The sequence below is a fragment of the Benincasa hispida genome, chromosome 12 (genome assembly GCF_009727055.1).
Source record: "Benincasa hispida cultivar B227 chromosome 12, ASM972705v1, whole genome shotgun sequence".
Taxonomy (NCBI): domain Eukaryota; kingdom Viridiplantae; phylum Streptophyta; class Magnoliopsida; order Cucurbitales; family Cucurbitaceae; genus Benincasa; species Benincasa hispida.
Window position 1 is genome coordinate 22932904 of NC_052360.1, and position 72089 is coordinate 23004992.

The 72089-nt window shown below is 31.9% G+C and overlaps 3 protein-coding genes across 5 annotated transcripts; 2 read left to right on the plus strand and 1 right to left on the minus strand.

Annotated features, from left to right (window-relative positions):
• Positions 1-31819: 31819 nt before the first annotated feature.
• Positions 31820-39439, plus strand: LOC120067105. Of its 2 annotated transcripts, XM_039018520.1 has the most exons (17): positions 31820-32360; positions 32456-32675; positions 33664-33785; positions 33896-33984; positions 34071-34106; positions 34365-34458; positions 34856-34898; positions 35016-35116; positions 35372-35436; positions 35532-36028; positions 36165-36252; positions 36342-36482; positions 36857-37425; positions 37835-37970; positions 38058-38126; positions 38235-38495; positions 38821-39439. In XM_039018520.1, the coding sequence occupies exons 2-17, from the start codon at positions 32458-32460 to the stop codon at positions 38932-38934; spliced, it is 2643 nt and encodes an 880-aa protein (XP_038874448.1). In that variant the 5' UTR covers positions 31820-32360; positions 32456-32457; the 3' UTR covers positions 38935-39439. The 2 variants fall into 2 exon arrangements, with proteins under 2 accessions (XP_038874448.1, XP_038874447.1); XM_039018519.1 differs by having other exon boundaries at positions 31820-32675.
• A 2105-nt stretch (positions 39440-41544) lies between these two features.
• Positions 41545-43462, minus strand: LOC120067108 (RNA-binding protein pno1-like). The gene is made up of 2 exons (XM_039018523.1): positions 43214-43462; positions 41545-42382 (listed from the first exon to the last, which is right to left on the minus strand). The coding sequence occupies exon 2, from the start codon at positions 42356-42358 to the stop codon at positions 41684-41686; it is 675 nt and encodes a 224-aa protein (XP_038874451.1). The 5' UTR covers positions 42359-42382; positions 43214-43462; the 3' UTR covers positions 41545-41683.
• Positions 43463-45973: 2511 nt separating this feature from the next.
• Positions 45974-58165, plus strand: LOC120067106 (F-box protein At5g52880). 2 transcript variants are annotated; one of them, XM_039018521.1, is made up of 6 exons: positions 45974-46342; positions 47195-47349; positions 47483-47570; positions 56258-56427; positions 56851-56990; positions 57842-58165. In XM_039018521.1, exons 1-6 carry the CDS (start codon positions 46158-46160, stop codon positions 57971-57973), a joined length of 870 nt encoding a protein of 289 aa, XP_038874449.1. In that variant the 5' UTR covers positions 45974-46157; the 3' UTR covers positions 57974-58165. The 2 variants fall into 2 exon arrangements, with proteins under 2 accessions (XP_038874449.1, XP_038874450.1); XM_039018522.1 differs by having other exon boundaries at positions 46208-46342; positions 47174-47349.
• Positions 58166-72089: the final 13924 nt, after the last annotated feature.

Consider the following 72089-nt stretch of genomic DNA (forward strand, 5'->3'; position numbering starts at 1 on the left):
ACTAAACAAGTTTCGAGGACAAGTAAATCACATTTACCTTTGTTCGCCTTGGCCCTAGCCTTGGCGGCCTTCCTTTCCTTCAAATAGCAAGTATGATTCCTCTTCCAATGTCCGTCTTGGTTGTAGTGGAAATATTTTCCCTTATTAACCAGCGTCGAATGCCTCCTTTGGGTGATAGGAGGCAGGTTAGCAGGCGTTTTCCCTTTCTCTTTACCATCCTTCTTCTTCTTCCCCTTTCCAGAGTTAGAAGTAAAAGGTGCAAACTTCGTCCCTAAGATTGAACCTCTATGGAACGTCTTATAAGACGAGGCAATATTTGCCTCACCTCTTTTTCCTTCCTTACTTTTCAGTAAATATTGGTATGTCTGCAACTCGTTGATGAGAGTTGTAAAGATATATTCCACTTTGTTAAGAATCGCATTGCTAACAAAGTGGAGGAAGCTCTCTGGCAAAGAATGCAGGATTATGCTAATCTGACTACCCTCATTGATTCTAGACCCATTCATCTCCACCACATTGAAATGGACCATTATGTTAAGCATGTGTTCACGAACAGAGGTGCCTTCCTCCATTTTGGAGTTGAAGATGTATTTAAGAGCCTCGTGCTTGAGCTGTCCAGACAATTGTTCGAACATCTCCCGCAGGGACTTCATGATCTTACGCACTGAGACCATGGACTTGTGCTTCTTGGCCAAAATGTCACTCAGACTGGCCAAGATATAGGCTCGGGCCTTCTCGTTTGCCCATGTTCGTCGCTCGTACGCCTCCTGAACATTTCAAGAGGCATTTGGAGCTAGAATAGAAGGACAGACCTCCATAAGGGAAAACATCATATCCTCGATGATGAGTATCGTCGGATCGTATGTTTCCAACTCGAATAGTTATTACCAGCCAGTTTTTCGGCGCTTAACAAAGCTATTGTGGCTATAGCCATTTTTAAAATCGTTGTTAAAAAACGAACAAACTTTTATCAGACTTTGCTAAACCACATTTTAACCAATTAGTTTTAGCAAAACAGTTTTCAAGTATCCTAAGTGATTAGAGTTCTATTTTGCAATGATGCCCCAACGAGGCAGGACAAACGTCACCAGTGAGGTGATCAGATGCCCCTTCACTGGAATAAGACATTCTTAACCATTAGGCAGAACCAACTCTTGGAACTGAACCTAACAACCACCATTTATTTGGTATAGAACTGTTAACCCTTAACAATTTCGCGTAAGTGTGACCTTTCGTTTTCGACCCCAAAGTCCCACCCTAATGGGCCCACCATAGGGAAAAAGAAAATTAGGACAAGAGACTAAGTAACCTTATCCTCTTACAGTTAATCAAGTAAAGAAACGCGCAAAACTGCCATCCTATAAGGGGACACTCCTAGGGTGCCTTAAGGCGATGTGCAGAAACTTTATTCAACCTAACGAGAGAGACCGTGGGATATATTGTCGTACTTCCCGCTCCCACTTACTATGAACATTCTCTCCATCCACCTTGATATTGACCTACCCAAATACCATCCTTTAGGGGGACACTCCCAGGGTTCCACGAGGTCAAGAGTAGATCTCATGGTGTGGACTATAAGGGAGAAACGTGAAAGGTGTAAATGAAGCATCAAAATGCCCCCAAATACCCCCCCCCCCCCCACTGAATGTTCTACCTAAATAAAAACAAGTTTCAAATTAGTCACATTAAACTCTTTAACAGATTGCCCTTAACTTGCATGCATGCATCAAATCTATCTAATTCATCTTTCCAGGTAGGTTCCCAGTAGGGTTGTTACGTTTCTGCCACCCTAAATACCCCAGCCTAGACAGAACCCGCCTTAGACAAAAGGTCCCTTATAGATAGATTTGCTACACTTTAACCTTTCATTAGTCAATTTAATCCTATTGAACTGATTAAAAGATTAAAGCCTAAGGTTATTAATCATATTAGAACCGTGATCTTAGGTCTAACTCATCCAAGTTTTAAACATTTTAAAACCATGAATTAAACCTAAGTGAGCATGCATGTCTTTCTTATTGATTTTAGATCTAATTTCTTTTTATGACCTTTATAAAAGAAACAACCAAAAACATACATTGCTACACAACTAGATGTTTATAACGATTATAAATTTAATCTATGTGTCATGCTTCATGCAATGTTCGGTCATTACTATGCATAACTTTTATATACAAGTAACAACCAAGCACACATGCTTTCCATACACCCTAATACTATAACATTTATAATATAAAGATTATGCATGTCAATGCTTTATGCATGCATAAATATATGCTTGTCAATGCTTTATGCATGCATAAATATAACTCTTATATTATATGATGCATGAGTATGCTCTTACATAATTTAAATCATGCTTCTTTAAATTCTAATACTTATAATAAAGAGATGATGCATGACCAATGCATAACCTAAGGTGAGATTTCTTCTATATGGCATACCATGTGACATATAAATAAAAAATACATCCCATGTATATTAACACAGATTAATGGACCGGGATGAACCACATCAAAAACCGAAAATAAAAACTCTATCTATTACATTTTTCTATCGAGTAAACTGGTTCACAGACGAACCGGGTCTTGAATCACCGGACGAAGCTCCCATCGGTTAGTAAATGCTCACAAGGTAAACGATCGCTTAGCAGACTAGACGATAACGTGCAGATGCTAAACGATCGCTTAGATGACAACGAAGCTGCGAAGCCCGATCGTCTAGTCGATCGCTTAACACACGAAAGGTAAACGATTTACCACGCGATTTACTCCGCGATCGTATAGTCAATAACCAAGCGATGAAGCTTGTTGAGCTATACAATCGTCTAGTGCGCACGTGTTAAACAGCTCCCGAGTATCCAATACTCAACGATCGTCTACCCCATCGTATATATGACCCGACCAACACTTGGTCGTCTTCATCATCAAAAAACAGCAACCCTTGCTATGAAGCTTCTTCACGAACGACTCAAAGACTCAAACTAACTTGAATACAAAGTCGATAGAAGTTAATAATGCCCAAAAACGCAGAGGCTTTTACAATTAACTTGAAATTAAAAGAATTTAACAAACCGAGGTTTCATCTCAGAAACTCCATTAATCCACACATCCACAAACGAATTAACGCTTAAATAGAGAGTAGACATGTTTTTACCCACCCTTTGCATCAATGAATTTGGAATATCAGAAACTCGACTCTAATACCAATTGAAAGAACTCTTATACAATAGTACCTCTAAGCGGAAGCGGATCTTTCCAAAGACATTGTGACAGACTTACCACATTTACATTCAAACATACAGATATGCATCAAATTATAAATTACCGGCATGTTTAGAACAATAATGAACAAGAGAACGAATATATACAAGTTGAAGAACTTTTCTCCTCGGTAATTCTTGCTCTCTCTAAGGGAACAGGTGCTCTCGCTAGAACGTCAAGCTATCGTTCACCAACACCCGATCGTCTACCACGAATGGTCTCCACACAAACAGAAGGAAGATAGGGACGACACCACCACTTGAAACCCTTAGTATTCTCGATGTGAGAATCCAAAGAGTGGGCTCTGTTCGGATTTGGTAGAGGGGAGGAGGAAAAGAGGATCGTATACAACGATCAAGCAAGTGGGAGAAGGCTTAGTCTATCATATAGACAAAATGGCTGATCGTTTAGAAGAGTGTACACAATCGTGTAGTAAAAAGGCAACGATCGTCTATACGATCGTTTAGTAAAACGTAGGTGATCGTTTAGAAGCGCGCGCGTGTAAGCGATTGTATAGTAAACTTGACCTATCGTATAGCTCTGATTTTACTAAGCGATGGGCAGTTTACGCTTCACTTGAGCGAAATCTGTGTTCTTTGCAAAATGAAAACGATTTTCATTTTATTCTTCAGTTACGAAAATTGATTAGAACTTTCCACTAACGCACGGTTACGGAGAAAACAGTGTCCAATTATCCTATAATTGTCAAAATAAAATAATAAATATAATCATATTATATTCATTAACCTATAGTTTAATATCACATATCAACCATAGTGTTTTCTTCTCCACTAGACAAAAATCATATTTATATCCAATTTCCTCCATTTAATGTATCTCATACATAAAGTCAATCATATCATATACAATCGAACTCCCTCTTGTCAATTTGAACATTTCAAACTGACCCAAAAACTGATTCTCAACTTGAATCCATTGAGCTACCAAAGGGACCTTATGGACTTATGGCTCGAAGCTCCAACGGTACGTGAATAGCTGACTAAACTCTTTAGCCACGAGATCTACCATCCGTTAACTGTCAGGCATTACACTAAAGGCCGACAGCTAAACTCTCCTTACCACAGATATATTTCTGTGTCCATTGGATATAACCAATCAATAGTATGATAACCCTTCACATATGCTCGTAAGTACAGCTAGGCCAATTTACCGTTTTGCCCCTGTAGTTACATCTTACTCCTTAAGTACCACTGATCCCTCTAATGAACAATACAACATAGTCCTACTATGTGTGGACACCTCTCAAGCCATGAGAAGGTGTGTGATGCCACATTGTTTAAGTCCCGGGATCTGTCTCTTATACACATCTAGATGTGTATAAGAGACAGCCCTTAAGGGAGCAATCTATCTACTTACCCCTGCTTCAGGAAAGAAGTGAATTCCATCTTGTGTAGCTGAGTTCCCAGCTCCTAAATCAGATGAATTCCCAAAGTGGTAGGTTTCAGTCAGCGACCTAACACTCGTACCCATGCAAATCAAAGGACCACCCTCAAAGGCAGGAGTTCCCAACTCACTTAGGATTGAGGTCATGTTACCTATGGACCTATGGTTATCCTAGTGAAATGAAGTCTCTGTCATGAATGACGTTATATAACGAGACATTAACACTTCATGGTTAGGTCTTATAAAAAAAATTTATATAGAACGCCCCCGCTCACACATCCCCACATGAATTATCAGGATCAGACCATCTGTAGCAAGTTATAATACTTGTAACTATTCCACGGCCGCATCCGTAGTGTTACCAGGATAAGGTTTCCCTCCTATATCCATATACTACAGACCATTTTGGTTATCTCTTAAGACATGATCCACTCTTATGTCACCACATACATGCTTAAGTTACATAATGACAACCAGGGATTTTAGTTTATTGGTTTGTGGTAAAGCAAATAAAATATCCAATGTTCAAAGACAAGTAGTGAAAAAAATATCGTATATTATACATCACAAGTGTTCGTACAAAACTGTGTTTACAAACTACAGGACACGAGACTTTAGGGCATCATCCCCAACAAATAGAATATGTTTAACTTTACAAACTGCGAGTTTTAGGACATACAACCCAACAACCTTCTCTTGGTCTCCCTTCGTCTTCTTCCAGTTTTTGGTGCCAGAGAAGAGAGTACAAACTTAATTCCAGAGGTCGAACCTCTGTGGAACTTCTTTAAGGACGAGAACACATTTGCCTCACCCTTCTGTTCCTTGACTTTCATCAAGGATTAGTATGTCTGTAGCTCGTTGAGCAAGGTGGTCAGATTATAGTCAATCCTGTTCATAACAACAATGCTATGCAACTATAGGAAATTTTCAGATAAAGTTTCCAAGATGAAGCTAACTCGACTAGCTTCATCAATGACATACTCATTCATCTTCGCCACATTAAAGTGGATCATCATGTTCAGAACATATTCTCGAACAGAGGCCCTTCTGGCATGCAGGCATTAAAGAAGTACTTAAACGCATCATGTCTAATCTCACGGACTCCATGATCTCATAAGCAGTGAGCATGGGCTCATGCTCCTTGGCCAAGACCTCAGATAGGCTTGCCAAGATATACGTTGTGGCCTTTTCGTTTACCCAGACCCATCGCTCATATGCCTCTTGAACATTTTGGGTGGCATTGACAGGTGGGACTTGAAAACACTCCTCAACCAGGACAAATGGTATGCCATCTATGTTTAGAATTGTATTGATAGTGTTTTTTCACGTAGCATAGTTATCGTCGTTAAGTTTATCGGTGGCAAGCATGTTTAAAGTAGCAGATGTCATATTGAATATTGCTGAAACATACAATTTATCTATATTAGTTACACAAGCATTACCCATTTTAAACAACCAATCAATTTAGCAAAATAATTAATGTACCCTATGTGACATCTATTTTGCAATATATCTTTAGTGGGACAGGATAAAAGCCACTGTAGGGTGAACCGTTACTCCTTCACTGAATTGAGACTATCTCAATCAATAATTACACTAGAAAAACTCTTATTCCTATAATTGTTAGTCATCATTGTTTGGTCCAAAAAATTGTTAACTAGCTTAACAATTTTCTTATAAATGTAACCCCTCATTTTAGATTCTAGAGTTCTGCCCCAATGAGTCAACTATAGGGAAAGACTGATTGGGGTAAAAACTAAAGCAGTCATATCCATTTCTGAAGTTTGAGTAAAAAAAATCATATAAATGTCATCCGTAGGGGGACACAGGCAAAGGTGCCTCGAGGTCAAGCATGAAAGTTACTCCAAACTAATGACAGAGATAGTGGGATGTGTTGACACACATCCCCCTCCCACTTACTATAAACACTCTCCCCATTCACCTTGATATTGACCTATACAAATACCACCCGTAGGGGGCACAAGCAAAGGTGCCTCGAGGCCGAGTATAGGTCTCACGATGTAAACTTTTAGGGAGAAATGTGACAGAAAAAATGAAGTATCATATACCTCATTTTCCTCCCACTAAGTATATTACCTAGGGTTAGTTAACTTAGAAAAATACGGCTAATTATTTTACTAAGTGATTGTTTACTTTGCCCAATGTAACATTTACTTTGGATAGTTAACAATATTGATTATCGTTCATTAAACACTTTAATAAACTTTAATCAATCATTGGATGCTTGTAACAAATCTATCTAATTCACTTCCATATCAATTCCTAGGTAGAGGTGTTCCGTTTTCGTCAACTTAAATACCCCAGCCTAGACAGAACGATGTTAGCCAAAGGTCCCTTATAGATACATTTGTTACAAATTTAATGTTTTAATATTAACCAATTTAATCCAATTAAACTTATTAAAAGATTAAACCTATTTCTAATCGTATTAGAAATAATGTGATCATAGGTCTAAAGTGAATCATATTTTAAACTATTTATAAAAGGATTTTTAATCTATGTGAGCATGCAATTCTTTATTATAGATTTTAATTTCTAATTTCATTAAACTTATAACTATTATGAAGTAAAATGAAACAAATTAAAACCTAAGATTGAATCTAAATGACATACTTTAGAAAAAGTATAACATTTATAAATTATTTAAAGTAGTGTCATCCTTCATGCAATCTCATTTTCATTACTTAATAAACATAATATTTATATACTAAAGTAATGAAATTATTAACAACATTCATCCATACATATTAACTATATATTATAATCATGATAATATAAATGATGCATGGTAATGTTATTAATGCATGCATTCATATATTATAATTCTTATATTATATGATGTATGAGCATGTTATAATTAAATCATGCAACTATGTTATAACATTTATAATAATCATGAAGCATGAATAATGCATGACCTATAGTGGGATTTTCTCTATATGATATACATTATGACATATATAATAAAAATAAATCATACATCCAATGCATAATTTAAATAGCAATAAGTTGGGTCAGGATTGGGCTCCTAATAATTAATTAAATTAATATAATAATTGTACTAATTTAATTAATTAAAAAACTAATTATTACAAATAATAATTAAAAACAGATGAAAGAAAGATTAAAAAAAAAAAAAAAAACTACTGGACCGCTTGGAGAATCGAACCGCCGGTCTAAGATCGCTTGGACCACTATACCGCTCGTTGCTTGCAGCCGATCTAATTAATGCCTGTACGTTTGGAGTGCTGCAATGCTATGGAAACTGCTTTCCTTTGCTGCAGCGCTAGGGTATAGTGTCATAGCGCTGTTGTACAAAACAGCTTTTGTACAACGCCTTTTTGCATCGTTCTTCTCCATTTTTGGCCCCGAAACCTCCAGATCTTTGCCGGAACAATTCACGAATGATCCGGACAAAGAAATTACAGAATCGATAGCGAATATGCCCAAAAACACTAGACCCTTAAATACCGAATTTTTAAAAAATAAGCAGCTTGACCAATCCCGAAACATCCTAAATTGCAAAAAAAAAAAAAAAAAACATTCATCATCCATGAATTCAACAAAGAATAGAAAACCTACCATAACTTTGAATTTAACTCTGAAAAATTGAAAATTGGGATTCAAAACCTATGCTTTGATAGCAATTGAAGGTTTGTGAAAACCGTGTGAAAGCGTACTCGGATCCCAATTTTCATATTTCACATAAACGTAAATTTCCAAAGGACGGAAACCATATGCATTTAGATTTACAGCATGCTTAAAATAGAAAGGAGAGGAAATTAGGTTTAGATAATTACCCTTGAAGTCAGGTTCTTCTTGAATCACAAACACTTCGAAACCTTTGGATCACGAACTCCTAAAAAATAGCACCTCCAATAACCAATTAGGTTGGATACTACCACAAGAATTCCTCGATATTCTCTATACGGATGAGAATTAGAGGGAGTTTGTGGGTTTCTCTTAATTTTTTGGAAGAGGGAAGAGTAAATTTTGAGAAAGTAGATTTACCCAGAGATTTTGGAATAACTCAAAGATCTCATCTAAAACGTTATGCGAAAAAGAAGAAGAAGAAGCCCTCTAAAAAACCAACTCCCAAAAAACGTTAAACCAATTTCATGGTTAATCTGAGATAATAGGGTGGAGGGAGTTTAACTCCCTCCTTTTCGAATTTTATTTTAAAAAATTAAAATAATTTAATATAAATATATATAATAACTACCTTATTATATATATACCATATATTAAACCAACCATATATTATATTTAATATAACATATAACCTATAGTTTATATTACATCAAATATAACATAACCTATAGTTTAAAAATCTCTCATTTAAATCTATAGAATTTAATATAAATCAAATTCATATTTAAAAAATAATCTATAGATTTTATATAAATCCAATTCACATAAATAATATTGAATCATATTCAAATATTTATTTCCTTTTAAATTAAACTTTATATTATAATGAATTAAATACATTATTTTAATTATATCACATATAATTAATTTATATTATTATATCATATATATATATATATAATTTTCCCAATTAATTTGGACTATTCAAATTAATCCAAAATTAATTCGATTCTCAATAATCCAGTTGAGCTACGAGGGGACCTTAGGACTTATAGATTGAAACTCCAATGGTACTTGGATAATTTTAAACTCTTTAATTAAATTACCCAACTTCCATTAATCGTCGGTCACTCCACTAGAGACTAACAGTTGCGTACTTCGCATTGTAGATATTTTTCTATATCCATTGGATATAACTAATCAACGGTGCGATGACCCTTCACAAATTGCTCATAAGTACAGCAGGTCCAAAATTACCGTTTTGCTGCCTAAAGTTACATCTAACTCCTTAAGTACCACTGATCCCTTAAATGAACAATAAGTCATAATCCAACTATGACCAAACCCCTCTCAGGCCAAGAAAGGATGTGACACCACATTTCTCAAGCCTCGGAATCAGCCCTTAAGGGAGAAATTTTTCTACTTACTCTAACTGAATGGGTGAATTCCTTTTGTGTAGGTGTGTTACTAGCTCCTCAATCAGACGAATCTCCAAAATAGTAGGCATATTGAGTCGGCAAATTGGCCACTATCACTCATGCAAATCAAAGGATTGTCTTCATAGGCAAGAGTTCACAACTCACTCAAGATTCAGGTCAAGTCACCTATGGTCATCCTAGTGAAATATAAGTCTCTTCTATCAACGGTGTTATATGGTGAGACTATTCATTTTGTGATCCAATCTTATACAAACTCTTTGTATAGAACACCCTCGCTCACATGTCTCTAAATGAATTATCAAAATCCGATCATTTGTAGCACTTTACAACAATTGTAACAACTACAAAGCGGGTCGTATTCGTAACGTCACAAGGATAAGTTATCCAGCCTTACAAACTGTTTAGGTTATCTCTTAAACATGATCCATTTGTATGTCTCCACATACATGTTTAAGTTACAAGAGATAACCTTAGATCTTAGTTTATTGGTTTTGTGGGTTAATGCTACTAAATGTCAAATAAAATGTCTCAGATTTTATTAGATAAATAAATTGTTTATACATTACAATTACAAACTACATGATCCGCGAGATCTAGAGCATCAATCCCAACACTTATTAAAATGCATTTCAAGGCCAGATTTTGAGCACGAATAGTTATCTTATGATGGTTTGCCTTGGAGCGATCTTGCCAAAAAACAGTGTTTTGTTGCCTAGCAACCATGGCTGTGGTGTCTTGATTATTAACCCCTTCGTTTAGAGTGATGTCTACCTGCTTCTCGTCGAACCATCACATAACATTCTTTCAAATCAGGGATTGGATTTTTACGTAGAATTTCTCCACAGATCTGTTCAAAACTATCATCTAAACCGGCAACAAAGGTATTTTTTACGTATAATCCAACTCACGACAAAATTTCAATTAAATCTCCATAATATTCAGAGAGAGGCTTCCCCCTTTGTCTTGCAGCAAAAGCCTTTTTATTCAAAGTAGATAGTTGTAATTCATCATTACCATCATAGAAGGCCTTTGATAAGGCATTTCAAAATTTCTTTTGCAGTGCACAAGCATAAATAACACTTCATAATACCTGGTTTCATAGATATTAAGAATCATCGTTTCACCTTTTGATTCTCAGCATACCATTTATCATATCCCTTATCTGACTCGCTAGGTTAGGTACTTTTACCCATGATATACGAGGGTTTTTCAAGGATTGGAATGTATTTCTATTATATGGATGTATCAATAAAATATTGTTATCAATAGTGAAATTCGAGTAGTTGTCCAAAAACTTTGATGTTCACTTTTGGTAATAAACTCTCATAGTTTTTCTTTTACTTCTACTTCAAAAGTCTTATATTATTAGAGATAGTTGTACTCATTGGTATATCATGATCACTTGTCATTATCTAGATGATGTGAAACTTCGTGACAACGCATGCAGATGGAAAATATCTTGTATCCTATTTCCTTTTACAATTTATTTGTTTTTAAAATTAATAACAATCAATTCATTGGCATAAATGTAGTTACCCTTCTCATAATGAGGCAACTTTCCAAATGAGCTTTTTGAACCTTTTTCGAGATTTTTACCTAAAACATTTTCTTTAGGCCATATTTTTAAAAAATGTCTTTAAGTTTAAATTTTTTTTTTTCAAGCCTTTTAGTATTATTTTTTGACAACTTTACTTTTTTTTATTATTTTTGTTTCCTATTTTTATATATGTTTTCCTATTTACGAAGTTTTCTTAATGATGAAGAGAAAAACTACATTTACTATGGAGAGAGAAAATGCATTTAATATAAATTTTTAACATTTTCAAATGGAGAGAGAAAATTTGAGATGTTTTCCCTTATTTATTTTAATTGGATAGAGAAAATACATTTAATAAAAATTTTAACATTTTCTGTTTTCGTTGGTTTCACTTTTTTTTTCCGGATTCATGTTATTTAAAATATACATCAGAACATTTTATTAGATATTTAAAAATATTCTAACAAATATTTGAAATATATCATAGTAATTGATTCAATTCTTAACATAAATCATCATTTCGTTTTTCATGTTGATTTTTTATATTATGTGAAATATTTCATTGTTTGTTCACTTGTGCATGTAATATATTTCATTGTTTATTTGGAAACATTCTAAAAAAATATATGAAATATACTGGTAAATATATTTGATATCTACTCAAATATTCATGGTTTTTTTTTAAATATACCTTATAACTCAAAATATGTTTTGATATGTATGTCAATATATTTTATTGTTTATTTGATGTATATATCCCAAGTATTACAATATATATACACTTCTAATTAGGTATTGATATTCCGTTGCTTTGATATATATGTCTCTATACCTTGGAACATTATTTTAGATGTTTGCAAATACTCAAACCAATATATAAAATATACTAGTAAAATGGTAAAACATTTTTAAATATTCCAACGTATTTTTATATATACTGGTAAAATGATTTATATATATATTCCAAAGTTTAGATTCATGATTATTTTTAAATATACGTTAGAACATTTGCCTTAGAAGTTTGCAAATATTAAACAATATATGAAATATACCAGTAAGATTGGTAACGAATATATATAAATCATAGTATATTAAAAAAAATCACCCTGTATATCACAGTATATAACGAAAATCACCATATATACCGGAAATAAAAAAATCACCATACAACAGTGTATATATATATAACCCACATATGACAATATATATCATAGTATATAAAAAAAAAAACCACTTTATATATCACCATCGACCGTCATCATCTAGAACACTACGTAGACGATTCATCCTGCATTGGATCTGCTCGCTCCACGTCAAAAAAATAATCCCATGCTGGATCTGCTTACCTACACCAGAAAAATCACCTCAAGTCGGATCTCTTAGCCCGATGCCGTAAAAAACGCCCCCCACCATATATGCTCGCCACACTCCGAAATATGCGCCAGATCTACTCGCCCAGCGTCAAAAGATTCCCTCCACGCACCGAATCTGAGGAAGAAGGCAACGAAAGTTGGTTAGTGGCCCAAACAGAGGAGGTAGCCGCTGGATCTTGGCAAGCGCATCGTCGACGGTAGCAAAGGTGGACGTAGGGAGGGAGGCGGCGATGGAAAAATGAGAGAGAGAGTTTTGAGAGAGAAATTGAAGAAGATGAAGTGTGAGTTGGAAATGAAAAGATGAGAGAGGAAAATGAAATTATTAAAAAAAATCATTAGTAGAGTGTGGGTGGGATATAAAAAGTTTTTCCCCTTTTGCATTTTTTATTTTTATTTAATACTTGGAAGGTTAAATAGTAAAAGGTCATTTATTTTCTTAAAAATATAAAGCTCACTGTGACATTTATGGAAAAAAATGAAAAGTTTAAAGACATAAGTATAATAATATTGGGTTATAATTAAGGTTATAGGGGTAGAAACCCCTTCTAAATAGTTTGAACAATGGGCCCATGGGCCTAAGCACAAGCCTTTATCCAGATAGATCAGCCATTCTTTTAGACTTTTTCTGTTTTTGCTTTTTCAGTTTTGAATTTGAAGAAAGTGATAGAAATAATAATGTTTAAGATGGTAATTAGTATCTCATTTACTAAATTATGTTTGAATTAGTATTATCGTTAAGTCAAATTAAAAAGAGTTTTGCAATCTGTCCATATAAATACTTACATAAAATTGTCTCTTTTTTTTAATAATATATGGAGTGAGAGAATTAAACTTTTAACCTAGAGATGAGATAAAGAAATATGCTATTTTGGCTAAAATAATCTATTTTTGAAAAAAAAAATTCACTAATTCATAAAATAATTATACACAATATATTTTTTACTTTTTAAAATTTTTATAATGTAACTTTCATTAAATTCTTTATACAAGAACCACTCAACTTTTAAGAAAATAATAATAATAATAATAATTACTTTATTTTGTGTCTGATATATATATATATATATATCTGAATCTTCTAACTCAATTTTTAACCTACTCACTAGCGTTTTAGGAAAGAAAAATTCATAGAACTTTTAGATACCAATTAAAAGTGTCTCATAAGACATAAAAACCAAATTTATTTCCGATAATCATTTAATTTCTACAACTTTCAAAAAGTTATTAAAGACAAAAAAAAAATTAAAAGTTCCTAAATTTAGTAAACAGAAAATTAAAAATTCAAATGCCTATTAAATACATTTTAGAGAACTTAGGACCAAACAAATAAAATTTAAAAGTTTATAAACTTACAATTTCCAGTACACAAAGTTGAAAAATCAAAATGCTGTGGAATTATTATCCCCCACTAGGGAGTTGCAACCAATATAGTTGAATAACTTTTTGTGAACACATTTTTGAAAGATGAAAGAATCTCCAAATTGATTCCTTGATCTTCCTTAAAGTGGAGGCTGATTTAATTTTAACCCACAATCAATTCCATCCAATCAAATATATTATTGTATTATTATTGTTCAAATCATATATTAATTTATTTATAGTGTGTTCATGACTTTATGGTAGCTTTTGAGGATGGTGTTGTTAAGTAAAATGCTTTTTTAATAAGTAATTTTAGAAAAATAAATACTAATTAAGTGTTCTATATATTAAAAATAATTTTAAGGTTAAATGACATCATATACTTGTGGAACCTTAATTTTGTTCCTATATTCTCATCCAAGTTTAAACTTCATCCAGAATTAACAATAAAACAATGCCTACAAATCAACAAAATTAAAGGATTAAAAACTTGATAAAATAAGTATAGCTCAATTGACATAATATTTGTCGTACTAATTTTGAAGTCAAAAGTTTGATTCTCTCACTCTATATATTATAAAAAAAAATTATCGAATTTAAACATTTAAAATATTAATTACAATTAATTTGGAAAATATGTGTTAAAATTAAAGTTGTTGACCAATGACAAAAAGTTACATATTAACCTGTTTTTAATGAGTTAAAAGTCCTTTTAAAATATTTGATAATTATTTCAAACATACTTTTAGTCAAAAGAAAAAAAAAATAAAAAAATAAAGTGATACCAATATGAATCCTAAAAAAAAGTTCACATTTGTTCCTTAAATGTTAATTATTTTAGCACTTGATAATCCTTTTTGTAGTAAATTATTTAATAGACACCTAATTAATGTAAGTACATTGTTTTTCACTTACTTAATAACTCATATGGTAATTTAGATCTTGAATTTAAAAAACGAATTTGTATTTTTATTAATGAAAAATTACTTATATTAATTATCATATGGTTTCTACATAATTTTTAAAGACCATTTTTTGATTGAAAATTATAAAACACTATTTTTAGCATAAAAAAACATTTTATTTAAAAATAAATAAATAAATAAAACCATGGTATGCAATTGAGTTATCAAGAAATGTTAAAAGATTATGTTTTACAGCTTTTTTTTTTTAATTTCATAAACTAATTTTAAAAAATGGCCTTACTTAAAAAGCTTGAACATTAATATTGGTATTTTGTATACACTTTCTTTCCTTTTCTTTTCTTTTATTTTTCTTTAAAGAAGCACTAATTATATACATATAATTAATAATTAATACACATCATGACCAAGAAAAGTAGGCAAATATTCAATAAATTACAATTAATTAAGGTCATTTTTTATTAATGATGTTGAACAACCTCATTTGGCATATACTAGTTACTTCCATTATTAGAAATTAAAATGAGAAAGTGGGAGAGGAAATTGGTACTTTGCATTAAACAAACCCATCATTACCTTAAACTTATTCATTCCTTTGTTGATTTATTTAATCATCTTATTACTTAGTACGAAAATAAATTTAGATTTGTCCTTTTTCTAAAAATTGATTCATTCAATCTCACCCAAATTTCTATGATGGTTTGAGATTGATAATGTGAAGTTTCTCGTAGATTATTTTAAATAATATTTAATTTTTTATCGATGTTTAATTTTATGAATTATTTTTTCTTTGGTAAATTGAACGCACAATATAAAACGTGTTAATAAGAGATATTTTATGTTAATTACATTTATTCTTGTCTTGATACGACTATTTTGTACTAAGACATTATTATTGTTAATTTTATTTTTTAAATGGTACTCGAAGCTTATTTAGTATTTTTAGTTTTAAATTCTTTCAATATTTAGCCTATTTGTTAATGGTTTCTTCATATATTTTTTTTTTCCACTTTTTAAAACCATTGTTGAAATCCATGTCAAATTTTAAAATTAAAAATGGGACTTTGTTTTTTCTCCTCAAAAGGAGTTGCAATATAAATGAGTCATCATAAATGAAGTTCGGAGAGTTATTATTGCAACTCCATTTTATATTTGTAAGCATGGACACATAATTAATTCAATCTCCTCATTAAAGGTTTTTTTGTGGGGGGAAAATCAGATTCGTACGATCTTAGTTCATAATGAAGAATATCATATCATCTAAAAAGAAAAGTTTATTGACTATAAATTTAAATCTAAAAGGTAATCTCTATAAAATTTGTTGAGAGAAATGATACATATAACTTAATATACTTACAAACTGAAATAGTATATTCAGTGTATAATATTCTAACTAAAACGTAATCTAGGTGATATAACAAGTCTTAAATATGAAAATAATAAATAAAAAAAAATTGAAAAAACCTCAAAACCTTTGGAGACTCAAAACGTAGTCGAGACACGCTTCTAATAAATGTTGTCTTGAAGACAATTATTCGCTCTACACGGACTGCAAACAGACTACAGTGATCACCTCAAAAGAATACAATGACTAACTCTCCGATACAACTGTAATCTCAAACTACTTGAATCTAGCAAAACTCTTAGATACTTGCTCTTAATTCAACTCAAAAAATAATAATAATAATAAATAAACCTCTTCAATTTGAAATGAGTTGCTACAAGAGAAGAACAAAGTTGTTCTTTACATGTTAGCACCTTAGTAACTCTCTAAAATATAAAATAAAATCAAATAAATATAAAAATTGAAACATTTGTCAAATTCAACTCAATGGAGTTGTTACTTGACAAAAATCAAACATAACTCATTCAAACTGAATAAACTACAAATTAACTTTCATACATGTTAAATTTATACATGAAACATCATCTTAATTTGAAGTTTCAATCTAATTTGAAAGTTTATAAACAATTAATTTAATCTACCTAATTAAATCCATTTTTATGTTTCAAATATATATTCACTAAATTTTTATTTTCTTTCCCTATAAATAACACACAGATTTTTAATTAATCATGCCCCGAAAACAACGTCATAACTTTATATAATTTGTCATAGACATTGTCTTTACTTATATGCAAGATCAATCCTCAATTATAGGAGATGGAATAGGTTAACATCCTCAATTAAGTAAACAAAAAAAATAAGGATTAAAATACTTTTGGTCATCGATCCTTCCTCAACAGTTTAGGATCTAAATTTTCTTTCATAAGAATTTAAGTTATCGTTTAGTAACTATTTGGTTTTTTATTTTTATTTTTTAAAAATTAAGCTTATAGACACTATTTCCACCTGCAAATTACATCATTTGTTATCTACTTTTTACCCATAGTTTAAAAAATCAAGCCATAATTTAAAAAAAAAAGTTTTTTAAAACTTCCTTTTAATTTTGTAGTTAAGAATTCAACCGATGTACTTAAGAAATATCAAAATGTTGTAAGAATGGGAGAAAATAAACTTAATTTTCAAAAATCAAAAATAAAAAACGAAATGGTTATAAAATAGAACCTTAATTGGTGTAATTTCAAATATATAACAATTTAATTTTTCTACCTAAACTTTGTAACAATTGGTTGATCAATACCATGAAATACTCTATCAAAAATTAGGTTTTAGATTTTATAATATAACGACTTAGTCATAGTATATAAATATGTTCAGTCCTCTAATTTATCAATCTACATTTATAAAAACTTAATCATATTAAATCTTAATAAAATATTTTTTAAAATATAAAAACTAAATTATTGTAAATCTCAGGTCCTAAAAGTAATTTAATTATTTTCCTTTATGAATGAGGCCATTATGATTATAAAGAGATTCTGAGTGAAAAAGGTGGGTTAATTAGGAGGAATTAATTTGTTACAATTTAATTAGTGAAGTCTAATCAACCTGTAATTGAGATGAACGCACACAAACGCAAAAACATTACTGAAAATATTTGTGAAGAGATTGAATTCAATAGTAAAATATTAATTAGTATCAAATTATAAATGTGAGTGCATAATTAATTAATTAATTAACAGTTTATATGTCGGTCTCATTTATCATTTAATAAAAAAAAATAACCATTCAATTTTTTTAAAAAAAACATCGTTTCTCATTAAAAGAAAATTAGATAGATTACACAAAGATAGATTCAATCAAATCTGCACCTAAACATTTTCCCTTTAAATTATGCACATATTGAGCCATTGTATGTTTAATTAGTGGAATTAATGCTGTCAAGTTGAGGTCTCTTTTGACCTAATTAAGCTACTTTGTGTTCATAATGTTTGTATTTCACCTCTTTTACAAAAATAATAAGAATAAATAAAATAAAATAAAATCCACCATGGCCTAACTAGTTTATTGGACTTTTCTCTCTCTCTCAGAATAGGAGAGATGGTTAACTTTTTTTTTTCATGGAGTGGATCCACGTAGGAATTTAAATGGACACGTGGCTCTCTTAATTTATATATTTTATTCGACTTTATATATATATATATAGAGATCAAGTTATAATAATCTTTTCAAAAAATATATACATATTAATTATATTATAATTGCTTTTCATGTACTTTATGCAATTGGGATCTTGGTTGGTTGGTAATTTGTGTTTGCTTAGTACCCACGTTTGATCTTTCCTTTGTGCACAAGTTGCTAAATTTTATCTTTTGTAAGTTTACATTGTAATTATACTATCTCTATTTTAAATTATATTCCTTTTTATTTTATTTCTTTTTTTTTTATGAAGATACAAATTAATAGAAAATTCAAATCAGTTGAATGATTAGTGAACATGAAAGAATTTGATAGAAAAATATTGGGTATAGACTACACTTTACAAATCTTTGTTCTGCGTGTAAAAGAAAAATAATTTAGTCAAAGCTACAAAAAAGATGTAGATGATCGTGAATGTTATGTTCCTAGCCACTCACACCCAATAAAGAGAAGATGAAAAAGAAAAAGTAGATTAGAATGAAAAAAAAAGACATAAAAAGAAACTTCTCTCTTGTATATAATTATTGGCTTTTGGGATATGAATTTCCAACCGACACTACTAAAGTTATCTAGACCGCATGATTTTATTTTAGTTGTGAACTCAACCCTACCAAACTTTTTAGATGTGCTTCTTTGTTAGTAAAAATTAAACTAATAAAATCAATCCTTGAAGTTGTGAAGAAATAATGTTGTAGAAATTTGGACTCGACCTAACTCGTTCGTTAGTGTTATAAATCATTTCAAATCAACGTTGAACTCTCATGTTTAAGATTTTCTCATAAACCGTTTGTTTTTAATCTTCATTCTAACAATTATTGATATACATAGTCGATAACATCTTTATCTAAGGGTATTCAAATAACCTGACAACTTGAACAACCCAAAATATAAGAGTTGGATTGGGTTAGTTTTGTTCTTGGGTTGAAATGGATTCTTCTTTTTCTATTTTTGTTGGATTGGGTTGGGTTGTGGGTTAACTAAGAAAAAATTGGGTTTACCCAATCCAACCCGAATTTTATATATATTAATAATATATATACATCTTTGTTTAAAATTTGATTGCTCTTTATTGATCACTTTGTGATTTTTTAATATTATTTTTTTAAAATTGTTATGATATTTGACTTTGTTTAAAGTTTGCAATAAATATCATAGATATTTAGTATTTAACATTTAAATTTTATGAGATTGTAGTTATTAGTCATGTATTATATATAAATTTACATATTTTTAATTAAAAAAAAAAGTCATAACCTGACAACCCAACCCAACGTTGGACACTTTATTTTGATCATTTGGATTGACAACCCAACCAATCCGAATTTTCGGATGGATCTAACACCTTCAATCCAACTCAATCCATGTACATACCTATCTATATCCATCATTATTTTATAGTATGTGCAAACATTCTCTGACTTTTATATATAAGAATGACTACATTTAATATATATATATATATATATATATATATTTGATATAAGACTTTAATTACTTTCCACCTTCTATTCTTTCCCCCCTTTCTATTAGGAGTAGTGGTTGTTTTGTTTGTTGTTTCCATTTTTTCCCCTCTTTTTTATGTATCAATGTAGAGATAAATAGATAAAAAAAATTTATAGACATAAGATGACACTTTTGCAGTTATTTCTTGAATAAGTAACATAAATTCAACAACTTAAGCTCTAAAGTATTAGTATTGATTAAAGATCCTTTAAATCAAATCATCATTTTTTTTCCTATCAATTCAAATATAGTTATAGATATTACTTCCTTTTTAAGTTGAAGAGATTCAATTTATCACCTTTACATTTGTTGAATTATCAAAATAAAAAATAGAAAGAAAACCTATTGTACATTTTTTCCAATAATCATTCATTTATATAATTTATTGAATATTTAGATTTTAATCAAAGTAATTATTATAATATATCAATCAATAACATGCATCTTTACTTCTCTAATTAACGAATACTTTTTTTCATTAAATTAGAAAGATCTTAAAGATTTATAAATCGTATACTTAAGTTGATTTAACCTAAAGTGAATAATATTATTCTATATTATAAAGAGATTGAAGATTCAACGGTCCTAAATATATGTAGGGATTTAGTGGGAGTATATTCGGTACTTGTTTGAATCATTTCCAAGATACCTTTCTTTGTCCTTAAACTAGAAAGGTAAAATTAGGTCTTTTGAGTTCTTTATTCAACCCTCATAAAGTTGAAAAAGAAAAGATGAATAAAAAATAATCTTTCCCTTTCTTTTATTTATTATTTTGTGTTTTTGGTTGGCTATGAAAGTAGTTACTTAGCAAATCAGTAAAGGTGGGAAAGAAAGAAAGAAACACCCAACACACACAAACATAGTGGATGCAAATAAGACATTATGCACATATTTGCAATATTATTGGTTTAGAGACTTTGAAAAAACAGTCATTTGTGTGCTCATGTTGTCCCATTTTTATGGGATCAAATCAACAAAAGTTGGTATCTCTTCAATAGGGTATCTTAGATGTCAAACAAAAGTGCCTCCAAAATCCAACATAACATTAATTTCCATTTAAGCCTTGAGATTTTCTCAATTTAAACAAGTGTTACTTCATGTAGGTATATATATAGAGAGAGTTAATTTCTTATTTATTATATATATTTACTCTACCCTTTCGGAGTGATAGTTATTTTTTCTTCGGAAGAAAATAAGGGCATTATTTTTTCTATAACGATTTTTTTCAGTTAAATTACAAATTTAATCTCTTAACTTTCGTATTTCTATCAACAAGTGATCTCTAAACTTTATAAATTATTTAATAGAAATTTGAACTTTAACTTTTGTGTGTAAAGGTCTCCAAAAAGCTTTCGATTTTACTTTTAAATGCCTCTAGTATATGTTCAATATCATTGAAAACTATAACAAAACTATTAGACATTAAATAATAGGACATTAAATTAAACTCTCACTTTTATGTCTTATATTGAATTTTAAAACTTGTTGTGAATAAGTTAAGACTCGTAGACAGTTGACACATAATGGAAAGCATAGAGATTTATTGGATACAAAATCAAAAAAGGTTTATTAGTAATGATTAGGTGTAGCCTAATCTCATGCGCGTCATTTCTTTAGAAAAAAATAAAACTTGAAAACCATTTTTTTAAAAAAATTGAATTAAACCATTTGGAATTAAATTTATAATTAAAAGAAGAATTGATGAAGTTAATTGATGATTTAGTTGATGAATGTCAAAATGAACTACCTTAAAAGTCTAAAAAGAATGAAGTTATAGAATAGGAGAATGAAAGTGGATTGGTAATGGCCATTTTCTGACTATGACTTCTTTTGACACAAACCACTTGTGTGATCTTTTGGCCATTTTTTAATGCAAATTTTCCATAAAAAGAAAAAGAAAAATTAAAAATTAAAAATTGTCCTTTTAAAGCAGCTTTTTATTGTGGGGAGTTTATTAAATATACATTGATATGACTCATAATAATTAATTAATATAAGTTGAAAAGTATAGGTGGCTATTACGTGTAACCCACAAAAAAGAAAAGAAAAGAAAAAAAAAAAGATATTTAATACTAAGAACCAAAGCATGTGAAGCTGAGTTGGAAAAAGACCTCTCATTTTAAGGACAAAAGAAGATGGGTTCTCTGAATCACCAAAAGCCTGACATCAAAAATACCTTCTTTGATTTAACCTAACACAACACATTTATTATACATTATAAACTTTCCATCATTTTTTAAAACACTTACAAATTCAATTCATTGCTATTAATTAAAGTTGAATTAAGTGATCCTAAGTTTAAATAATCACTCTCTCATTTGTGATAATGTACAAAAAGTATTCATTTTGTTGTTAAATTTTCGTCGAATTTAGATTTATTGCGTGGTCAAATTTTCAATTGAAAAACTTTCAAAATTAGTTGTTGATCTAGCCGAGACTAGACCTTACTTTATATTGATCAAAGCTTGCATGGTTTTATTATCATTAATTAAAAAAAAAGAGAGAGAGGGAGAGATGTTGTGCTTACTTATTATATATGATTTAATAGTTAATTCTATTGATGTGGAATTAATGTAAAACTATACATTTACATTTCTAAGATGACATAATTTATTTTGATCCGATAAAAGTTGTTATTTTAATTATAAAATCTATTTGGTTTTAGGTTTTTATATAGAGTTTAATTTTGTATTTACTCTTAACTTTCTTAATGTAATAGTACATCTTTATAATAATAATTAAAAAAAAAAAAAAAGAAAGAAAAACCTACATGATTTGATTTTATTACATTGAATTTTCAAGTGAATTAAAATTTTAAATACTTGACATCGAAAAATTGTTACCAAATGAGATTTTAGTGTCTAAAACATAATTAATGTTTAGATTTTTTTTTTTTATTATTGAATAATAGGGCTTGCTAAGGGCTCTCTCTCTCCAAGCTCTCAATAGAATTAAGTCCACCAAAAATAAAATCTTTTTGTGGGGAGGGGGGGAAAAACAAAGTCCAAAAAGTTGCTAGCTAGCTTTTGTGGTTCATATTTAAATTAGACCCAAAAAGAAAAGTCCCCACATTATAATTAAGGATGCAATGCATAGATCCCCACTAACCCATCACACACATAAAAACCCCTAAAAAAGCTAAGCATGGAAAATGAAAGATGAATTTGAAAAGGAGAAAAGGAAAGCAAAAGACAACATGGAATCCTTTTGCCCACCAAAAAGATATAGAAGGGAAAAAAATAATATCCATATTCTCAAATATACACACAATGTGTTCCCAAACAAAAACTATTCATTGTTGCACTTGAGAGGGTTTCATTCAATCACATGTACACATATATATATAAATATGCTTCTTAAATGCTTACTATTCAAATTCATTTATATCCCTTCTTCTTTGGAACTTGTTTTCATTGGCTAAATCTTATTGTACTGGAAATTTTTATAAATTACTACTGATAGACTCTGATAGACTTTTATCCGTTTTTATGACTATGGACACTGATAGACTTTTATCAACATTTATTTAAAAAGATGATGTAATTTTGGATATGTGTATTTTTTTAAACAAAAAAAAAGTTCAACAAATGTGGAGGTAGGTATTTGAATCTCGATTTCAAGAAAGGAGTAAAATGTTGATTAAGTTGATATTGAAACTATATATTGATTAAGGTAGATATATTGAGATTGAGATATACAAAATAATAGATTATAAAATAATTTTTACTTTTTAAAATTTAAGAATTCAAAAATTAAATGAAAGGTATGTAACCAATTATGAGCTATGCAAGATAATAGTTTATTTGTGTCATTGGTTAGATGAAATGTCAATTTGTAGTCCATTGGAAATCCATATGCACAGAATTTAATTTGTCAGTACCTTGAACAACTTGCATCATAAAAAAGTGGCTTGAATTATATTCATTGGATCCTTAGAAAATATATAACATTTTTCCTTTCATTTCTTGCCCTTTAATTATTGTTATTTGTTCACTTATTTTTGCAAATTATGGGTCTCTGAAATATTAAACCTCTTCCTTCAAAACATGGCAAAACTTTTATTATTATTATTTGTATGTTATATATGGTAAAGTTTAAATCCTATTTTAATGTTTGAATTTTAAATTTTATTTTATTTTGATTCTTAAACTTTTAAAAATTCGTTTTAGTCCTAAGTTTTTAAAAAGAATGTTTATTTTAGGTTCTACTATTAAAATTATGTCAATTCTTCGAGAGAAATATGAGGGAGCTTGTATTTTTGAATGACTAAGCTCTAAATGTATTGAGCAAAATGAAATTGAAGTAAAATGACAACAACCAACATGCCAACGACCAAAATTTTGAACTAAAAATGTCTTTTAAAATTTTTCACTTTGTCACCTTCTTCAAAATTAAAACTCTTAGCATAGCTACCTGATTTGGTAGCTTAGTCATCAAAAAATATAAGTCACTTTGCTATTTTGTTCAAGAGAACAAAATCTTAGTATAGCAGGGACCAAAATAAGCGCTCTTTAAAAATTCAAAGACCAAAAAATAATATTCAAAGTTCAGGGACTAGAACAAACGTTTTGAAAAGTTTAGGGTCTAAAATATAATATTATTCAAAGTTTACGGACTAAAATAAAATTTAAATCAAATTAAAATGATTTTGAATGTATACAACCTATTATATGGACATGAATAAATAAAATGAATTCTCATATCAATATATTTATCGCATTTAAGCAAGTGAGAACAAACATATTGCTAAAGTGAATTTTTTAGCTCAGCGGTTATTGTTATATACTCATCCCCTTAGAATTAGAGGTTTAAATTCTCATATTCCATTTGTTAAAGAATAAATATTTTTTTTAAAAAAAAAACCTTTCCAAGTAAAGTGTTACCTTCAAAGTAAAAGATAATGGTTATATACTCCTTTCTTCGAGATGGAATATTAAAATTCTCATATTTCATTTACTTAAAGATGAATAAAAAAAAAAAAAAAAACCCTCCGAGTAAAGTAGCATTACTATTAAAGTGAATTTAGTTAAGCACTAATTGCTATGTACTCATTTTTTTTAGGTCGGAGGTTCAAATTATCATATTTCATCGGTTAAAAAAAAAAACACTCCAAGTTGAGGACTTAGACACTATATATATGGTGTATGATAGGTCCTACATTTCCATGCATCTCTTGTCATCACAAGTCACCATGGTATCTAATACAATTTGATATGGTTAAATAATAATTGAGAATAATGTACTATCTATACCAACAAAATATATTTTTTAATGTGATTCATTTGCTAGGAACTTCATCGTTAAGTATATGTTTGATTTGAGATAAGTTCTATATTGAGTGAATTTACAGAAGAATTTAACATGCTTCATATACAAATTTTACATATTAAGAAACATATTAATTTATTGGAATAATCTTTTCAATTGAATTGTACGTCCTTGTAGGGTATATAGGAAAAAATCACAGTAGGTCGACAGATATCAAATCCAAATTTCAAATCTTAATGTCACGGTATTATAATATAACTCAAATAGCCATTTATTTGCACTCTTCTCATGCATTTTGGACTAGCTCTTTTTCTCCAATGAATTATTTAACCTTTGAGCAATATTTTGAAATGTCTTTAATATTTTAAATAATAAGTGAGAAGCTACCCACACAAAAAAATAAAAATAATCTCACATGAATAGTCAAATTAAATTTACATCAGAATAATGTGATCATTTGTTAGCTTTTATTCACATTAATATATTTCATTTGTCAATTTGAACATATTGGACTCAAAGATAATTAATCTTATAAATTCATTCTAGATCATCCCCAAAAAGTTCCACACCAAAAAAAAATAAAAGTATCCTCATTAATTTTATATGGGTGACTTTTGGTAGTATTTTTCAAACAAATTTTATTATATAAACATACACACATACCAAGATCTATTGGCATGGAGAATTTGGTGTTGTTTTTGTCCTTTTTGAGAGGTCCCATGAACAGTAGAAATAATATTATTTAAAAAGAAAAATATATTTTAATACAAAATAGTATAATGAGACAATTATGCTAAAGCATTCCAATTCAGCAATATGGTTGTCATGTGGGTCATGAATTTTTTCTAAAAAATAATTGGATTGCATCTCAGTTGCCATCCTTTTTCCAAAATAAATAAATTTAATTACAATACTAATTCTTTGATTTCTAGGTTTAAATCCATCCTTAAAACTTTTTTTTATATATCTTTTTATATTCTCCTTTGAACTTAAGATATTTTATTTTAAACCTCTTGAATAAAAAATTATTTCCTTTCTTACTATTGGGTTAAACTATAAACTTATTCCCCATAATTATTTAATCTTTAAACTTAAAAATATTACATTGCATTTTTTAACATTTAGATGATAATAAGTCCAAAAATATCATTTTAATAACTGTACTTTTTAATTCTTGTATTTTTAAATATCAAATTTTAGTCTGTATATTTTTTATAAATTTTAAATTTAGTATCTAAGTCTAGTTCATTTATTGTTGATTTTTCCAACAACAAAAAATATATATATATATTATTGTATTTTTATTATAAGTTTTGGAAACATATTCAGCTCGAGTTTTAGCAAAAGCCGCTCTCCTGGTTGAAAGGTCTGAAAGAGAACGTTGTTCTAGGAGGGATGATACCCGTTGGTACCGGATTCAAAGGATTAGCGCACCGTTCGAGGCAATATAACAACCTCAAATCAATAGCATTTCGTCAGAAAGAATAGGCATATTACAATTACATCGTATTTGATTGCATGAAAATTATTATTAATTATTGTCCCGTTTGATAATCATTTAATTTTTTGTTTTGGTTTTTTAAAATTAGACCTATTTCATCATGATTTGTATCTTTCTTAAGTACAATGGTTGAATTTTTAGCCAAATTTCAAAAACAAAAACAACTTTTTGAAAATGACTTTTTTTAGTTCTCAAAATTTGGTTTGATTTTTTAAACCATTGATGAAAAATAAATAACAAAAAAGAAATTTGGAAGTGAAAGTAGTGTCCACAAGCTTAATGTTAAAAAAAACAATAGCAAAAAACAAAATAGTTACCAAATGAAGCTCATATAACCAAGTTCCAATTTTAAAAAATATAACTTTAGAGGTCTACATTTAAAATTTATTGAAAGTACAAAGACTAATTTTGAACAAAATTCAAAATGTATGGACTAAAATGATATTTCTCTAATCTCGAGGTTGATAATAGTATAAATTTTATGTGGACTTATTATTATTTTCCATTTTACTCTTCTAGCCGCCTTCTTTAGAGTCTCTTATTTAATGTATAGTTTTATAAAGGAATTAATAATTTTAGAAAATTATCAAAAGAACAGACCAAGAAATTGGGACAAAACCTTTTTGAGCAATCCCATGTGCTGTGTTACCATGCCACCGAAAGTATATAATATAATGTCAGTGTTATTTATATTTAATGTAGTGACTAATATTAAATCAAGATTTCTCTATATAATTTTCAATCATTATTAAATTTGGCTCCATATCGTTTTTTCAATCATTATTCAATGCCATTCAATGATCATTTAAATACATTTTTAATAATTCATGTCAAATAATTAATTAACCTATCAAGATATTTATGTAATCCATAAATTTTCATCTAAGACATGACAACTTATTTGGGTTAAAAGACATTCAATATATAAGTATGGACAATAAAATATAATTTAATTAGTAAAATTTGTCTACCATGTGTATACATATATAATAAATTTGGAAAATAGTCATACATAAAATGCATTTTATACTTTAATTTAGGTAATGTGTACTTTGTATCATTCTTTTTTAGTTTTTAAAACTAACATTTTCGGTCATTGATATTTTAATATAGTTTTTATTTGATCAAGAATTTTGTTGAATCTATTGCAATACATTAAAAGAAATAAAATAGAACCAACAAAAAGAGTCCAATTAGAAATCAAATTTAAACCTTGGTAGACCAAACATATCATTAATTTTTTAAATATTAACGATCAAAAAGATAAATTAAGTCCCAATTTGGAAAATATTTGGTTTTTTATTTTTGAAAACTATGCTTATTTTCTCATCATTTCTTACTCATGCTTTTCATATTTCTCAGGTAAACATTTGAATTTTTAGGCAATGTTCGAAAACAAAAACATTTTTTGTCCTTCAAAATTTAGCTTTCATTTTGAAAACATTCATAAAATGTAAACAACAAAACATAGAAACTAATAGATGGATGTGGTGTTTAAAGGCTTAATTTTCAAATTCTAAAAACTTAAAACCGAATTGTTATCAAAGGGAGCTAAAAATGTAAATCGTAATCTTAAGAAGAAGAAGTGTATTACATTCTTTAAGTATTATTCTTTCAGTAGAATAAATGTGGGATATGAAAATTGAACTTCAGATCACTTTAAGTGAAAGACTATGTATCAATTAAAATTGAATTACATCTATGTTGATTAGTCTTTAATATATTATTAGTATATTGTATATCTAAGGGTTTTCCACTTTTTAGCATAGTATATTTATGTTAATGTCTTGTAGTCTTTATGAAGATCAAAATTCAAATCTTTACCTTCCATAGTTATTGGAGCAAACAGAAATAGCATCAATCATCATTTATAGTACATTGGAATTCACGAATTAGATTTAGTAACCAAATCATTGTCGTGTTAGATTATATTGACCAAGACCATTCAAATGACCCAATAAGATTTGACAAATAAGAAATCCAAATTTTAAATCAAGAAATCACAAACATCATTGAAATTATAATAATATATTTCGTTTTCGTATTGTATGAAACATTACATTCAGATTGAAACACAACTGTGACTGTTACACTTTTTATACTTTCAACTTTTGTTTTGTTAATTTTGAATCCTTTTAAACATAATTCAATCTATTTATTTTTATTTTTTTGTTATTTTAGTTCAATACTTTTAAAATATTTATTTTGATTCATGTACTTTTGAAAAGTGATCATTCTAATTTTCTAATTTTCATTTATTCTCTCTCTTCTTTTTTTTTGTTGGGTTAAATATGTGACATCGGTTATATATATTTGTTTAAGACTCTTGACATTTACTTCTTGGATAATTTATGAGTTGTTGTAGATTATGTTTTGTGAGAACTTATCTCACAGGTTGTGACTCAAGATGCCAACTCTACAAAATATTTTCTTTAGGATGTTTTCTTTTTTGGTGAATTTTTCGATTTTGAGTAGAGATATTTTCCATCTTCTCACTATACTAATTAAGCCCAAGAAGTCTTGTTGCTATGGTTATTGCATGTAGTATTTTGTGAGATCGTAATTGAGTTTTGACAGAGTATTTTCTGCATAGTGCTTATTCGAAGAAGAAATAATTATTCTTTGCTTGTGGCGACGTACTCTTTATATTGTTCTTACAGTGAACGTTTCAACATTTCGAAGTATTGTTCGGTCTTAGGGGAAGCCTAAGACAAAGTTGATCGAAAAAGACTTCTCAACATTAGGGAGATCCTGAGATATTATTCATCATAAGGGAGTTCCCAAGACTTAGTGGAGCCTAAGTTCTTACGTGAAAGGAGTTCACAAGAAGAAAATATATCTTTAAGTGAGAGAGAGTCTCACACACTTAGAGAGAGCTAAGTTAGGCTCTACATGTGCATCGTTGTAATCATGGTTACTTACAGAAAAGTACAACGTTATAATCACTTGACTTTTACATATTAATGAATTATCTTTCCTAAACACACTGTCCTAGACATAGGTGGCTTATCATCGAACTGGGTTATCAATTCCTGTGTGTTATTACTGATTTACTATCTTTTACTTTATTGTTGTCTTTGAACTAGTTAAGACATCTTGCGTGATATTTGTGTTTTCGATAAGGAACCACATACTAAATTCATTTTTAGTCAAAATTTTAGCATATCATTTTATTCACTAAATTTGTACCAAGAGAGTTTACGTCATGCAATTAATTCATATAAAAAAAAATTGAATAGGGACCAAAAGAAACTCATGGTTGGAATTGTAATGGTAAGTTTAATTTTCAAAAATCAAATAGTCATCAAATGTAATCTTAAGTTTTTTTGTTTTTTAAAATTGTTTTGGAATTCACATGTTTTGTAACAAATCATGAAAACATACTATTGAAATATAGTTAGGCACAATTTTTATGAAAAAAAAAAATGAATGGTTATCAAACAACGTCTAAAGGGACGTTTGGGGCAAGGAGTTGATTTTTGTAGTCTTAGGTTATTATAGTTGAATTATAATAGTTTGTGTTTGGGGTGTAGATTATTTTAGTTTATGTTATAATAATATGTATTTGATGTGTAAATTATTTTAGTTTAAGGAGGAAATAGTAAACACTATAGCAAAGATTGAAAAAATGATGAATATAAAATAGTAAAATATGTAGCACATAGTAAATATCATAGCAAATGGAGGTTTTAAAATAATGTTGACAATAGCTAATTGGAGAATACAAAATAGTATTTATTGTAGCAAGATGTGATTATTATAGTTTCACGATAATTTTTGCCCAAACACACCCTAAATAGTTTTAAATATTCTCTTCGGTAGTTTATGAAGTAATTCTATTTTTTTAAAAAAAAAGCAATAGAATTTTTAGAGGAATATAATTTAAACTATATATTTGACTTATTTGGAAATTAAATTTAAATTTAAAATTTGCTAGTATAGATTTTAAATCTTGATTTATTATTTAAAATTAAAATATAACAAAAGTAAAAAGCAATATACCTTCAAATTATATGAAATTCTGTAATTTTTTTTACTACTTAAAATGTGATTTAAAATAATTATTCTCTTTCGTCTTACCAAAAGATGGAATTTTCATTCAAATTTTGGAGCGAAAAAGAAAACATATGGGGAAAGAAAACATAACATTTTTCTTTAAGGGAAATATAAAAAATCAGATGCGGCAGGATGCACCCTAAGATCGGCACGTGACTAATTTACAAACTTCCATGAGATTTTTTCCTTTTCTTTTTATTATTTTTTTTAATCCTAATATGCTATTTTAATCATAAAAGTAGAATTTAGGGTAATTGAGGTATGCCTATGCTATGGGATACATACTACAATTTTGATTTAATTCTTAATATCTACCTAAACTAATCTATGTGTAGAAGTAAAATAGATATTTTAAAAGTTTGAAAACTAAAAAAATTGAAAAGCAACATATGTGCAATATATATCCACCACTAAGTATTGATATATTGAATCTATCTTGACTTACCGACTAAAACTTTTAAATTGGATGATTATTTAACACTTATAATAACAATCAAGTATGTAATGTACAACATATAATATTCTTTTTTTTCTTTTTTTAGTTCGATAATTAATGGGTTGAGAGATTTAACCATCAACTTTTAAGGTGATAAATAGTATCTTATCCACTAAACTATGTCCGAATTGACACAATGATCATATTTATACGTTAAATAAAATAAAAGTAATAATTATTTACCAAAAAAAAGTAAAAAATCTAGTAGTACAAGTTTAGAATTAGCATTGAACCTATGATAATAAAAGTTAACCCATCAAGATTAAAACCAAACAAAAATAACCAAATGTGAAAACAAGAAAAGAGACATGTGGTGTGTGCAGCTCAAAAAAGATTCAACTTTTTAGGGGAAAAGAATGGAGAAAGGTAAATCTTTTGGACAATGTAAACTTTCCAATAGACTTTTTTACTCTTGCTTTTTCCAAAGACTTGGTGGCTAGGCAAATATTATGCACACAGAAAAAAAAAATGGCACAAGGAGAAAGAGAAAAGACGCAAGAACAACAGTCTTCTTTTATATATATATGTATATATATGAATGCTTTTTAATTGAGGAAATGGGAAAAGAGGGAGAAAAAGTTGCAGGGTTGGCTTTTAATGGTGAAGGGGTTGGATTGAAGGCAATGAAATGCCATAAGGAAGTCAAAAGAAGCTTAGCAAAGTAAGCCTTTTTTGCCTATTTTGGTCTTTGTAAATTGGGAAGGGAAAATTTTTAACGTCCACCATTACAGGACAGCCCATGCTATATATAGCTCTCTTAACTCATAACCTGTCAACACCCTCCGACCAGCGTCGTCTCCGGATTCACAATCCAATATTTTCTCTGTTTTTCTTTCAAAAAAACCCAAAAAATAAAAAATAAAAAAATAAAAAAATCCCACCAACACATTCCCTTGATTCCCTCTTTCTTTTTCCTTCTTTCTGCAAATACCCTTCTGAATCCCCACGATTCTTCCCCTTTCAAGGGATATTCAACCCAGATTTTTTGCTGCTTCTTTCAATGGATCATCATCAGGTAGCAAATAGATGGTGGGTTTGTTGTTGTTTTTGGGTTTGAAGGTGATTCAGGATCGGATTTGTAGGTGAGGTTTTGTTTTTTTCTCTCTTTGAGTTTTTCAATTTGTTTGGGAAAAGGAGAAAAGGAAATTTTGTTTTGGAGGTGTGTTGTTTTTGGTAGTTATGGAACAGAAGCACATTTTTCTATCTGCTTTGGGTGTTGGGGTTGGAGTTGGGGTAGGCCTTGGATTGAGCTCTGGACAAGCTGTTGGGAAATGGGTTGGAGGGAATGGCTCTTCTGATGAGATTACAGGGCAAAAGATTGAACAGGAGCTGATCAGGCAGCTGCTTGATGGCAAAAACAGCAATGTAACTTTTGATGAGTTTCCTTATTATCTAAGGTAATCATATGATTCTTTCTTCTTTGATCTTTTAAACATCTTTCCTTTTCTTGTTAGTCAGCAGGTTGGCTGGGAAGTTTTTCTTGCTTTCAGATTTTGGTTTAAGCCAGATTGTTTATAGTTGATCCTACAAATAGTTGTTACTTGTGGCCCCTTCCAGATGTCACCCTGTTTGTATTAATCCATCAAAGCATGGAATCTTTGTTACATACTGGTTCCAAGAAATTAGACGTTATGGTAAAACTTCGTTTAAACCGATGCGGTAGGCAGCAACGTGGGATTTGATGGTGTTTACTGAGGATTGGATTCTTATACACTTGGTTAATGGAGGAGGTGACGATGAGCTTAAAGATGATTATGTCTATGCTTTGCCTATTTGTAGAACATTTTGATTAAGGGTTTTCATGGTCCAAGTTGAAGCATCCATTTTTGTCTGTGTTGAGCTTATGTTGTTGAAACTCTTTTAAATTTTAATGCTTCATGTGTGTACACTATTATTTCAACCACAATTGTTATTCTGTTTTTTTCATCCTTAGTGAACGATAAGAAAAATTATGAAAGTAAATCAATACAATGAAGTAGTTCGTTAGAAGTACAAGAAAAAAATCTACTTTGATGTCAATTTATATTTACTTTTTAGTTTATGCTTTTGGATTCTATTGAGCTTCCTTGTTCTTTTCTTCCTTTTTATCCATAAGTTTTCAACAATCTCATGGTTTTTGCAGTCTTTTAGCTAAGTCCTTGTACCAATTATGAAAAGAGAATCTTTGTAGCTTAAAGTGTTTTTATTCCCATGGATTTAAAAAACCTTGATTTTTTTTTCACTGTTTAGAACTTAATCATGCCATCATTGTGAAAATTATAGATTGTGAGAATTTTCTATGGTTCTTCTATCCATGACAGTTCCATTATTACATACCCATAGTTTTATTCCTTGAATTCATATTCCTCGTCATATTTTCATGTTCTACTCTGATGATTATCACAGCGAGAGGACGCGGGTGCTTTTGATGAGTGCTGCATATGTTCATTTGAAGCACTGCGACATCTCCAAGCACACTAGAAATCTTTCACCAGCAAGTCGGGCTATTTTGCTTTCAGGACCAACAGGTATGAATTATGATGCTTCTACCTTGAGTACCCTGTCGCGAACAATACTTTTTCAGGGCGCAGCATATAATGTAATCTGGTTGTATTTTTTTTTTTTCCTTTTCATAAAGAACTTTACCAGCAGATGCTTGCCAAGGCTCTGGCGCATCACTTCGAGTCGAAGTTGCTGTTGTTAGACGTTTCTGACTTTTCTTTAAAGGTATCTTTTCTATACTTTTAAGTTCATCTTTTCAGTTTTATTTTGACATAATGAGACTTACATCAGCAATGTTAAATTTTCTACAGATGCAGAGCAAATATGGTTGTCCCAAGAAAGAATCTGTAAGTTCTAACTGCCATCAGTGAGAATTAAAATGTTACCATTTTCGTATAATATAGGTGATTGTCATGTTTTTAGAATGCAAGTTCTGAAAACTTCAACTAGGTTAATAGTTATTTAGCGACAATCTGATGTGAGTACCTTTACTTTCTCAAGAAGTTATAAAATAGTCTTTTAGATCACTTGAATTAAACATAGACATGTTGATTGAGGAGGCCAAGGAAAGGAGTTGTTCCTAATATGTTGGATTAATATTGCAGTCATTCAAGAGGTCGATCTCTGAGGTGACATTTGAGCGAATGTCTAGCATTTGGGGTTCTTTCACGATTCTTCCTTCAAGTGGAAATACTAGGGGTAAGAAAACATATGTTTTCCATCTCCAAGACAAACGTTCCTCATTCAGTTGACAAGTTTATTCTGTCTTATCCAAAAATAGTTCTTTCTTTGAATACTTGAGATCTCATACCATTTTCACTTCGCACCTGATAAATAATCTCACTATTTTTAGTTCGTTGGCTAATTTTAATAATTTAGCAAAATTCTTGAGTTCTTCATTCTCCTTATTCAAATATACATAGATTACTTATCAACAATGGCTGTTTTTAAGGTTACTCTGATTGATTTATAATATCAATTAAGATTGGACAACATAATATCCCTTCATTGTTGTTCTTTTGATGTTCAACAAAAGATTTTGTAGTTATAAATCATCACTTCTTTCATCATATTCTCGTTCCATTTTCTTTTATAGGAAACCTAAGAAGGCAAAGCAGTACTACCGACATTCAATCAAGGTAGTTCATCTTTATTTATTTGCGATATGATTGAGTAAAGCTGTAATTTTATTGGACAATCACTAGTTGCACACTATGTTTTAATTTCTAGCTGGGATCTTTTTTCTTTATGTGCAGATGCACTGATGGCTCGTCTAATCTTCCAAAACTTCGGAGAAATGCATCTGCTGCGTCTGACATCAGTAGTATTTCATCAAACTATGCTTCAACAAACCCAGGTTAAATCCAAAAAAAAAAAAAGTGAAATGAAAATTTTTAACTACTCCTTTTTCTTTGATAATATATCCATGCAAATGTATTACTACTTTGTTGCTTTAGTTTTGCCAAACCAAATCAGTGTCGCCAATTCACCACGACATATTTGGCTCTTTTTCGTTTCAGTCCAATTATGTTTTATTTTGTTGCATTGATGAAAGAACATATAATAATGGTTAAAGAAGCATTGAATCATAATTTCTGATTATCTTTTTCAGCTTCTGCCAAGCGCACAAATAGTTGGTGTTTTGATGAGAAACTTTTTCTTCAGTCACTTTATAAGGTAATGACGTATGAGTTGTTTGATATTGATAGAAACCTTATTTTATTACAGCTTGTAATGGTCTGAAAATTTGTCTAACCGTTTGAATCTTACAGGTCTTGGTGTCGGTATCAGAAACTAGTTCCATAATTTTGTATCTGAGAGATGTTGAGAGACTTCTCCTTCAGTCACAGAGGATGTACAATCTGTTCCATAAATTTCTGAACAAGCTCTCAGGATCAGTTTTAGTACTTGGTTCTCGAATGGTAGATGTGGAAAATGATTGCGGCGACGTTGACGACAGACTGACCGATTTATTCCGGTATAGTGTTGAAATTCGACCCCCTGAAGATGAGAACCATCTTGTCAGCTGGAAAGCTCAATTGGAAGAGGACATGAAGATGATTCAGTTCCAAGATAATAAAAACCACATCGCTGAAGTACTTGCTGCAAATGATCTTGAATGTGATGATCTTGGTTCAATCTGCCATGCAGACACCATGATTCTCAGTAATTATATTGAAGAAATTGTCGTGTCGGCGATATCCTATCATTTGATGAACAACGGGGATCCAGAATACCGAAATGGAAAACTTCTGATATCTTCCAAGAGGTATGCACCACATTTCTTGCTAGGGTTTAATATCCCCACCAATCCCCCCTAAACAATAAGAGAAGTGAGATAGAAAAATAATAATAAAGCACCCATGAATGATGCCTATATTAATAAAAATTTGGTTCTGGAGCAGTTTATCCCATGGGTTGAGTATATTCCAGGAAGGAAATAATGAAGGAAAAGACACTCTAAAGCTTGAAACGAATGCAGAATCATCGAAGGTTCGATTTATGTTTCAAGATTTTGCTTAAAGAAGCATGCCTCTTTGTACATCTTATGTATGTGATTTTGAAAAATCTAACTTTTGCAGGAAGCCCAGAGGGACGAAGCTGTTGGGGCAAAGACTGAATCTAAATCCGAAAATCCAGCTGCAGAACACAGAAGTGAGGCAGAGAAATCTGTTCCTATAGTGAAAAAAGATGTTGAAAATGTGCCTCCACAAAAAGCACCTGTAAGTTGGAGTCTTTGATAAAGGTGGAACTTAGACAGTGTTTGATTCGATTTCTGACTTCTTAACACCTTACAGTTCATTCTTTACCTCATGGATTGCATTTGTTTGGTTCATCAACTAAAATGTTTGAAAACCATAGGTACCTAGATTGTGTCTCAAAATGATCACAAATTTTATAAGTTCTTGGTAATCTAATTACTAATTACCTTTGTTTGATATCTGAAGTACATTTTTAAAGGATCATGTGTTGTTTTTTCATGTGTGTTTTATGAATTCATGTCCTTGTTGGTTCTAGTGTTTGGAATTGAGGTTTCAACTTTGTTAGTTGTGAGTATTCTTTTTCATCCTTTTAATATTTCCTTTACTTCTGACAGGAAATTCCTCCCGACAACGAATTTGAAAAGCGTATAAGACCCGAAGTTATCCCTGCAAATGAAATTGGGGTGACATTTGTGGACATTGGTGCTATGGATGATATCAAAGAGTCCTTACAGGAATTAGTCATGCTTCCTCTTCGACGACCAGACCTCTTTAAAGGTGGGCTTCTTAAACCTTGCAGGGGCATCCTGCTTTTTGGTCCTCCTGGAACGGGAAAGACAATGCTGGCAAAGGCCATCGCTAATGAAGCCGGAGCAAGTTTCATCAATGTTTCAATGTCCACAATCACTTCTAAATGGTTTGGGGAAGATGAAAAGAATGTCCGTGCATTGTTTACGCTCGCAGCAAAAGTCTCACCTACAATTATTTTTGTCGATGAAGTCGATAGCATGCTCGGCCAGAGGACTAGAGTCGGAGAGCACGAGGCCATGCGGAAGATTAAAAATGAATTCATGTCACACTGGGATGGACTGCTGACTAGGAATGATGAACGAATCCTAGTTCTTGCTGCGACCAACAGGCCATTTGATCTCGATGAAGCAATCATTCGGCGATTTGAACGCAGGTAAGAATATGATATTTATCCTTAGCCTGGTTTTTATTTTCATTAAGTATTTCTACTTTCCTTTTCTTAGAACTTAAGGATACCGTTACGATCTCACTTGAATAGGATCTATTCTATAGGTTGTAATTGTGTTCTTGAGTTCTAAAGAACTTAAGGACATTGTACAACCTATAGAGTAAATACTGTTCAAAGGAGGTTGTTACTTTTCTTTACTGTACTGATCTACTTCGCTTATAGTCACAAGTGATCTCTTTTTGAGTTGTATAATTGGCGAGGGGTTATGCAACCCATTATCTTTGCCAAAACTGAATGAGCTCATCAATAAAATGGATTAGAGAAGTATTAATTTTCGACAAAAACTTCTTAGGAAACTCATTTTCTAATCCTTAAATATATTCTATTGAAACAGAATTATGGTCGGTCTTCCATCAGTGGAGAGCAGGGAATTGATATTAAGAACTCTTCTATCGAAGGAGAAGGCTGAAGATCTTGATTTCAAGGAGCTTGCAACTATGACAGAAGGATACAGTGGAAGTGATCTCAAGGTGCATCCTCTAATTTGTCTAATGATACTGCATGAATTAATTGCTTAGTTCCATTGATCAGCTCATGACCTTCACTTCTGGCAACAGAATTTGTGTGTGACTGCAGCTTATCGGCCTGTTCGGGAGCTCTTGCAACAAGAGAGATTGAAGGATTTGGTAACTTTCATTAAAGCTATTCCTCCATCTCATCCTTAATTGTATAATATGAAATGCTTTATCATCAAAGTTCTACAAATAAATTTCTGTAACTTCCATCTTCTATAGGAAAAGAAGAAGAGAGAGACAAAGGAAAAGGAGAAGCAGAAGCAGAAGGAGGAGGGGGAGGGGGAGGGGGAGGAGAAGGAGAAGCAGGAGGAGAAGGAGAAGGAAAAGGAGAAGGAGAAGGAGACCGAGACCGAGAACGAGAAGAAGGAAAAGGAAAATAATTCAGAAGAAGTCACAGGTACGAAAGAGGCAGAAAAAGAGGAACAGGCGATCATTCTGAGGCCCCTAAATATGGATGATATGAGGCAGGCCAAAAATCAGGTGAATATATATATTTCGCTTAATTTTGAGATGCAAGTAGACTTCATTTACCATGACTTCTTCATGGCTCGTGTCGTGTAGCTAGTTTGTTTATATATTTAGTTCATAAGATTAAACCCATATCTCATGGGCGTTGTTCTATGTCGAAGAGGTCATTTTTGAATGAAGTATATGGGTTCAAAAAACACAATCTAGATGGGAGGATGTGACTAATCCATTTCTATTAGGCAGCTTTTCTGGAATCTCTTTGGCTGCTTCGAGCAGATATCGATTCTGAAACAATAATAATTTGTTGATATCGAACTTTATGTGTAATGTATTGCAGGTTGCTGCAAGTTTTGCTTCTGAGGGATCAGTTATGAATGAGTTGAAGCAATGGAATGATTTGTATGGTGAGGGAGGTTCAAGAAAAAAGCAACAACTTACATACTTCTTATAGAAGGTAGAACCAAGTGTCTTATCTTAAACACGTAAGAGCCAGCGGTTATATGAACGTCCATAGAAAGACGAGATGCTTGTTGGGTGCAAGTCATGAGATCTGGAGAACTCTTCTAGCGTTGAAGATTGATTCTTGCAATGAGTCAACCTATGTGGGGCAAGTTCATCGCCAATTGCGGTATCGTTCCAATGGTATCTGTCATTTGTTTCGAGTCATATGGTTAAGGAATGGGTAATGAATGAATTCTTGGGCCAATGTTCAAACCGTTTACCTCGTATCATTGAAAGATTTTAATTACAATGTTTTCGAGTACATGGGGTTGGGAGGTGTATTATGAAAATGTGGAGCAGATAGTCAGATTTGTTTGATATATTTTGGACCATGGGGAACATACCATAGGATTTGTACATCATTTATGTGTAATTTTTATGCATTCAAACTATAAAGGTTGTAGAGTTTGTATCATAAATTACTTGAGCTGTCTTTTAGAGATATTCTTTATGCATTATGTGACTATGGTTGAACGTGAAGCAGAACAGTGGGGTTAAGTCCTAGATTCATATTTCATAGGTTGACACCATATAAATTCTTGAAACTCCATTTGATGATAACAAACATGAAATTGAGAAGATAATGTTGATTTATTGATTTTTTTTCAAAAATAATAATAATAATATAAATGGTTGAGTGCATTCAAACTTGAAAGATTGATACAATCACATTCTTCAACTTTTTATTTTATTAATCACTCTTAATTTTATAATATTATTACAATTAAATCCTAAAATATTGCAAAATACACAAACTACTCGTGACATATAAAGTGTTATTCCAATCAAACTCAAAATCTTTGTATCAATTTTTGGTCGTCTTAAATTTAGATAACAACTTAACATTGATTTCAAAAGTAAAGTTTTTTTTTTTAATGGTTAATATTATAGTTTTCAGGTTTTATTTTATGGCATTAAAAGCTAGTTTAACTTGTAAGAGCAAGATATCAATTTATACCCAACTTTGGGAGTGGTATCAATTTAAACCTTAAACTAAAAATTTTATCAATTTAAACTCTAAAGTTTGAGGGTTGTATCAATTTAAACTCCAAACTAATAATTGTATCAATTTAAACCATGAACTCTCATAAGTATATCAATTTAAACCTTAAACTTTCATAAATATATTAATTTAAACCCCGAATTTTCATAAGTGTATCCAAATCAAACATAATGGAGGGTTTAAATTAATACAATTATGAAAGTTTATGGTTTAAATTGATACGTTATAATAGTTCATGTTTAAATTGATATAATTATTGGTTTTGGGGTTTAAATTGATACAACTCCCAAAATTCATGGTTTAAATTGATATAATTATTAGTTTAGGTTAATTTGATAAAATACCCAAAGTTCAAGGGTATAAATTGATATAATTATTAGTTTAGGTTAATTTGATAAAATATCCAAAGTTCAAGAGTATAAATTGATATTTTCCTTAATACTTTTATAGATATAGTAAACCTTATAGTTAGAAGTGACTTGTCCATTTTGCAAGATCAAAGGATTAGTTGTAAAATTGTGTAAGTTTATAAAGGTGATCAATCAAATGGATGGTGTAAGTGAAGCAAAATGTATAATTTAGAGGTGGCTTTTACAATTTTCTAGGTTAATTTATATTAGACCAAAGTTTTTTTAATATTAAGGGCATGTTCGTCTCAAAGGGTAGAAATTGAAAGAGTGAAGTTGTTGACCCTACTTATTATTTGATCGAAAAAGTTCTCAAACTCATTGTGAGCCTCACAACTAAAAAACTCATTTTCATTACTTATTGTTTCTTGCATTGGAGTTCTCCCCGCCCCCCGCCCCAAATATCAAGATCACTTTTGGTTGATCTTTTATAAAAAGGAGAGTGAAAAACACCATTTTCAACAACTTAATGGTCTCGTATTTTTTGTTTATCTTTACTCTCAAGACTACCTTCGAATAATTATCTAGTTTTTCTCTTTTGTTTTCATAACATATTGGACTAGAAGCTGGTGGACTGGGATGTCCAAATACAAGATATGCAAGTATGATAAAGAAACACTTCAAGACAATTACTAGTTACTATCTACATTAATACGATGACATTCTTGTTCTTTTTTTGTGATTCAATCATAGGAACTCTAAAGTTAAGAGTTCATAATTTGGAACAATCTTACGTGTGGTGACTTTGAGAAATTAAACACTACCTCAGGTACTTGTGCAAGGGAAGAAATATTTCATAACGTGAGAAAGTTTGATAGCGAAGAATGAACCGAACGACGCAGGACTGCCACATATTACCATAAAATGCTTCACAATCATAGTCTAATGAAAGAAGAAGGAAAAAAGAAAGTGAAAATACAATGTAATACAAGTATAGAAGCCTCCAAGTAGTTCTTATTACGTACAGCAAGTCAAAGCATTATCTATGCATATGCAGTATTGAAATTCAAGCCAACTAAAGAAAAAACTAATTGGAAACCTAGTTGTCGTCAAGCAAAGCTAATAAATTGAAGCAAAATGTTACACACTCTTTTTAATAGGCTCTAAAGTCTAAAAAGATATCGAAGTTACTTCAATCAACATACCATTCTAAATATCAATCACCTTATACCCATTAAGAGAACGTGAATTGATTAATAATTAGTATATAGGACAAAACTTCAATGCGCAAGCATCTCAATAAATTTTCACTCTTACTCAAATGACCAGTATGCAAAAATAATAAAAGATCAAAACCTTTCTGCCAATCTGGCTGTAACTGCTCTTAATTTTGAATAAACTTTTCCAGCTGGAGAACCTAAAATGAGGCTGCAAAGAGAATCTCTAGCAATCTTGATGTTGGCAAAGGATCCTAATATGTGAATCTTGGTGTCTGCAATAACTATCCTCGTCTTTGTAGCATTTTCAATGGCAAACTTTGTTTTACCAGCTTTACCAGACAGTCTGCCTATGGCACGGGACAAATGCTCGCCTCGAAGCGTCTTAACATCTTTGATCTCAAAAGATTCTACGTAGAGTTCATCCACTCGTAAGAGTGCAATGGCATCGATTACATCAAAACCGAGCATGAAGGCGTGAACAAAATCTGCACACTTTTGCAAGTTACTGATGTCAGGTGTGTCTGCTCTTGTTTTCAGTTCAACTTTACGAGCCTTGAGGTTCATACGGACGTCAATTTTCATCTGATCATATATAGGGGTGTAGATCTCCATCCATGCTTTCTTGAGAGGGGAATAACGATGTGGAGGAACAGATACTTTTCGGAACTGAACGCGGCCATCATTCATCTCATGAGGCTTTAGAGGATCAAACTTTGGTTTTGGTGGCAAGGTGCCAACTTCAGTTGCTGTTTTACTTGAAACTGCTTCCACTTCCATGGAAATGGGGACTTCAGTAGACTGCATTATGGAATTTTGCTGATGTCCACCCTGCAAACGCCCAAAGAACTACCATTATACATCGACATACGAGTGATATCTGAGTGAAAGATTAAAATGGATTTAGAAACCCATCTACACAGAAGGCGGCACAATTGAAGGCATAAATCTCCATTCCCACCCTCCTACGGTAAAAAGGGAAAAGTAAAGTAAACGAAGCTATAATAAAATCCCCAGTGAGAAGATTATTCCTTGAACTTTTAAACGTCTCATAATAAGGTAGGATACACATGTATAACTTCAGAATATAGACATTTACCAAAATACATTCTAAAATGAAAATGGAACGCCCCAAAATATCAAACTTGCAGAAAGGATGAGGTGAACAGCATTCCTCCCCAGTATCACTTGTCAAAAAACAATATTCACTTGCAATTTGAGAATGGACTTAAAAAACAACCCTTCAAAGGCTAGCTCTTTTAATTACCTAATCCACCAGAATTAGAAATACGTTCAAAGCGCAGAAATTCGAGACGAATTATTCAGTAAAAACAAACTAACTATACGTCGCAAATTAACAGGAAAAAAGTCATAGAACAAAATATAGTAAAAAATTGAGACGGATCAAATTTAAGAGGAAAAATAAAAGTCAACCCTCGTTTTGTTTCAGGCCATAAGGCATGAATTCACCTTCATACCAAATCAAATTGGAATGAAGACTATAACAAAAATACTCCAGTCAAGTAATCACGATTATCAAAAGAAAAACAGAACACCACAGAAAAGAAAACTTGCAGAAATCATGAACCCAAAACGAATCGTCCCCAGTATGAATCGCAAACCAAAGAAATTATATAACCCAATAAGACGAGAGGTAGAAACCTGAGATGGTGAGAGACGAGGGCGGATAAGATGTTGAGGGGACAGTGTGGTGTCGGCTAAAGCTTGAATGTGAGAGCCGCCGCTCAGTGAGGCTGGAAAATGGAGTACCGGGAGAGTGGGTGGCGGTGCAATGGAGATACAATGAATCAGAGATTAAGAGCTGAAGGATTGAATCTCAGAGATAATAGCAGAGGGTATAACAACGGAGAGAGGCGAAGGAGACGAAATCAAACTCAGAAATTAGGGCAACCTCTAATTGTAATTTTATTTTATTTTCTTATTTGTTAAATTACATTTTTGTCCTTCACCTTCTAAAAGTGATAGCCAAAGTGTTCATAGACATGTCCAATTTTCCGGCTGCTCCACACGAGTGGAGATTCCTCGATTAGACGGGGAATGTGATTAGACGGGGAATGTGAGAAGAAGTGGGGGAGATTTGCCTCTATCCAGTTAGTTTCTAAATATTTATTTAGTATAGTTATCTAATATTATATTATTATTATTATTATATAAATATTACATTTAAATTTCAAAATTGATTTTTTATTGGGAAAGAAAATGAATAGGTTTAAATTAAATATTTAAATTTAGATTATATATGTGAATAATTTGATTTATATTTATTTCTTTCTACTAAAAATTTGCTCATTTAAATTAATTGGCAAAAAAGTAAGAAAAATTTCCCGCGGGGAAGATCCATGCGATTTCCCACGGGAATCCTATCCCGATCCACGTGGAAAATTTAATGAAATAGGGAGCGGGGGACGGGATGTAGAATGACATCTCGGCCTCGCCCCCACCCCATGGACATCTCTAGGTGTTCAAATGACCTGACAACCCAAACATTTCGGATTATCCAATCCAAACTATACGAATGGGATTTGGTTAGTTTTATTTTCGTTGAATAAAAAAAATTGGGTTGATATGACTCAATTCATATTACATATATATTAATAAAAAATATATATTTCTTTTATAATTGATGAATCTGTGAATTCTTTATATTTTTCTTTTGAGAATGTTTTTTTACAAAGTTTGTAGTAGATATTATAGATATTTGGTACGTAAGAATTTAATTTTATAAGATTTTAGTGATTACAGATATGTATTATAAATAAATTTAAGTATTTTAAATTAAGAAGACAAAATAATAGTAACCCGACAATCCAACCCAAAATTTGAGGGTTGGATTGGGTTGAGTTGTTAGAGACCATGTTTGGGTTGCCAACTTGACCAATTCGAATTTTTGGATTGGTCCAAAAAAATATCACAATCCAACTCATCCCAACCCATATGCTAGAAATCATAATTTGTGACTATGTGTTATGATTGACTAGTTGATGAAGTTCAATTTTATACAACATTAAACTTCTAAGTGATTTATAGAATTTTATCCCATTTTTTTTTAATTATTATTATTATTATTTTGGCTTCAATCCACATAAAAAGACTTTTATGACTATAATTTATAATCTTAAGTACTTTGAGGTTGGTATATTAATTTAGTTGTGTGAAATATAATATCTTAAAGGAATGTTCTTATAGTTGAAGTCGAGGAGAGATTTTAATAAATTTTCGTGAAGTGGTTTTTCTTTGATTAGGAGTTTTTCTACCATAATTCTCTTGTTTCTTATTTTCCTGCATTCTTTTTAATTTCTATGTTATTTTTTACTTATATATGTGTAGTCTAGTAATGGGAGGTTTCCAACATGCTTAACTCTAAGGCTAGACTCCATTTTTTTTTATTTATTTTTTATTTTTTTAATATTGGTGGTGAAATCAAACCTCGAATTCGGAGCAATACAAGTTTTATGTCTTATTTTTTTTGAAAAACTGAACTTGTTTTCTCCCAACTTCTTTACAAAAGTTAACATTTCAGTCTTAATTAATATGAGAAGAAGAAAAAATTTAAAACTACAATTTGTTTGATAATTGTTTAATTTTTTATTTTGAAAATTGAGTTATTAACACTATGTTTACCTACAATTTTTTTTATTAGTCATTTATTTATTTTTAGGGAAAATTTCAAAAATAGAAAAATAAATAAAAATATTTACACAAATAGCAAAGTTTAATTATAGTTGTGATAGACATTGTTATTAATGTCTATCACATATATGCTGATAGAAGTTTATTGACGTCTATTAGTGATAGAAACTGATATAAGTCTATCACTGTAGATGCCGATAGAATTCTATTGACGTTTATCAGTGATAGAAACTTATATAAGTCTATTATCGATAGAGACTGATAGAAGTCTAATAGTGTCTATCAGCGATAGATATTGATAGAAATCTATTATTGATACTATTAGTGGTAGAAACTAATACAAATCTATCATTAATATGAGTTGATAAAAGTAGTATATATCAATGTTTTTTTTTTTTGTTAATTATCTAAATAGTTTGACATTTTTTATATCCACGAAAATGTATCTTAATTTTATTTGATTTTTAAAATAAAAAAAACCAAAATGATTATTGGATGGGTTAAAGAAATAGTTTTAGGTGAAATTGTAAATTTGATCCTATGAATTGAAGAAAGTTAGAATTTAGTTTTCATGGTTTTAAAAGTCATTTAGAATTTAGTCATTCATTAATAGTCTCTATGTTTGGATAAAAACCTTATAAAACTATCAACCATAGGATTAGATTTTAACTTTCTTCGAACTATAGGGACCAAATTTGTACTTTAACCCATTTTTATTATTTTATTTTATTATTATATATATAATTTTGAAATTTGGTTGAAATTGAAAGTTGAACAGCAGAAAATTAATACGTGCAAAGTTGAGGGATAGAAAAAAGAGAAAAAAAGGAAAGAAAAGAAAATCTGACTTGGAATTATCCAGCAATCTTTCTTCTTCGATCAGCTGCTCTGCGCTTCATCTTCTTCAAATTTCCCTTTCCAATCCCATTGCTTCTGCTGTTCATATCGTTTCAGAATGTCAGATCCATTAGAAAGATACCAAAATCTTGCCCTAACAGACTCTCTGGCGAAGAGTTACAGCTACCCATTAGCTTGTAAGGAGCTAAGCTTCTTAATCAGAGGCGCTTTCAATAAACTTCCCAAGAATCTCCAATCCCTCATCTACCAACATATTATCACCGCCTTTCATCTCCTTCCTGAGTGAGTCTTCCGTTTTTTCCCTTCTTCCTTCCATTTCTTTTCTTTTTCTTCATTTTTACATGAAATGATGGATTCGTTTGATTCTTTGTTTTTTGGGGTATATATAAAAAAAAGAGGAAATTGGGTCGCCTTTGGTTATGGTTTGAAATTCAGTGATTTGGAATTGATATGCTGAGTACCCGTATGGTTTGTCAGGTTTAATTCTTCATATTTGAATCTAATTATGAAATGTTATGAATTGTTTCAATGTTTGATTTGGTCATTTGGGAAATGTTCTATTCACTTCATCGATTAGAAATAGGTTATTAAATCCTTTGTCTGTGCTTGGGTGATTCTCGTACGTTACTTATTCATTTGTCACATCTGTCATTTTGCTATCTTCTGCTCCAGCTTGTCTTATTACCTACTTCTTCAATAGTCTTCAGTTTCTTTTGTGGAGAAGACTGAGCATCTGTCCCGTTATCGATGGAATAGCTTCCCTTTTAAGGATTCTATCGAATAGTTGGTTGAATTTCTTAATTAACACATTTCTTAAATTACTATCAACGTTAAATGAAGAGTACCATAGATTCGTCTATCATAAACCAATTTTCGTCCTTAATTGCTTCGGCGAGCAAAGAGGATATGCAATGTAGTTAACTTTTCGTTTGTGTTGTTGTGTACACCATCGATTTCATCTTGTAGCATTGAAACTGAGCTTAACTACTACATTTATCTGTATTTTCTGTGAATTTCTTCATCTTTCCTCTCTCTTATTTGTATACATTCTCTCAATGCTTATTAGAAAATGGGAAGTTTAATATGAAATCAATATGAAATTTTCTGATTAAGGTGTGGTTGATTTAACAAAAGAATGCAGACGAGCTCTGCTGCTTCGGCTGCACATCTCCTTGCTCAGGGTGTTGAAGCTGCTTTGCCTAAGCAAAAGAGAAATTCAGCGATTGTAGAATTTAAGAAAGCAATGGTTGCTCATAAGAGGCGCAGTAAAGCACATCAGGAAGAAAAAGGTGAATTAGTTGTAAGAATGGTTTAACTTCTTTGCCCCCTTCTTTCTGGGGTATTTGCTATTTATACATTAAATTGAACTTATTTTTCATGTTTTGCGACTCAATCTGATTGCTAACTCACAAATTCTTTTAGGTTCTGCTCAACTCCCTCAAGACGTTCTCCTCCACATCTTCCGCTTTCTAGACGTTCAATCTTTAGTTTCAGCTGGGCTAGTCTGCCGGTAATTATCTGTCATGATATTTTCTTATCTATCTACAAAGGTTGTTATTACTAATAAGCGCCCGTGATGTTTGTTGGATGCAAAACTAAAGGTCTTTCTAGGATCCTTGCAAACACTCACAAAGAAAGCTAACTTAGATTAAACTTAGAATCTATGATGGTCACTCTTAGATCCTTCGACAATTCACTCTAGAATTAGCTTGATCAAGACTAATCCAATGAATTGATTTAAACATCAAATCTAAAACAAAATTTGAAAGGAAAGACAACACCAAAGGATTGAATAAGCACAAGCTTTCTAATATTGATAAACTGAGTTTTCAAGAGCATTACAAGCCATTTTATAGGCCAAATGGCCGTAGATAAACCAAGAAACTCAAAAAGTCATTCAAATACAATTAATTGCAAATTGTAGAAAATAACACTTAGGAACTTGAAACTTACCTGCATACTAAATTATAAGTCAAAATACAAAACTAGAAATGTAGAAAGTCTTCAAATTATCTTGAATATCTCCTTTAGAAGGCGGCAAATTAGATGTGCACGTTTGACAAGGTTTGACATCACATTTTCCCATGCAGTGCACACTTGACAACATTTTCTTCACAAAATTTGTATATTTTTTTTGACCACTGTGTCATCTTCCAAACTATAGGACTTTTCCAGTGCCATCTTCATGCCATTCTCTTTTTGACTCATTGAACTAATATTATATAAAAATTTGGCCTCAAAATTATTTGTCGGTTCTTGTAAATTTGTTAGTTTTTGAAGATGCAGTGTGAGTGCCTCATCTTCTTTGCCTTGCTTATTGTAATTGGTCCTTTAGGTACATGCAATGGTTCAATGGTTGAATTCACATCATTCCCCCTTTCTTTAAAAAAATTTGTCCTCAGATCAAGGTCTTCATTCCCTACATTAAAAGGAGTCAAACCAGGCACATTGAAAGTAAAACTTACATTGTACTCGCCTCGAAGATCTAATTTGTAGGCATTGTCATTGATTCGTACTATCACTTGAAATGGACCAGTTGAAGTTTAGACATCCTTTGATCTGGAAACTTTTCCTTTCATAGATGAACCCAAACCCAATCACTAGGTTTAAAAATCATTTTCTTTCTCCCTTGGTTCTTGCTATGGACAGGCTTTTGATTCTTTTTTTCAATCATTTCTTTGACTTCTTTATGCAATTTTTTTATGTATTCTGCCCTTGAAACAACTACATCGCTAGTAAACATATTAGGTGATAAAGATGACAAATTTAAAGGAGTTAATAGATTAAAGCCATACACAACCTCAAAAGGTGAACAATGAGTGGTGCTATGTATTGCTCCATTGTAAGCAAACTCTACAAAAGGTAGAGTATCCTCCCATGACTTGAGATTTTTAGAAATTAGTGACCTAAGCAAAGCCTCCAATGTTTTATTAATCACCTTAGTTTGCCCATCGGTTTGTGGGTGATAAGTTGTTGAAAACAAAAGCTTAGTTCCCAATTTACCCCACAAAATTTTCAAAAAATGACTTAAATTTTTTGCATTTCTGTCACAAACAGCTGTTTTAGGAATTTTATTCAATCTTACCACTTCCCTAAAGAAAAGATTAGCTATATTAGTAGCACCATTTGTTTTATTACATGGAATGAAATGTGCCATCAACTATGTAACGACCCTACTTTCCTATTTATTTTTAGGACGCTACTTCATGCATGCATAGGCTTAACCGTACATTTCTTTTTCCTAAAAAAATAAATAAAAAGAGCCGAAATTTTATTTAATAGTGCTCAAATGAGCAAAGGTAAGAAAACATAAATAAATAATAAAAAAACTAAAACTATAAATAAAATAAAATAAAAATTTACTGTTCGGGGTACCCCTAAACTCAACTTTAAAATGAAAAACAATTAAATAGTCAAACAATAAAATTAATGAATATTGCATGAGAGTTTAAAACGCCTAACTCCTAAATCCGACTCCAAAACATGATACTAAATGCGGAAGTAGTAAGTTGTCCTAATGGCCAGGTCACGGATCTCTCTTGTCATGCGTCGGTCTATCATTACCCTTACCTGAAAAATAGGAAAAGAAAAGGGTGAGTATAAAAGTATACTCAGTAAGCAGCCCAGTACTGGGCCCACTCAGTGATCTGTTAGTCTTTCCATTGGACCAACGTACACAAAGGCATCATAGGCGTAGACATAGGCATAAGGGGCGAACCCGAAGGCACGCTTTCATAAGTAGTGGCACCAAAGGTCACAGGCATAAACATAAGTGGTGGTCCCAAAAGGACACCATACATAAGCATAGGGTGTGGGCTCGAAGGCTCACAACATGCGATGTGCATAGCCCAATGACAATACTAACAGTCACTAAAATCTTAAATGGACATAAGCATGCAATCAAGGCCATGAATTAACAGTCATTAAAATCTCAGACAGACATAAGCATGCAATCAAGGCCATGAATCGACATCAAACTTTATCACAGTTACACATACATCCAACTTCAGCACAGTTAACTCATACATACAGTGACATAAGAATTTTCCTTCTGACTAGCAGGCTTATCAAGATCTTAGGGCAATACCGGCAGTAAACCACTTACCTCGAAATTATGTCGAACAGTTAGCAACCAAACTCCAATTATCAACCAAAACACTCTTTGACTCGAGTCAGACGCTCGAATTGCCCTAGAATAAACCAATTTAATGTTAAACCTTATAAACACAACCTATTCCCCCAAATTGCACCAAAATTCCAAATCACTCACCCAAAAGAATGCCGACGTAACCAGAACTACACTGAGCTCCAAGAACGGAATCCAAAACAATCTTAAGCCAAGCTGAAATGTTTCAAAAACTAAATTTTAAAATCCAATAAACACCAACTTCACCAAACCAACTGGGAAACGAGATTTAAATCAGAACAACCAATATAGCTTACCAAAAGGCGCCCAAGCGAACCTTGATGCTGCTGGACAGTACTGACCAAAATGTCTTGAAATCCTGAATTGAGCAACAACGCACCCTGAATTAACTTAAATCAGACCAAAAATCGGTAGCCATTCAGAACCCATTAACTAAAAACCAAAAAACTTAAATCTCACAAAAACCACGTTCTTGGCAGAACCGAAACGGTCAGCGATTGGCGGACGCAGAATGGAAACGGAAGAAAAAAAAATCGAAGAAACTCGGCGCGGCTGGAAGCGGACAAAACTTCGTGCGGCTGAAACGATCGGAACCTTGCATGGCTGGAGAGCCACGATCGAGCGGCGGACGACGGACGAGACGCGAGGAGGTGGCGGCGGAGTAGTTGGGTGAAGAGGGCTTCGTGCAGTTGGAATGAGGAAGAAGAAAAGAAAAAGAAAAAAGGAATTTTTTTTCTTTTGCACGTAACCCGAGGTTCCCCAACCCTCATTTATAACCCTAATTCCCCTTCTCTTTTCCTTAATTAACTATTAACTCTCTCTCTCTCTCTCGCTCTTTTTTCCAATAAAAAAAATGTATAAATCTTTGGGCGTCACAAACTATCACAAAAATGTTATCATGATGTCTCCTAGTCTATGGTAGTCTTAAAACAAAATCCATGCTAATGTCAACCCAAGGTTCACTAGAAACATCCAAAGGTGTGTAAAGACATTGTGGTTGTGTCTTAGACTTAGCTTCCTTACATTTGAAACATTGTTTGCACACTTTATTCACATCCTTTCTCATTTTCAACCAATAAAAATATTCAGCCAACATGCTATATGTTTTAAATTTCCTAAAATGCTCCATTAATCCTCCTTCACAAGCAACGCTTGAATGGAATACTTAGGAATACAAAGTTTACCTTTCCTAAAAAGCATTTCATCAGATACAATATAATCATGCACGTTTTTCCCTTCTTAACATTGCATATACATATCATGAAATTCAGATTTCTCAACTTTGTACAAATCAATCATGTGTTTAAAACCAAAAATTTTTGCACTAAGGGAAGAAAACAATGTATACCTTCTTGATAATGCATAAGCCACCACATTATCCTTACCTTTCTTGTAATGAATGACGTATGGAAATGTCTCAATGAACTCTACCCACTTAGCTACGCCTCTTGTTCAACTTTGTTTGGCTTTTGAGGTGGTTCAAGCTTTCATGATCCGTGTGGGTGACAAACTCTTTTAGCCATAAGTAATGTTGCCAAACTTGCAAAGCCCTTACAAGTGCATGTAATTCCTTGTCATATGTTGGGTAGCTAAGTTGTGCTCCATTTAGCTTCTCACTAAAGAACATTATTAGCCTCTTTTATTGCATCAAAACAGCTCCAGTCCCTATCCCACTTGCATCACATTCAATCTCAAATGATTTATCAAAGTTAGGTAAAGCAAGACAAGGTACATTAGTCATTTTATCTTTCAATTCATTGAATGCATTTTCTTGCTTTTCTTTCCATTCAAATTTCACATTCTTTTTAATAAGTTCATTCAATGGTGAGACTATGCTACTGAAATCCTTAATAAACCTCCTATAAAAACTAGTAAAACCATGAAAAGATCTCACCTCGATTGCATTGGTGGGTGTTGGCCACTCTCGAATAGCCTTAACCTTTTCTTCATCAACTTTCACCCCATTCTTTCCAACAATCAATCCTAAGAAATTGACTTGGTCTAGATAAAAACTACACTTTTTTAAGTTGGCATAAAACTTTTCCTCTCTAAGTTTAAGCAAAATTGTCTTGACATGGAAAATATGTTCATTCAAATTTTTAGAGTAGACAAGAATATCATCAAAGTATACAACAACAAATTTTCCAATGTATTCTCTTAAAACATGATTCATTAGCCTCATAAAAGTAGTTGATGCATTAGTAAGATCAAGTGACATAACAAACCACTCATAAAGATCAAATTTTGTTTTGAAAGCCATTTTCCACTCATCTCTCACATGCATTCGAATTTGATGGTAACCACTTTTAAGATCAATTTTTTAAAATAGATTTGCACCATGTAATTCATCTAGCATTTCATCTAATCTAGGAATAGGATGTTGATACTTTACCGTTATTTTGTTGATAGCTCAACAATCGACACACATCCTCCATGTTTCATCTTTCTTAGGTACCAAAATGTCCGGAACCGAACGAGGACTCATGCTTTCTCGAACATAACCTTTATCCATGAGTTCTTCCACTTGCCTTTGAATCCTTGGCCTCGGTTGGATTGGTCCTATACGCCACCATATTTGGAAGAGTTTCCCTAGGTATTAAGTCAATTTTGTGCTCAATCCCTCTTAAAGGAGGTAGACCCGTAGGTGCATCTTCATGTGGAAATATGTCATTTAATTCATGCAAGAGAGATTTAAAAGCACTAAGTAAACCATCATTAGAGTTAGGTTCAGTTACTAAACACATTTCTTTGCACATAAGTACAAAGTTTGGTGCTTCGAGTGAAAACATATTTCTTACTTCCCCCTTTCTCACAACCAAACTCACATTCTTTCTTTTTTTTCCTCAAAATCACTCTTTTCTCTCTCTTGATTTTCACCCACCTTTTGTCCCCCACTTTTCTCTCTTTTTTCGCTCTTCTCTTTTAACTTACTTTCTTCTCTCCTCTCTTCATCCTCAAATTCTTTTCTTTTCTTTTCTAGTTTCACTTGATCACATTGTACTTCATATGGAGACAATGTAAGCAAAGTAAACTTCTTCCCATTCAAAGTAAATTTACTTGTTCAACAATCCATTATATATGACTTCTATATCATATTCCCAAGGTCGGCCCAATAACATATCACCCGTATGCATAGGTACTGTATCGCAAAGGACCTCATCTTTATATCTTCCCAAAGTAAAAGAAATAAGAACTTGAGAGTTTACTTTCAATTCTCCTTTGTTTGTCAACCATTGAAGTTTATATGGTTTTGGATGTGGACAAGTAGTAAGTTGGAGTCTTTTTACTAGAAAACTACTTAATAAATTTGTGCAACTTCCACTATCAATCACCAAGCTACATGGAGTTCCTTCAATCAAGCATCTTGTTTGAAACAAGTTCTCCCTTTGATCTTCAATTTTCTCCTCCTTGATCTGCATATTAAGTACTCTTCTTGCAACTAAGGATATGGAGTTACCTTCTTCAATGTACTCATCATCACAGGCTTCGAATTCTTCCTCAAGTTTGGCATCTTGTTCATCACATTCATCTTCCGAATCAAGAATTTCATTTCTTATGACCATGACCTTTTTATTGACACAATCTTTGCTCATGTGTCCAAATTCTTTACACTTCCAACATTGAATAGAACTAGATTCCTCTCTTACCTCCTTTGAAGCTTCATTCTTTTTAGTATTGGTACTCCCAGACTCCACTCTTTTGGGAGCCACAAACTTCCCTTTTGCTTCACTCCTATTCACAAAACCATCATTGTTCCAAACATTAGAATTTGAAAAGGTATTAGCTTTAGAATTATACCTCTTGGAATGTTCTTTTTCTCTCTCAATTATTTTTCAATTTTGATTGCATAATGACACATATCTTCCAAGTAAAGTTGTGGATATCTATCAATGGGATGAGCAATTTCTCAATTTAAACCTCTAAGGAATCTTGACACGATGTCTTCTTCTTCTTCTTGAATATTTTCTCTTTCCATAAAAAATTTCATCTCTTGATATTATTCAGCCACACTTTTTGTTCCCTGCCTCAAAACTTGCAATTCTGTTTTCAAATCTCTTTCATAATGTTTTGGAACATACCTCTTTCTCATGGCTTCTTTAAGTTCTTCCCAAGTTTCAATGGGATCCTCCTCTTTCCTCCTTCTATCGGATTTGAGATATTGATACCAATTTTCGGCATGGTTGGTGAATTCGGCAATGGCAAGTCTCATCTTCTTATTCTCACTAGAAGTGTTGCAATCAAACACATGTTCTATCTTCCTTTCCCATTCCGAGTATGCCTCCGTATCCGGCGTTCCACAAAATGGTGGAATTTTGAGTTTGGCCCCACTATCTCTATCTTCATGGATTCTTTCTCCTCTTCTAGGTTGTATATTATTTCTTCCTCTTCCTCTTGCGTTTCCTCTTCCTCCAACTTGTCTTTCTTGTTCAACCAAATCAAATACTCCCTCATCTTCTTGTAAGGCTTGCTCTTCTCTTTGTTGTTGTGCCCTCCTTTCTTGCCTATCTTCCCTCATCATTTCCAACATGCCTTGAATGGCTTGAAGAATAGCCATATTAGTATCTTGTACTTGTGGTACTCCTTCACCCTGCGATATTTTAAAATTAGTAATAAAAGGACCTCACCACACTTCTCACCGGTTTTACTCAAGAACACTCGTATTTATCACTCAATGATAGGCTTTTGTTACTAGGTCAAAGATGTAAGAATTGGCTTATATTTTTTTGTGCAATCTCACTAAAAAGTTTGATGGAAACTAATTCAAAATGATCAACTCTCACAAACTAAGACTAGAGTAACTCAAACTGAAGATCAACAACTCAAAAACAAATCGGGAATTTTTTTTTCCTTCCAAATTAATGACAAGAACTTTCATGTGCTTTGGCTCTTTGTTTTTTTCTCTTATTTTTTGTTGCTGATTTTTTTCTTTTTTCTCTTTTTGCTACTGTTTTTTTTTAATGATCCAAGAGCATATTTAAAAAAGATTTCAAGACAAGTAGTATGTCTTGTATTACAAGATGTAAGCAATTGCTTTGGAGAAGAAAAATTGAAATGAAAATAAATTGAGATAAAGTAAAGATAACACCTCTAGAGTCAACTAAGAATGATGACCAAATGCTCTGATACCAAATGATAAGTGCCCGCGATGCTTGTTGGATGCAAAGCTAGAGGTCTTTCTAGGATTCTTGCAAACACTCACGAAGAAAGCTAACTTAAATCAAACTTAGAATCTATGATGGTCACTCTTAGATCGTAAGACAACTTAATCAAGATTAATCCAATGAATTGATTTAAACATCAAATCTAAAGCAAGATTTGAAAGAAAAGACAACACCAAAGGATTGAATAAGCACAAGCTTTTTAATATTGATAATCTGAGTTTTCAAGAGCATCACAAGCCATTTTATAAGTCAAATGGTCATGGATAGACTAAGAAGCTCAAAAGTCATTCAAATACAATTAATTGCAAATTGTAGAAAATAACACCTAGGAACTTGAAACTTACTTGCATACTAAATTATAAGTCAAAATGCAAAACTAGAAATGTAGAAAGTTTTCAAATTGTCTTAAATATCTCCTCTAGAAGGCGGCAAAGTAGATGTGCATGTTTGACAAGGTTTGATATCATGTTTTCCCATGCAATGCACACTTGACAGCATTTTCTTCACAAAATCTGCACTTTTTTTTTTTATCACAGAGTCATCTTCTAAACTATAGGACTTTTTCCGTGTCATCTTCATGCCATTCTCTTCTTGACTCATTGAATTAACATTATATAAAAATTTGGCCTCAAAATTATTTGTCGATTCTTGTGAATTTACTAGTTTTTGAAGATGTAGTGTGAATCTCTCTTGAATCTTCTTTGCCTTGCTTCTTGTAATTAGTTCTTTAGGTATATGTAATGGTTCAATGATTGAATTCACATCGATTACCTTAAAGCTCTGCTATTCAACTATTCAACTTAGTTTACTAGCATTCTAAATTCACGAGCATAGCTAACGCTAATTGCTTCCGTTTAAGATAATGGTCATTATGTACTCAATGTGAAGGTCGTGGAATGTAGCAGCAGATGATGAATATCTGTGGCAGTTGCAGTATACAAAATTTTTTGGTTGTTCTGATGACAACAGTAAACCCATTAATGATAAAGACAGTGTGGATGACTTTGCTAGCGCACGTCATGTTGATTGGAAAGAGGAATTCAAGAGCGCATATATAGGTGAGAATTGAGACGGTCTCTAAGTTCTGAACAATGTATATATCTATGGTTTGGTTGGTTTCCCTGCCATGCCATTAAGGGATTAACTTAAATTTAAGAAAAATACGATCCATGTAGTTTCTTTAGAAATATTATTACGGTGTCAAAGGCATATTAGTATATAGCCAAGGAATTTGTTAGTAGGAGTTGATTATAAATAAAGTTGGTGGGAGCTGAGAAGGGTAGACAACTGTTTCGTGGGTTTAGGTTTAGGCTTAATGAGAATACTCGAGTGGGGAGTTATTGTAATCCTGTATCTTTTTATCTTTCAGTATTATTCTACTTATTTGGGTTTTGTCACTCATTTTCTTATAAAACAAAATTTTCATAAGATGGTTTTGAATTTCATAATAATTATTTGTACTATGGCATTTGGAATGATAGTTAATTCTTTGAGGAGAAACACAAATGGAAGGGGATACTGCAGACACTGTGACACAATAGTTTCCTCTAGTACCTTGAGATGTCCCAATGATCATGGTAGAAATAAAAATAAACAAATCAAGCCTCTGTCAATCAACCAGGTACTTTTTTCTATCCCTTTTTCCTAAGTTCATTTTCAGTCTTTTTGGTCAGCTTTCGCTCTTCTACTATCATACTCTAGTTACATGAATCTCTCTCTAGTCTCTCTCTCTCTCTCTCTCTGAACACTAGTGTAGTATGGCTTCTGCTCATTTGAATGGTCACTTTTTATGAAACTGACTTCTTTTCAGACTGATGATAGAGGGGAAAAACATTTCAATGATCTTCGAAAGTATCTACAAAGATTTTATAGCTGCTTTTAAGTTTTTCAAGAATGCTTTTTTATGTATGGTTGTAAGTAGGTTGATTGGAGTCATTTCATTGTCTAAACTGATTCTGAATTGGCCTATCAATTCAAGAAAAATTAAAACTAGATGCTGAAACCATTTTTGGTTAAGTTGTAAAAAAAAATACCCCTATTTATTCCAAAGTTACAATATTATTCATGACCTTTCGCGAACGTTTAAAACTCCCCTTGAAGTAGAAATCCTTATGAATTTCATATCAAAATTGGTTGGGATTTACAATGATGTGGTGGTGACCTAGAATGAAATTTTGATTGCCATACCGTTCTAGGTTGCAATTTTCATTCAAAATTATGAAAGATTCACTAAGGGTGGGTTTGAAACATTTATAAAAAAGTCAAGGGTAATATTGCAAATTTTGAAGGAATAAGGCCATTCTTGAAACAAAGGTCAGGGTATATTTTATAATTTATCCCCCAGTATTTTGAAAAACAGAATGGACAACCTGACCAAAATCCACAAAAGAAACAACCAAATGCTAAAGAAACAAACTGAAATAGTTTTGGCTCTTGGTGTTGAACTAATCATGATGTGTCTACTTCTTTTAGGTTGTTGAATATGTGTTAAATGGATCTACAGAATTGATTTATTCTTCAGATAGTGAAACTGATTCAGATGAAGTTGTGATTTCTGAGTTTTGGGCTTTTCCAAAGTACTTGGGCAGTAGGCGCCCGAACTGACACGGAAGGTGGATTGAAAGCGTTACATTAAAGGTGGATATTTGAATCTGACTTTTTTTTTCTAAGAATATAATGGTTTAACCAATTAAGCAAGCTGAGCTTATTGTAAAGAAGACGGCTCGCCTATCTAGACAGTTTAAATTGTAAATATTATACCAATATCATTGATAAAGGTTCTTTTTTTAGCTTCTATTTGTTTGTCTGTTTTTCCTCTCTCTTTGGCGGGGGAGATGGTTGCTTTGTTTGTTTGTTTGTTTTTTAGTTTAAATTTGAAATAATTACTTTAATTGAGAATAAATAAAATAATATACGAGCATACAAAAAATCAATCCACAAAAATCCGCTCTAACACCCCTTTGCCAAGCTAATTATAATATCAAACTTTTGAAAGATGTAATTTCACATCAAAGTTACAAACTGAAAGCAATCTGGTTGGAAACTTTGTTTTAACCTCATGTTTGTTGGTAGAGAATCTTCTTGTCGCATTATCAGAAATCGCAAACAATTTATTCTTTTAAATTTAGAAGCAAAAAAATGTCAAGCTATAGATATAGCTCCTATATTTTGCATCATGTTGATTTAGTCTTAAAATTTGTTTATAAATTAAGTAGTGTTCTTAAGTATAATTTTATTTGAATATTAATGAATTTTTTGGTCTAACATTAATGTAAAGTTGACATAAGGTTTTAAAAATTTTGAATAAGTTGTCTTGTCTCCATCATTATTTATGTACACATTTTACCTTTGTTGTCCTAAAAGATTATTATTGTTGTGCAAATGGAGCACCAACCACAACAGACTAAGAGATATATTGATAAAGGCAATGAAATTTCCACCTATTTTTACAATGATATGATATTGTCTACTTTGGACATAAACTCCTATGGTTTTGTGTTTGGAACCACCCTAAAATATCGTAGAGATAATTTTCCTCACTTATCATGACTATTTTCTTTCCTAACCAATGTGGGACTTTGTTGCACCTAACATATTTCGACACGAACACTCTAAAGACAAGGACAAGAATAGAAGCAAGGTCGTCAGTCTAGAACATCGAGTTGGAGTTCAATTATACTTTGAGAAGCCAACCATAAGAAATGAATAATTCAATTTCATAATCCACGTGGTGAACAAATAAGCTTATGCTACCAAAATAAACATAACTCAACTATAAAAATTTAACTATTGACTTCAAAATCAGAGATTTGATTCTCCTTAAAAAAAAATATACTTCCTTGAAATTCTGCCTAGGTCTTCAAGAAAAGTTAAAAGTAAAGTTTCCTGTATAGGAGAGGAGTTTTATTTTTTTAATTACTTTTTAGGCAATTGTTTTAAATTATAAAGCTGCTAAAAATATTTTTAAATATAACAAAATGTCACTATCTATCTCGAAATAAACCGCAATAAATATCTGATAGATGTTTATTGCAGTCTATCTCAGATAGATATTTTGCCATATTTGTAAATAATTTACCTAGTTTTATTTTTTTATTTTTTTATTTTTTTTATTTTTACTTTTATTTTTTTTAAGAAGAATAGTTTTATTTCTTTCTCAACTATTGATTAAGAAATTTTCAATTGATTCGTCATTTTGGCCACACCTAGGCTTCCCTTTAAGAAACCTTCCCCTACTGGGAAAAGGTCTTCACCTAATTATGTATTGAATAAATTTACTATTATCATATATATTTTTAATTAACCACTTTTAGTAGGAAAATGACTCTTACTTATGATTTCAAAAACCATTTTTTTTAAAAAAATAATCTCATTGACAAGAATTCGGTTGATAGTTATTTACTTTTTTTTTTTTTGTTGCTAAAATGAGCTTAGCTCACCAATAATTATAATGTACTACTTATTCTCATCTTCATATGATATGAAATGCCTAGGTCTCCAAGTTATTATTAATATTTTCTTTATTAATTTAAATCTAGTTTTATTGTTTTCAATTTTATCCTTTCTAAACATGTTAAATAAGGCTAATTTTGTCGTTTATAAAGTCTAGAATGGTCACATTAGGGTTTTGGGAGGCTATATAAAGCCTGACCATTAGGTTCTACGAGGAGTTTTTAGGGTTTTCTTTAAATGAAAATTCTCTAGTGGATGACAGCACCTCATCACCATTCTTTGCTATTCTTGAATGCCAAGAACTTACGTAAGTTTGATCATATAGCTTGTGGAGTGTTCAAACTTAGAGTAAGGAACTAGTTCTCCTTATCTCTTGGTCCTTGATCAAAAGGTTATTCAACTTTAATTTTTCCCTTTAAATTGACATCATTTGACTTGAGAGTTTTAGAATTTGATATTAGGGTTTCAACAATTGGGTTCCTAATTTTCAATTCCTAAAGTTTTCATATTATCGTATTTGTTGTAGTACAAAAAATGACCATATGATTATTTAAAAATTCAACTAGTCATATTCTAAAATCTAAAACATTTTTTTAGTTTTCAAAACTTAGTTTAGATTTTATAAACATCCCAATAAAAGTAGAGCACAAAATGGATAAACTAATAGGTGAAAATAGCGTTCATAAGCTTAATTTTGAAAAATCAAAAATAAAAAAGTGAAGGCTCTATTTCATAATCATTTGATTTTTTTTCCGAAATTAAACTTATAAACACTACTTTTACATATTGATTTCCCCCCCTATATTTTAGGAGTGTTTTTAAAATAAAAAACAAGTTTTTAAAAACTAAGACCCTGTTTCGTGACCATTTGGTTTTTTTTTTTTTTGTTTTTGAAAACTAAGCCTATTTTATCCACATTTCTTACAATGATTTGCATCTTTCTTAAATACAATGGTTAAATTCGTAGTCAAATTCTAAAAATATAAACAACATTTTGAAAGCTATTCTTTTAGTTCTCAAAATTTGGTTTGGTCTTTTAAACCATTGGTGAAAATTAGATAATAAAGGAAGAAATTTATAGGTGGAAGTAGTGTCCATAAGCTTAATTTTTAAAATAAATAAATAAATAAAATGGTTGCCAAATGGGACCTAAATTAGTTTTGAAATCTTGTTTTTATTTTTAGATTTTGGCTAAGAATTTAAGGCTTCATTGGTAGATAATTCAGTTTCTATTTTACATTTTCAGATTCACCCAATTCAGCAAATTGATTTCAGTTTCTATTTTACGATTTTTAGTGGACAATCACGATTCTGTTTTCGAAAATTGATTTCAGATTCTATGAATTAAAGAGTGCAAATTTTGAGAACAACACTTTTATGTTTTCAGTATTTCAGATTTAGAATTTGAAAATTTAAAATGTCGAATTATATTAGAAAAAAATTTAGCAAATATAGTATTTCATGTTATAAACTCAATTATTTTTGTTGAATTAAAATATATATTATATAACATATGATATATTATCATATGCATCTAAATAATTATCAAACGTATCTTAATATCCTTTGAGCAAATGTGTTAGTTTTTTAATAAATAGTTGAAAGGTGTACTGGACCTACATTTTTGTGATCTCTAGTGACCTAAGTTAACCCATCGATTAAATTGTAAATTTGATCTCTATGATTTTTGGAGAAAGTTAGATTTTTTTTTCAAATCATAAGGATTGCTTATGTGATATTATCAAATCATAAGAACTAAATTCTAACTTTTAAAATCATAGAGACTAAATTCTATCTTTCTCTAAACTATAGGAACCAAATTTGTAATTTAACCTAATCCATTGTATAAACTAATTAATTAATCTTTTACAATTAACTCATATCACCTCCACTGTAAACAACAAAGAGTAATGCCATTTTTTTAAAAAATAATATATATATATATATATGAGGAGAGAAGAAATATAACTTCAAACTCGAAGCTGACAGTACAACTTTTATGTCAGTTAAGCGATGCTTATTTTGGTAGAATAATGTTATTTTTAAAGCTTCTATTTTTTTTCATTGTTTTATATATAGGGAGATTTTTTAAAAATAGAAAAATAAGAGAAATTATTTACACAAAATAGCAAAATTTTAATCTTCTTTGATAGAGGTTAATAGAAGTCTATCAATGTCTATCAGTGATAGAAACTGATAGAAGTCTATCACTTATAAATATTGATAGAAGTCTATCCGTGTTTACCAATATTTATTTTTTGTTATTTCTATAAATAGTTTAACATTTTTTCTTTTTGTAAAATTTTTTCACATATATACTTTTTTTTTTCCCTTTGAAAAGGTAAAAAGCAGAATTTTAGAAAAAAGAAATAATATAAAGGGACACCATTCTCATGGTATTATATGAGCCTTTGTCAGGCATTTTGTCAACGACAAATAAACAATTTAGTCAATTTTAATGAAGAGCTAAAGAAAATGTTTTGATTGTCTATAATATTTTATATATTTATATCATTTTTCTTTAAATAAAATTGGTTTGTAAATTTATAATAGTAGTTCAAGTGTTTTTTTTTATTAAAAAAATAAAAAAAATCTATTTTTATGAATATTAGTTCTTGTATTCGTGTTTAAATCATTTTAGTTGGGTTTAGGCATCTTGTTGTTATGAATACTTTTTACCTACACTTTATTATTTTATTCAACTATTATATTTTTGTGGTTGTCTTTAAAACAAATCTATTTTTTGATTTTGAGTGTTTTATTAGTTAACTCATGTAATTTACTTATATATTTATGGACGATTATATAATTTAGAATTTATTTTAAAAATAATTTAATTTGTTCCTATTTAAAATTAATTAACTTAAATTGACTTGATGAGTGAAGCAAGTATATATAAGTTCAGAATTTTAATTTCATTGTTCTATTTTCTTTATTTTAATTTTATTATGCACATCGTTTAAAATATCTTAAATATAGAGCACAATAATAATGTTTTAGATATATTATTTAGGAATATTTTTTAAATAAAATTATAAAACTTTTAGATTAGGGATTACTATGTTCAAGTTTACCTTTTAATCATGATTAAAAAAAAAAACTCTTTATCTCATAATAAATGATAATCTTGATTTAAATTACTTATCATTATTACTCTTTTTATGAGAATACTAAAACCTTATAGATACAAACATTTGAGTTATTTAACCTTATAACTATCATTGTTACTAAGAAACTTTCCCAATGCACAACTCACAAGATAAGATAAGATTAGATGGTAATCTCCAAGTTTTTTTCTTCTCTCTCTCTCTCTCTCTGTTATTTTATTTTATTTTATTTTTTTTTAAATTTTCCAAATACCATTCAGAATTTTCTTTTAACCATGGTTATAACTCTATAGATACATTATTATTATTTTTATTTGAAACTAAAGGTAAAACCTAACTTTTTCTTAGTACAACAAACATGGTGGAATAAATAAATTATCTTAATCTTTTTATTCTTGGATGATGTGGCATTTAGAATTTCATTGGAAGGCTAGCTATCTAAAGAGCTTGTCATTAGCGCTACAAGAATTTTCAGCTATACTGATATATTTTTTTTTTCCAAAGCAACAACTTACATTGCATGCATTTAGATTCTTTTTTCCTGATAGGTTGTATGCAACACATTCTGATGGATGAATTTTAGGCTCGAATTTTTCTTGTCACGTTTAGCTAAGAAAGCTTCTAGATTCTTTTACATGCCTTGAGCTGCAAGTTGAGAACATTTAAGTAAGATTAATCATCCAATCTTGTGTAAAAATTTTCAACACTTGAACCAAAGGAACAACTTTGTTTTTTTCCTTGACCAAAATTTTAAGGTGTTGAAATTTAATGAATTTGACAATTTTAGTGTTTGAAAATTAGAGATTCGCAGAATCAAAGAGTTGATAATTCTAATTCACTATTAATATGCCAATTTATTACCTATAGAGATATTCTTTTGAATAGAAATCACTCTTGATCAACCAAACTTGTTTCAAAAAGTAATATTATGCACATAAAAACTTTTAAGATTGAGGATAAGAAGGGAAAGGGGGAAAAAAAAGACAACCCTTTTTCAATGCTCATTTGATGTATCCATCTCATATATCCCATCAACCAGACAAAGAAATTTCTATGTTTATCTAATGGGTACCTAAGATTCCCACCAAATTAAACAAACAAATCCCCTTAAAAGAGACAAGTTGAGCATGCTTTTAAATTTGATCCAAAACTGTTTAAGCTAGAGTACACATGGTTTAAAGGATGATTATAAACCCATCAAACTTTTGCTTTATTTGATGAAAGGAAATTTAAATATGTGATTAACCATGATAAGTGATAAGAAAAATCTAAATAAAGATGGTAAGGTGGTTTTTAACTTTAGTGAAAAAGTATTAGCAAACACAAAAACTTTTATCATTAAGGAATTTGACTATGGTGTTCACATAAAAGCTAAATTAAAGACCCTAATTTCCAAGGTAGTTGATATATATATGTACAAAAGCACTTTAAAAGCAATCACTCAAGGTTAAGCACACAATTAATCACTAAAACATAGAAACCCCACCAAACAAAAAAGTTTCTTCCAAGAAATGATAAAAATGGTGTTAAAAAGCCTACGAATTTGTGAAAACATTTTCAAAAGAGACAAGGAAATGAGACATTCATACCCCCAACAACCAACCCTACTTTGGATTAAAAAAATAATAATTTGGAACTCTTGATTTATAAGTCTTGTTTGGCAGCTCTAATTAAAATGGAGTTTTTTAGGAGAAAAAAAGGAAATTTAAGTCGCTATTAATTAATTGTTACAAAGAACGACTCATTAGATGAAGAGTTCAAATATCTTTTTGTTAAAAGATTCATTTCAAGTCCTTTTATTTTTAATTGTCTTTGTCCCAGAAAAAAGAAAAAAGAAAATCAAAACGACGAGAAAATATACAAGTTTGGTATATATAGTCACTAAAATTTTAATGATGCACATGGAAATGTCTTCTAAGATGTGTTTGTTTAAAATAAATGGTTTAATTTTGATGAAGAAAAATGTGTATGTGTTTAAGTTCCAAAGATATTGAAATGCATATGGTTTCCATTTTAAAGTCAAAACCCTAAATATTTCTAGGATGCTAACATGAAGAGAGAGTCAACATAAAATAGGCAACCAAACTTGTGTGGTGGGGAAGCATGAAACTAAAAGAAAACGAAAATATTATCGATATGAGAGAAAGAAAATTCAAAACCCTAAATTTATTTCACATTTACATTTCCATTGACAAAATTGGCTTCTCTCTCCTTTTTTAGTAAATAAATTGGCCTAATTTGATAATGTAATTGATATTTAAGCTGCATGATGGAACCCTTTTTGTGTCATCTTCATTATTCTCTCCAAATGTGCATGATTTGGTACGCTATTATTTGAAAATGCTTTTAGAAAAAAAATAGTTCTCAATCCTTGAAACAAAATTGTGTTCTTAATATTTATCAAATCTGTTTAGATTATGAATTTTTTCTTTTTTTTTTTGGAGAAATTTATATCTTTTTGCCAACCAAAATGTTGAGTTTGAAAATAATTTAGGAACCTAATTCAAATCTCAAAGACCACAGAGTCCAAAGGGCAATCGATCTTCTCTTCCATAAAGCACCGACAACTTTAAAATAAAGAAATCCCAAAAAAAACTCAAAGATCAAAAGTAGAACTTTTTTTATGTATAAAAATATGATTATGTAAATAAAAATGAAAAATTGCAATTAATTCCTATAACATATTCTTTTGTTACTATACCATATGAAAGTAAAAAAACCAATGAGTTTCTTATTACCATGGTTAGAAATGAGAGGTTGAAGGATATGGCTTGACTCACATTGCGGACGAAAACACTTAGGCAAGGTAAACGATAACGTTTGTGGAGGTAGACGATAACGTCTGCGGGAGGTAGACGACAGTTTCAAGAGATAGGCGGTAAACGACAGTGGCAAGCCAAGTTTTCCTTTATGATTTCTTGTATTTGAAATGTACATAGGTAATGTATTTATACAATATGGAATCCCTAATTTGGGAATGCAAAAATAACTTAACAAATATAAATGGTTAGAGATTTGGTGGTAACCAACCTATTCCTTTGGTAAGTCCTATTCTTTTGGTAGATAGGCAAGACTTTATGTGTTGGCATCCTTAATATCCTTAACATCCCCCCTCAAACGAGAGGGTAGTTCAACTACACCGAGTTTGGATCGAAGGTGGAAGAACTGTGAGTGTGTTAAGGGCTTGGTGAGGCAGTCAGCGATTTGGTCGGAGGATGGGACATAATGAACATCAAGCTGACCATGGAGGACTTGATCATGAACGAAGTGAATGTCGATCTAAATATGCTTGGTCCGTGCATGAAACACCGGATTGACAACTAGAGCACTAGCGCTGAGGTTGTCACACCACAGGACTAGAGCTGACTTATGTTTGACACCAATCTCAGACCGTAGTTGTTGCATCTAGATGATTTCTGCAGAGGCATGAGCGAGCGCTCTATATTCAGACTCTGTGCTGGATCGGGCGACAACGGATTGTTTCTTGGAGGACCAGGAGACAAGATTACCTCCAAGGAAGATGCAATAAGCAGCAACTGATTTTCGATCGTCTATGTTGGCTGCCCAATCGACATCGGAGAAGGCTGAAACAGAGAGGTCGGACCCATGTTGAATATAGAGGCCAAAGTGTAGAGTTCTACTGACATATCTTAGAACTCTCTTCACTGCTTGCCAGTGAATGTCCGTAGGTTGCTTTAAATACTGGCTTAGATGATTAACCACATATGTAATGTTAGGTCTCGTGGTGGTTAAGTACTGTAGGGCGCCAATCGTGCTCCGATAGATATAGGGATTGTCAAGAGGAGTGTCATCGGAGATAGAGAGTTGCTTGTTTAGAACACTTAGAGAGGGTGCTGGTTTTAGATCTCTAAGGTCAAGGCGGTGAAGTAGGTCCTCGACATACTTTTCCTGATTCAGTAGAACTCCATTGGGGACATTGTGCAGTTGGACTCCAAGAAAGTAATGGAGGTGGCCAAGATCTTTTAGAGCAAATTTGAAGTCCAAGGCTGTTACAAGCTTGTTGATTGCCTGCTGATTGGTGCCAATGATAATTACATCATCAACATATACTAGTAAGAGTATCAAGGCAAAAGTGCTTCGATATATGAAGAGAGATGTATCAGACTTAGCATTCTGAAAGCCCTAGCTACATAGTGCTATTTTCAGTGTATTGTTCCAGGCCCTTGCCGCTTGTTTGAGGCCATATATGGCCTTGTGTAAGCGACATACATGATTTGGTAGTTGAGGATCAACAAATCCCTGCGGTTGCTGCATGTAAACTTCTTCATCGAGGATGCCATTAAGGAAGGCGTTATTGAATCTAACTGTCTCAGTTGCCACACTTTGGATATCGCAAGGCTAATGATGATCCGGATGGTGGATGCCTTGACCACTGGACTAAACTTCTCAAAGAAATTGATGCTTGGGTTTTGATGGAAGCCTTTTGCTACGAGGCATGCCTTATAGCGTAGAATGGAGTCATTAGGACTTCGTTTGATTCTGAATACCCATTTATTGCCAACAACGTTCATTGCCGGTGACGAAGGAACCAAAGTTCGTCTGATTGTTCATAAGTGCTTGAAATTCATCACTCATTGCTTTGTTCCACTGCGTGGTTTTGAGTGCATCACTAACTCGGGTAGGCTCGGTTAGGGACCAGTCTTTTTGGGTTTAGGAGGACAGTATTCTAGGTTTGAAGATGCTTGCCTTTCCTCAGGTAATCGTAGGATGAGTAGACATGAGCACAGGGTGTGGGATAGTATTGGGTGAAGACTGGGGAGGGGATGATGAAGGTGAACTATCGGTGGGTTGGGCGGTAGGCGATGGTGAGTCAGGTGATAAACAATAGGAGGGTACACGATAGGTGGGTAAGTGAGTGGTGGGTAAACTATCACTGGGTAAATTATCGGTAGATGAACGATCGTTGGGTGAGCGATTACTGGGTAAGCAACTAGTGGGTAGACGATCAGTAGGCTGGTCAATAGACGATGAGGGTAAACGATCGTCGGGTACACAATCGGTGGGTAAACGATAAGAGGAAGGAGGAGGAAAGGCTGGGTTGTCTATAGAGGTATTAGCTGGTGATTGGGTGTGGGTTGTTCTAATAGTTGGTGAGAGTGAGGTTGTGGACGTAGAGGGCATGGAGTTACTGTGCGGTGTGACCTAACTAAGGGGCAGCCAGGAAACCGGGTGGACGACAACTGCTTGCTTGGCTAGTCTGCAAGCTGAAGGAGGCACCTGACAAGGAAATTTCGTTTCATCAAACACAACATGTCGAGAGATGAATAGACTGCCACTGGGGTTAAGGCATTTGTAGCCTTTGTGATTCACAGTCAGACTGAGATAGATGCACTTCTCTGTGCGATAGCTCAACTTATGTGAATTGTACGGTCTCAAGCAAGGGAAACATGCACACCCAAATATTCAAAGCTCCTCGAACCTAAGCTTCTTTTTAAACATCACTTCCATTGGAGACTGTCCATTTAGGATAGGGGTAGGAAGGCCATTAATCAGCAAAGTTGAGTAGAAGAATGCATCCCACCAATGATGTAAGGGAAGATGTGCTTGGGCTAGTAGGGTTAGCGCTGTCTTAACTATGTGTCTGTGCTTCCTCTCAGTCTTTCCATTTTGTGCTGACGTATATGGACAGGTGTTCTGGAAGCAATGCCAAGCTGATGACAGACTTTATGTATCTTGACAAATTCTCCGCCATTATCCGACTGTAGGGACTTGATCAGTGTATTGAACTGAGTTTGTACCATGGTGAGAAAGTGTTGAAAAGCTGCCAGTGTGTCACTTTTTAACCTTAGAGGATAGATCCATGTGTACCTGCTGTGATCATCAACAAAGATAGAATAATATTTGTACCCATCTATTGACAAGAGAGGAGCTAGACCCCACAAATCAGTGTGTATAAGTTCAAAGGTTGCAGATGCTCTTGAGTTAGAGTTAGGGAAGGCTAAAGAATGCGATTTTCCATAGCTACAAGAATCACAAAAGTTAAGCTCTTCATTAGATAACATCGGGAGATTACAGCTTTTGATAATAAACTCTAGTGTTTTTTGGCGAAGGATGGCCAAGCCTTCTATGCCATGTAATCTTAGACACCCTATGCTTCAAAGATATGCTAAGAGCAGACAAATCTTTATTCTTGTGCACTGGTTGCGATGGTACTTTGTTTCCTACTGACTTCAAGTTGATTTTTACACCCTCTAACTAATACAATCCATCTTTAAGAATTCCCTTCATTACCGTTTGTCCCGTACCCTTGTCCTTAACAAGACAGTAATCCGTGTGAAATTCAATAAACACGTTATTGTCTTTTGTTAGCTTAGATATATTGACCAAATTTTTTGCTATGGCAGACACACATAACATATCATTCAGTTTCAAATTGTAGGCATCACTAGACAGACATGCAGTTCCAACATGAGAAATTTCTAGAGTATTACCATTAGCTACAGTGACTGCTTCAGTACCTAAGTATTCAGTCGGATTGCCAAGATTGTTGAAGTCTGAGGTAACATGATTGGAGGCACCATTGTCAACATACCAATTTGCATCAGTCATGTTTTCTTGTCTTGTCAGAAAGGGGTTACTCCCATAAGCAGTGGCTAAGGCTGTTGGGTGAGGTTGTGTGTTTTTGGTCTGATTGTTGGGGAAGGGTTGTCCCTTGTTTTGAGGAGAATTGGGAAAAAAATCTCTATTATACCTATTAAAGCAGTAGAATGCTATGTGTCCCATCTTCCCATAGACTTGACATACAGGTTTGTTGTTGTTTCTTCCCCTACCTCGACCTCTGCTATGGCTACCACCACCTTCTTGTCCTCCTTCAGTAGACTAATTGCTGCTATTGGACTTGTTGTTTTAGTTGACATTTCTAGTGTTTGTCATATTCACTGATGCATTACTGACTTGGTTGAAGCCTACTGTCATCTTTTGGTTTGACTGATGTTCCAATCTCCTTTCATATAGGAGAAGTTTTGACTACATATCAAGCCACGACATGTCCGCTCTCCTTTGGATCGTGGCCATGATGGCATTGTATTCTTCATCAAGTCCTAGTAGTACCTGTGAAACAAGAGCTCTTGGTGGCACAGGACTACCAGCTTGCTCGAGATTTTCAGCATTCATTTTCATAGTTCGAAGGTACTCCTCCATTTTCAAATTACCTTTTCTGGTTGTTTGAAACACATGTCTCAGATAATCTTCTTCATCCATGGACTGAACACCAAAGAGTTATTGAATGCTGGTCCATAGATCCTTTGCACATTCACATCCCATCACTTGAATGGCAACCTCTGGTGTCATGGAGTTATACAGCCAGCCGAGGAGAAGTTGATCTACAACCATCCACGCTTCATATTGAGGATTTACCTCAAGTGCTATCAACGAGCTGGAAGCACCACTACCAGAACTTCCTTCTATGCTAACGGAGCAGCTCCTGCTCTAGTTGATCCAGTCGGTATGCTCTCACCGATTGCAGGTTGCAGAAACATTGGGGGACAAACTTTTTGTCCGGTCAGGTGTCCTTCGAGTCGATAACTCCGAAGGATTGGAAGCGCTAGGTTTTTCCATAGGAGAAAATTGTTGCGATCAAGTTTAATGGAGGTTATCTGATTGAGGAGTTGGTTCAAGGGTGGGCCGCTGAAGTTGGCTGTGCCGAGGGTGGCCCTCAGGTTTCCTTGATTGACGTTGTTCATTATTTTCTCTGATATCAAGTTAGAAATGAGAGGTTGAAGGATATGGCTTGACTCACGCTGTGGACGACAACACTTAGGCAAGGCAAACGATGTGTCAAAGATAGACGATAACGTTTGTGGAGGTAGATGATAACGTTTGCGGGAGGTAGACAACAACTTCAAGAGATAGGTGGTAAACGATAGTGGCAAGCCAAGTTTTCCTTTATGATTTCTTGTATTTGAAATGTACATAGGTGATGTATTTATACAATATGGAATCCCTAATTTGAGAATGCAAAAATAACTTAACAAATACAAATGGTTAGAGATTTGGTGGTAACCAACCTATTCCTTTGGTAAGTCTTATTCTTTTGGTAGATAGACAAGACTTTATGTGTTGGCATCCTTAATATCCTTAACAACCATTGTAGTGTATTAGTCATCACTACAACAAATATGACTTTCTATAGCATTGATTTATAACATTAGGTTGATTCACACTATAAAAGAACACAAACTTAAAAAATATGGCGCTAAATGGAAAAAGAAGACTTCTAATGTTATGAAAAAGTGTTATTTGGCACTCATCTTCCCAAAATTTCATTTCCCTCTCTCTCATAAAATTAATTTCAAATCTTTCTCCCAAAATTAACGCCCAAAAGTTTAGATCTTCCCAAATGTTTCTTTCATCTCTAAAGAATTCATCTCAAAGTTTCAATCCTCCATGTTGCCTTTTTCCCTTTATTCTTCTCTCTCGAGTCTCTCATTCCTCTCTCTCGATATAGTTGTTGTCTGTCGACCACCGACCACCGCCCAGACAAACAATCACCGTTGTAGCGCTACTTGTAACCATCGCAATCGTGTCGTGCCTAGGATTGTCGTCGGTGAGTTCATGGTTTTTTCTTCTTTCTTTTCTCTATTAATTTCTCTCTCTTTCAGACTTTTCTCCCTCAATTTATCTATTTTCTTTGTGCACAGGTCGTATACTACACTCTTAAGCTTCATCAGACACCACTACAGTGGCCAGAGGGATTAAAAAATGGGGGAAGAGTTTAGGCGATGGGAAGGAAAAGATTAGAGGAGCTTTTGCTTGAGTGGTATTAGGGTTTGAATAGGGTCGGAGAAGAAGAGCTTGAGATTAGTTTATCCTTTGTTTCCTCCCACCATTCTTCTTCTCTTTTGTTCCATTCTAGCAACTCTAACTCTCTAGTCATCGACCATTTAAGCAACTCCAAATTGATTATTTGCTCTGTCATTCTGATTCGGTATGCTTCTTAATGCTTCTTATTCCTCTTTGTCTACTACAAACTTTGGCAAGAGTGGGTTTTGTTGTAACTGCATGCCAAAGGGTAGTTTTGGACCCTAAATATATTTTCCTTTCTTTTTTGTTTTCTTCTTAACTTTTTTTTTTTTCTTTTCTTCCATTTGATCTCTCACTGCCTTAGTCGTGCCCACCTTCCATTGTAATCGCCTCACAGT

Coding starts and splice junctions, on each gene's coding strand:
- LOC120067105 (XM_039018519.1), top strand. CDS start 32,458: ATGGAACAGAAGCACATTTTTCTATCTGCTTTGGGTGTTGGGGTTGGA. Junction 33,985..34,070: donor TTTCTGACTTTTCTTTAAAG/GTATCTTTTCTA, acceptor AATTTTCTACAG/ATGCAGAGCAAATATGGTTG. Junction 34,107..34,364: donor GTTGTCCCAAGAAAGAATCT/GTAAGTTCTAAC, acceptor TTAATATTGCAG/TCATTCAAGAGGTCGATCTC.
- LOC120067108 (XM_039018523.1), bottom strand. CDS start 42,358: ATGCAGTCTACTGAAGTCCCCATTTCCATGGAAGTGGAAGCAGTTTCA.
- LOC120067106 (XM_039018521.1), top strand. CDS start 46,158: ATGTCAGATCCATTAGAAAGATACCAAAATCTTGCCCTAACAGACTCT. Junction 46,343..47,194: donor GCCTTTCATCTCCTTCCTGA/GTGAGTCTTCCG, acceptor ATTTAACAAAAG/AATGCAGACGAGCTCTGCTG. Junction 47,350..47,482: donor AGCACATCAGGAAGAAAAAG/GTGAATTAGTTG, acceptor AAATTCTTTTAG/GTTCTGCTCAACTCCCTCAA.